Genomic DNA, 71,032 nt, shown 5'->3' with positions numbered 1-71,032 from the left:
AATGTGGTGGCAAAGCTTATGTGTTCAGATTAATGCAGGAAATGGCACGTCAGACAACAAATCAATAACAAGCCTGGGTTCCAAATGTATTCCTGTTTGCACAATTGAGAGAGAAAAAAACGTTCCTTAATCCTGCATGGCATTGAGGTGAGCTCTTGTCTCCAGCCTCCCAGAGAATGTAATTCTGCTGTCTATTGGTATGGTTTAAAAACTATAGTGCCAAGACATATTAATTGAAAAAGGGAACTTTCATACATGCAGTTTCACATACAATATGAAACATTCAGTTCTGAATTTTACTGATGTGAATGACAAATATGATTTGTATTATATTATTCAGTACATTATCTCTATCTAAAGTATTTACTGCATCTCCAGTAAGTTATAACATATTTAAAAATTGGCTAATGTAATTCTTTGTCATGCACAAATTACAAACTACAAGTTTGTATAACTTCATATTTTGGTTAAACATTGTGTAAATAAAAAAAGAAATCAAGCAGTTTCAAATGCACAACATTATCAGGAGTGTAATGCATTGAGACAGGCTCCCTGGCTCTACACACACTGTATGATGCTTGAAATGTTGCGTTTAGACCAGACAAGGATTTACACACAAAATCATGCTACCGTTTGACCTGCAAGAGGAACCTCAAATCAGCTGTTTGAAACCAGGAGGAGACTTCGCTTCATACCTTCTTTACCCATTGAGGCTCCTCCATCGGGGCTGCAATTAACATCAAACCGCCTCAGTGTTAGCAAGGCTGGCACTTGATTGGCGTCACTAGCCACTCTTGCTTTGATAAAATCTCTGTGCTGACCCTGTGTTCAGATGCAGACCCGGGCGACACGTCACGCCGCAGTCCGAGGAGGGGATTGGCCCGAGGACTGTGGCGTGCGCGCGCGGAAAACAATAGAGGCCCTGATTGGTGCGGGAGGCGCTCCGCACGGCTCTTCCTCTCTCTGCGTGCGTCGCAATTACAGAGAGATATCAGAACACGCAGAGAGGGAGGAAATTACAGGGGATCTGATTACGGTCATCAGAGAGAGTGCGAGAGAAAGTCGCTGCAAGAAAGAGGGGGAGGGACGGAGAAACCCAGAGAAAGACGGATAGGGAAGAGAGAAAGAAAAATAAAGAGACAAAAACAAAGAGAAGGAGGGAGCCAGACAAATGGAAAAACCGGGAGCTCTTGTCTGGTTCTTCATCTGAAACCGCCTGCTTCAGAGCGTTGAGCGTCTTAAGACCATTGCCGGCCAAAGCTGTGACTGCAGGCAGAGACCATACCTCGGTATATTAAACATGTTACATTTCCCTGTTGTGCATCTCCCAGAGACTGCAAGGGAACAGGGCCTCACTTCAGGCCAGCTAAATTCATGAATTAGTCTGTATGTTCCCTTACCGGATACCGTCTAAAACAGTGGACAGGATAAAATCTCTGCTGTAGCAGTAAGATGAGCTCCTACAGGCACAGCTATCAGACGGAAAACTCGCGCCCTCCTGAGCCTCTCTGGCCCTTTTCCCCCGCTGCTGTCCAGATTGTGTTGCGTGGCTCATCGCAGGAGGGGCGGCTTTCGTATCTATCAACAGCGTGACGCTTAATGAGAAACCCGCAAGAAAAATTGGCTGGCTGGCGGCCAATGGCTCCCTTACCAGTTAATCGCCAAGCCAAAGCCTTAACGTGCATATGATCAAACTGTTTACCATGGTTACATTTCTGTTCCCGAGAGGCAGAATCGGCATTGACGGGGAAAAAACAAATACATATTGAACGGGATAACAAGATCTATATTCCAACAGACACAGGGATCAATGCATAATGCTCATTAGTGGCAGTGCATTGGACACAGTACAAGTACACAGTCCGCTGGATTCCACCACCGCTCCGACAGATCGGATTCAGCGACTGCAGTCAGAGATGGGGCCATATTAGCTTTTTTCGGCACAGTTAAAATGATAGTTTACACACTGCCCTCCATACTGTCGCTTCCTTTCCCCTGCAGATCCCCGGTGGGGCACTCTCGCAGCCTTGTTTCAAAACTTTATCACTCTGGCTGCTGTTAATCCACAACAATGAAACTCTCAGAATTGATTTTCCTCCTTGCCAAACATGTCGGAGGTACCTTGTTCCATTCAATGCTCTGTACAATATATTGCTGAGCTTTACACAAACAGTGTGTGGAGGGCACTGTCTGCCCACGGTGCTGTGGGGAGATGGGTGATGTGATATGACGGTATTCACAGGGTTTGATTGCACCTCGCCTGAAAGAAAAAAGGCTGTCGTGTTTGCTGCAGAAACCCAATGATTTGGGCTTTGAGTGCGTGATCTCGGTTTCAGGCTCCTAGAATAGGGAGTGCAGTCATAATAACCTTTATTCTCATACTATCTTACTCGCTGAAAATAAACCCAACTGCAGATGTTCCCCTTTCATTTCTAGTAGCCAAATACCCCCACCCTGCTGTCCTGTTCTATCTCATCGGAAAGTGTTTGGTCTTTAAAATAATGAAACTTTAAATAATGAAGTTAAAGAGACATTTAAATAATAGCACCCCTTCTGAAAAAAACTACAGCTGCAAGATGAGTGAGAAGCATTTTGCTTTTATAATGCAAGTTCCCGGGGCGAACGGGGCGAGGGGAAGATGAATCAGGCTCACGTGTTCCGACCTACAGAAGCTGCGCAGGGTGTGCAGGGGTTAAACAAGCAGTGAATGTGCCCCTGACCAGGGAGGGACATCTGCTGAGTAAAAGAACAGAGGGAGAGAAAGGCAGCCTTTCCCATCTGCGGTGCATCACGCACCAGGACACGAGCGTCGGAGACGCACTGACTCAGACCTGCACCGCCAGGCCTCGGGACCGGGAGCGACTCCGCGGCGGGTGCGGGAGCAGGCGTGTGCGCGCTGCGCGGCTCGGCGGTTAAGGAGCTACCGCCCTCCTGTCCAGTCCTTGTCCATCGCAGGTTTACTGCGTCCCTGTAAACGAGGGGTCCGTTTTCCAGGCCCAGGTGGTCATTCAGCCCCTGGAACACGCAAAAGAGAGATGCACGCTAACGCCCTGACAACACCCCGACAACCTGGATGAGTGCCTGCCCTTGACGACAGTTTTAGAACTCCTAGCCCGGCCCGGGGGCTTCTCTCCATTACTCACAGTCGTATGTTTTACTTGAGGCCAAACTTCTCGGATGTATTGAGCAAAAAAAGATGAGCAGTATTGTGTACACCACAGATTACTTCAGACTGAGATCAAGTCATATATTTCTTTCCTTTTGTTTTATGTGTTTCCTTTACCTAGCGATCATACTACCAAGTGTTGTGTGTTGCTTTTAAAACAAGTTATTTTTAACAATTATTTTTTACATACACAACTCATAAATCATGGCTGAGAAGCAGATATTTTTCTCAGGTTTGACTGCCACCATTGGGTCAGTTTTTCTCCGTTTACTGACGCACTGACTCTGCAGCTGCTAACGAAACAAAATGAGCAGACATTACTCACCGTTTAATCTGTGAAACTGAACAGATGTTTCCAACAAAATGCATCATAGTCACTAGATACTGGCTAGTATTCAATCAACATTTCTGCTTCATTCTGGCTTGCAAGTAAATATAAGCCTTAAATATTTGCCCAGTTTTTTCTGCCTCAGTTTTCTCCCTCAAATTGCCAGCTGTGTTTGTGAAGAAACTAAATTCCCTTTGACTATTGTTAGTCAAAGTTAAGGACAAATGTTGATTGAATCCCAGCCATTGTTTCAACTGATCACTTAATTGCGTATTCCTTTTATCATTGGCAAACTATTACACAACAGGAGGCTGTATATGGCCTACTGGAAGATGAAAAAAATTATATTGCATTCATTTGTACAGAACTGTCATAACAAGAGACAACAGAGCACTGTGGTGTGTGTGAAAACATGCAAAAAAAAAACAGTAAAATAAATAAACACCTGAGCCTCAAAGGAATAGATGGAGAGCATGTTAATAAATATGAAGAGAAAGGAAGGGCAGAGGATTCAGAACCTTAGGCACCTCCTAGCAGCTTCATGACTCAGGACCCTAGGGAAGAACTGCTGTAATCCCACCTTCGCTGGGGTGACCCCACCACCGTCCAAACCCTCCACCCAGCATGCAATCTTACGCATTCCCTCCATCAAGGAAGGGCAGCACGGTGGCGCAGTGAGTAGCGCTATTGTCTATTGTCTCACAGCAAGGAGATGCCGAGTTTGAATCATGGTGGAGGATTTTGCATGTTATCCCCACGTCTGTGGGGGTTTCCTCCCGCAGAACAAGGACTTGTAATAGGCTCATTTCTGGAGACTGTAAATTGCCCGTACTGTAGGTATGAGTGTGTGAGTGAATTGTGTGTGAGCCCTGTGATGGATTGGCGACTTGTCAAGCGTGTATTCTTGTCTCTCACCCACTGCATGCTGGGATAGGCTCCAGCCCCCCATGACCATGACCACGTTTCAGAAAATGGATGGCTGTATGGATGTAGCAAGAAATAGCCTAAATGACATGAATCTATTTCTTTGCTCTAAACCAGCGATTTAGTCTTCAATACTCCCAGCAGATTAATTTACCTACACTCAGTGAGCACTTTCTTAGGTATTTATTAGACTTTTTTGGACTTAAGCCTATCCACTGAGACATTTGACGCGCGTTGTGTATTCAGAGATGCTCTTCGGCATACCACTGTTGTAATGCGTGGTTATTTGTGTTACTGCCACCTTCCTGTCAGCTTCGACCAGTTTGGCCCCTCTCCTCTGACCTCTCTCATTAACAACGAGTTTCTGCCTGCAGAACTGCTGCTCACTGCATGTTGTTTGGGCACCATTCTCTGCAAACTCTAGAGACTATTATTGTGCGTGAAAATCCCAGGAGATCAGCAGTTACAGAAATACTCAAACCAGCCTGTCTGACACCAACAATCGTGCCACGGTAGAGATCACGGAGATCACAATTCTTCCCCATTCTGATGTTTGATGTGAAAATTAACTGAAGCTCCTGACCCGTATCTGCATGATTTTATGCATTGCACTGCTGCCGCACGATTGTCTGATTAGATAATTGCATGAATAAGTAGATGTACAGGTGCGCTTAATAAAGTGCTCTGTGAGTCTATTTTCAAAGCTGGTGTAATATCGCTTGTCATTAATTGAAGCATGTAGGTACCAGCAAGTGCAATTAAGAAAGCTTGCGCAAGGAGGCATACAACAACAATATGCATACAGGCCTGTATGGTTTCTGTATACTGCACAACAGGGACAACAGTGATCATGTAATTCTCAGCATTGGAGTATGAAATCCTATTGGGACTTCAATGAACATATTCATTGGTCTGCCTTTTTTAAACTGATTGGACTGATTCATTTTATGGGGAGAAGAAAAGGAAAGGAAGGAAAAAAGACAAGAGACACAGGGCTTCATCTGTGTCCAGGTTTCTTTTCCATTAGGCAATCAAACCTTCAGTCTTAAATTCCAGGGGTGTCCAATTTCTCCACCTCTACGGAGAAGCGGATAACCTCCAGGAAAAGAGACACAGAGGTTGTATGAAATCACGCTTAAAACAGACACTTAATTAGAAGTAGAGAAACCTGCCATGTCAGGGCTAATCAAAGCGGGCAGTTCCGAGTGCGAGCCTCTGCTCCGGAGAAGGGATCAGACTAATTCAGAAGCAGCTCAATAAAACAGTGAGGAGAGGCATAAGACTTAGCCCTAACAATTCTCATGTGACTGACTTCCAAACAGCACATCACCCTATTTACGGAGATCATGTAAAACCCCACAGCTAACCCAATGACGGAATTTAGCGGGGGCCGAAGGGGGTTTTGCGTGCTTGTCCTTCTGGCGTTGCTGGGAGAACATTAGTTGGGTTAATTATTATCCTCCGTACAAGAACAGAGCACAATTATGTTTAAGAATATACTGGGTCCGTTGCCATGGGCCGGATATGGATTGACCTGCCCCATATCCCGCTTATAGCTGGCCAGAAACGGATCAGTACAATTCTTAATATTCTCCGTTCTCAAACGGGGCCGTATTGTACGCTTAGTGGTTACTATAGTTTTACTTGTTTATCTGACTCCATTTAAAATATAATTTAGAAATTTGGGTTTGCAATTTACGCGGACCTCGGGAGTGATTACATTTGACTTGTACCTGCGCCACCATTACTCAATATATGCTCCCGGGATTAGCATTACTGCTGAAATCTCAGTTCGGTGGAGAACTCAGAGGCTGAGGGTCCAATCAACACAATACATGCAAACCTGCCATGATATTTGCGAGCCCAGGTCGGCGTAGCATTGTCTGGGCTCCTTAGAGCTAATTTGGCAGGAACCAACGCTGTAACGCCCATGGGTTCCCTTCGCACCAGATTACAAGAGCCGTGCGTCGCCCAACCCTTTAAGGGACAGAAATTGCTGGCCTCACAACTTAGAACTATCACAGCTGTACCGCCCCGCCGATCGGTCGGTCTTTGGCCACCATTTCCCCCTGAGTATTTCAGTTGTAATGTAGGCTGAAAAGGTACAAGATGAATTAGAGTCATGGAGATCACGCAAGTTACAAGCAAAATAGTTTATTCGCAGACAGGTAGGTTATTAGCTTTAGAATATCACAATCAAGTATAAAATACACAAATTAAGAATAGAAATAGAGTAAATAATCATACCTAGCCTGCTTGGACTACACACAAACAGAGAGTATAGAATATGCCGTATGGAAAGTCGAATACGATCTTCCTGATACTTACATACACGTACAATATGCTGTGTGGGAAGTCGAATACGATCTTCCACTGCTACACATACATACATACATACATGCATACACAAGACATGTTGTGTGGGAAGTCGAATACGATCTTCCCAGATTGGTCTGTCTCCCTTGCTTTTATGCCAAATCATACGTTTGAAACCAGGCGGCAGTGCCATAAATCAACCTGGAGGGGTGGTCAAATCTGGAATTTAGACCCCCACCATTGGGGGATGTTGAGTAGGGAAAATGAGATGATTACCAGGAGAGGACCTGTAGGTTTTCCCTTGGGATACTGAAACTATAGTTTATTAAATTCCTTTTGGTATGAAATGTATCTCATCCGATTCCTTGATTTTATCAGATCACATCCATACCAAACAGATTACCCTTATGTTTTATTATGTTGCAGTTATCATGAAAATTCCCTCCTGATTATTCATTTTACATGCAATTCCTGTTACCATTCCATAAGACTTAATGCAATAATACAAGGATCACATGGGCAATGTTTTCAAGGTGTTACCGGGTCTATTTACTATCTTAATAGCAGTTTTGAATATTTAATCTAGGAGAACAGTCACCGGTGTAATGACAGCAGTGCCCAAATGAGGGCACTGTGGCATTGTCCGGAGTCTTCCCCCTTGGAAGTGACCAGGTATGGGGTCACACCGAGGTCACCAATGTTCGGGAGGATTCTTTTCCCATGACCCAACTGGCCTTGGACCACTCATACATCTTAACTCCCCAACAGGTAGTCTAAACAACATTGAAACCCCAGCTCTCAGGCCCCTCACACATGGCAGCCCTTCCTGACCTTAACCACTATGCTACAGGCCGCCCCATCATATCTGTGAATGCTGTAGTTGGGAGTTTTCATGATAACTGCATTATGCTGTAAATATGTCTTTGTGCCTCTCATGGTAATATACCTTTGGGATAAACCTGATTTGGGTGAATGAAAGGAAAGGAGACATCCCAGACTGTTTGGTTTCTTCTCCTTATCTCCGAAATCCAGGCCTTAGTTCTTGACCCTAAAAGTGAGTCACCCATCTATAATTTACAGCCAGGCCCACCAGGCAGGGGGCTAAAACACATGGCTTCTACAGAGACAACTTTTGCCCAGTTTCCCCTTGGCTCCTGAATGGTTATGCTATCAAAGGTAGACTGTTACAAAAACTAGACCATTACACCAGTCACACTGAACCAATCAGAATAACACCAAACATCACTATATTCTGACCTGGGATTATCATGAAACATCTTTATACCATCTCCAATATTCCTGTTCTGGAATGTGAGAAAGGAAGGTGCCTCTAAGTATCCTTCTCTAGCTCTCCCCCACAGACATGTGTGCCAACGGTGGGGGCTAACAATGTATGCTCCAGGAGGGGGAAGTCAGCAAGCTGACCAGCGCATGAGACCAAATGCTACTTATGACTGGCTTACAATCAGACACAGTCACAACTGGACAGTCAGATGACATCAGAAGTAGGTCCATCGCAATCTTTGAAAGACCCTCCGCATAAACAACCTGATCACAGTCATGGATAGCCTGGTATGGATAGCATGCATCACAGTGGGAACTTTCAGAAACTTATTAGAGGTATTCACTGATATGGAAAGCTCCAGTATCCCAACAAACCCAGTTGCCACGTTCACATTTTCTCTAGTCAAAGAGAAGAAACAGTCTACGTTGCAAGACATTATTTATCTACCTTTGAAAAGCATATCAGACATCTGCAATGTACAGAAGGTACCTGAGAACTGGAAAAGTTGGCATCATGCTGCAGAACTGGCTTAGCCACTATATGTCTTTTTGGGATTTTTTGTTCTTTGTGAGTGGGTTTTTAAAGACAGTTGGGTTGGAATTATTTTACTGACCCAGCAACACTGAGCCCAGTTCTAACATTCAAGTAGCATCATCACAGCTCACACCAAAATCTCAGGTGGAATTGTTTTGTAATGGCGGAAATTGTCATGTGTTTGCAAATAGCCTCCTAAATGTGATTTTCAGAAAGATACGTGGTTCATCTGAGAAGTTATACTTAACAAGGATTCTCATTCTGGTAGGTTTGATTGAAGTCATTTTTACACTTGATAGAGGAAGATATGGGCTGAGGCCACAAAAACCATACCACCAACAGTGGCCCCTGAGCTTTGGGAAAGAGCTTTGGAATAGTCTCGCCAAACCTGACAAACGAAACCTGACACATTCGTAAGAACACACAAGACAAAAGCGTGATACAAAGCATTAAGATTGGCCAAGAGGCTGGAGAAAAACCAGCTACTAACTCAGTTATTTTGCTTTCAATTCCATAAGCTTAACACCAGGCCGATTACTAAATAGAGGGTCATTCCAATCACTTATTTGATCCATCCTTGTCTCCTGGGTCCCTCACCTGGCACTGGAAACGATCAAGGTCCGCCATCTTTAAGGACATACACACCACTTAATTGCTCCTTGAAGGAGTGAGGAGTTAGGAGGCTCCCAAAGGATGAAAGAAATACCAAATTTGTATTCTTATTCTGCTCGGTCGAAAATCACTTTCTGTTTTGGCACACATGCCTTCCTCAGATCAGTTAGCTGGATAACTGCACTGGGTAAAACCGAAAAAGAGCTGTTCCGGGTTTTACTAATCAGCAAACATAGCATATCATAACTTTAAACTGATTTGAGAGTAGAACATTTCACGTCCTTGTCAACGCCACGTTGAATTATTTGTCATTTCAATTACTTCAAAGGGGAGCAGAAAGCTTGATGGAATGAAAATTATACCCAAATCAGTGAAAAGGAGACAATTAAGCTTTTTGGCTGGAGACCAAATTGCATTTAACTAATATCAGAACTTTACGCATATCAGAACTTTACACTTAACATTATGTAACACAATGCATCTATATAAGAAATGCATACAATGATTTTTAAAGTTTCTCTCCTTAAAACTGAGGTTATTTTTTTATTTCGGCCAACTATGTACAGTATATTTTCTGTATGTTAAAAGAAGTCATGATTAAAATTGGCAGCATCAAACCATTTTCAAGCAGTATAAATAGGCTCCTAAAATAGAGTGTGAGCACTCATTGTAAAAGGGAGCTAAAAGGGAGCTAACTCAACTATTGACGAGTCTGTTGAAAAAATAAATTAATTAAATAAACTGCTTGTTTAATGATATACTGATGTATACTGATAGGACAGACAGCATGTCCTCTAAACAATAGTAGTGTGCGTGTCTGTGTGCGTGTGTGTGTGTGTGTGTGTGTGTGTGTGTGGGTATGCATGTTTTTCTGTGTTACAACAGTGTCAGATTTTGTTTCCAATTATTCTGAAATACAAATTGATGAAAATTTTTCTGAAGATCACAAGTTTCTCTCCATAATTCATTTTCACTGTACAGGTCTCAAAGGGGCCACAAACAAGCACAGGAAAGAGCATTTGCATAAATGCTCCACACAAAAGCCCCATGGTGACCGAAATGAATTTCAGCGTGAACAACACAGAAAGCGCTTTGTGAGGGGGAAAAATGATGCTCCAAGGCTAACTTTTAATTCCCCCTGCAGGAGTCTCTATCGATCCCCTTTGCTGTCTCCAGTTTAAAGTTCTTAGCCTCACATTCAAAATGAAGGTAGTCCTATTGTCTATTTTATACATTGACCAGTACACCACCACCACCCTCGCCCCTGCCTTGCCCCTCAGCCCAATCGGATTAGGGTGCCCTCCATCCACAGTCCTGGACGGTACATGGGGGGGAGGTTGTGTCTTTAGACCTGGGCCTTTAAACATAGTGCATGCTGGCCCTAATAAGTGGGAGCAGAGGTATCAAAAGAGGAAAGACTTCCACCTTCAGTAAAGCCAGTGCTACTCCGTCTCCCTCATTACCCAGGCTAGCAGCCTTATCCCATTCGCTCTAATGAGAGAGTTCGGAAATGTCACCTTGAGTCCTGGATTACCCTGAAAGTCTCAGAGAATACGGCAGACGTTATTTTGCTGAGGGTGGAGTGGTCTGGTGGGGTTGGGGGGGGGGGGGGGGGAGTGGGTGTTGCTCCGTGTCTGTGCAGCAGTTAGCAGTGAACAGCCCACCTTCAGATTTGCGAAACCGCAAATCCGAAACCTTCATAGAAACAAACACATTATAAAACACGCCAAGAGAAACGCCAATCACAGACTCCATAGGAAATCAAAAGACGAGAATCAAGACAAGATAATGGAAGCTGTCTTATACCTGCACTAAGGAAGCGATTGAATACACCTGACTAATTGGAAACAGCCATCTGTCCAATTTATTTTGGTATGTATCTACACACATATATATATATATATATATATATATATATATATATATATATATATATATATATATATATATATATATAGACTATGTTACTTATAATCTCTTTGGAGAATATATTAGAATAACTGAATAAATCAAGATTTGCCTGGAGAACAAAAGTTAATATGAATGTTGTTAAAATAATATTAACAAATAAATAATTTACCTTCAACTTATTGAATGTCAGAAATATGCATGAACAGAACAGAGTGAAGGGCTACAGTGATTATGCAAATACAGTGGATCAGGGATCAGATCGCACAACCAGGTATTAGAAAGAGGCAAAGAGAGAGAAATGGAGAAGTATGTAGTCTAATCAAGGTTCAGCCTTCCTGTTCAAATTCATGCAATTCATAGCTTCACACACTAACTGGCATCAGCTGAAAATGTGAGTCCTTTCCACAATTGCCACCTATTTTGTACTAGTCCTATAAAAGTGTCAATATCTCAAAAACGATTTACTGCAGACACATGGTTGAAGACTTAAATTAAAGAAGAGGGTGGTATCATTCAGCAATTTTGAGACAGAACAAATGTATGTCAGAGCATGTACATACAGTGTACACAAATTACACTAAAATAAAAAAGAATTACAAAACACCTTATGTTCTTATACTTTAGCACTGAAGATCTAAATTTCTAAGTCAAGGACCAACACAGATATTTGGTTCCTGATACAAATACAAAACAAACTTGTATTTCTACCAAACCAGAGATATATCTGCCAGACATGGAATAAGTGGGTTACAAAAATACCCCAATGTGTTTATTCATGCAACTTCTGAATTGCATTTTGTTCTATATTGGAACATGATTTTTTGACGTAGATAAATGGTATCAAGGATTGTTAGAAAAAGCATTTTATTGTCTGAGTCTGTGACGAGGTCAGGGTTGTAAACCATAAGCTTGGCATGGGGGAGCCTGTTGTTTTATTACCCTGCATTGCAAATATAAGGCTGATAAGAATCTAAATTTAGAATCTTTTTTAACAATTTGGCATTGCCATTTTGCAATTTTATTATATCAGTTTTTGTGTGATAAAAATATGAATGCGACAATAATTTGAGACGTCCAAAATTAAGAAGGCAGAGTGGATGGGGTTAAAGTTATGAACCAAATCTTACTGTCTGACAGTAAGTCCCGCAGGATCTGCTGGTTTCTTGTCTCTTGTTTGTTGAAGTTATTATTGAGATTAGACATCATCTCATTTACATTGAGAACAAATCAGTTCCTTTTTGCCTCTTCTTTTTGTTCTCCAGCCAAACTGTATGGGCCATAAAGGAACACTGCAGCTTGAAGCATGTGCACTCTTCCAGAGCATCAGCCAGTGACTCCCTTTCATACTGCAGGCCACACAGGAAGACCTAATACAGCAATACTCTAAGGAACCCCAGCAGGCTTAAACACAGCCTACCCCTGGCAAGAGCGAGATTGCATTCTGCCCCTGCACATATGAAAGAGACCAGCCCCAATCCAAAGCTCCAGGGGCCAGTCAGAACTCACAACGAGCACCTCTACCGTCTGGGTGCTGATTTGTTTCTGGTTACCGGAATACTCCAAAGCCTTCTCATCTTCTTGTTCCAAAAATGGTCATTCCTGATAACCCACCAAAGGATTCTAGTTCCGGATAGCTGCTGGAAAGGAAATGTAATTAAGCCACAATCTGAAAAATCTGCATGTTGCCATTTACTGAAACATAAATCCACACATAATTCTTACTGAGTGATTTGATGGTGGAGTGTCAGTGTAGTATAATGGTGAGGGAACATGGCTTGTCACCTCAAAGGTTGCAGGTTTGAGGCACTATTCAGTAAGGAACATTACCTGAATTGCTTCGATGAAAGTAGCTCTGGATTGTAGCATGATAAATCCTTAAATCTACATTCTGTCATTGTCTTGGAACTGCAATCATCAAATTCTCTTGCAAACCCCAGTTTCACCATCTAGTTCCATTTATTAAACAAACTGACTGTACAATACATGCAAGGGGGCAGAGAGTCACGATTCTAAAGAGACTGCTATCCTCTGCAAATGAATTGTTCAAAAAGAAAACATCCCCTTAAATGCATAAATGGCTTAACTGGTCCGGGGGAGGCGTATGCACATTGCAAAAATGTTGACTAATTGCAGTCTGAAAGCAAGTATTTATTCACTTCTAATTTATTGGAGAGGGGTAATGGAATATTTGTATGTCAAAACAAGTAAATATTCGGCAACAGTTGCCCCTTAAATGATTTAGAGCTTTTCAGTTGATTATTCGCCAAATTAAAAGGAACAACATGAAAAGACATTTTTGGTTTTATGTCACTCCAAAAATCTCTAAGGAGACATACTCTGCCATTTTAAAATGGTTATGATTTCACAGAGGTGTGAATCTAACAATGTGCTTCTGCCTAGCACCTAATCAGAGGCATGAAATATCAAAGCCATTTGTCTCTGGAAAAGGATTTGACACATATGGACTCTTCAAGTTTCATCTAAATATGAGACAAATGTACAATTGGAGCTGTTGACTTTCCGCAATGCTACTGAAACACATACACGCATACACCTCATGCATCTGATCAGACATACAGTATATAAATATATAAGCAAAACCTGATATGCAGACGGATCAGTATTTGTCTCCATGGAATAACTGCTAGCTACTGTTGCTAAGAACCCACATTGGACTTAAGTGGCTGGTGTCACTGATGGCTATATTCCATAACCCAGTGAAATGTCCTTTTAGCAGCCTGCAGTGGAACTGTAGTGTGGCAGGAGCACACTCTAGTGGCAAAAGGGAGCATCACACGCAACGACTTTGTAAAAGTTTATCTTTGATCATCAGATCTAAGAGTGGAGAGGAACACCCTCCACAGATCATTAATCTTACCATTCATTTACATTCCACACGGGTAAATAAAGCATTACACCAGCAGTCCAGACATTATAATCTCACGTGCACAAGTAAAATGTAATGTAAATATGAGATGTTAAAGTTTGGTCAAATATCCTCACAGGCAAACTAGCCCGAAAGTGAACCGAGTTAAAGTTTTTTTTTAAAGACACCGGCCAAACAACTCCACCCATAAACTCTGCTGATTAACACCACTCTCCAAGTCTACCCCTCACCCTGAAAGGCGAAAGTCAAACATCTCACCCTCCACCTTAATGCCTCATGTGTTACATATGTTTGCAAATTCCAGGGCCCCACAACATGTGTAGTATATAGCCTACCAGGCGACCTGTGCTGACCTGTTTCACATGGCATGGGTTTGGTACTGCACCAATGAGGAGAAGAATGACAGAAGGACCGTACAGGTGTATGCAGAACCTGATGGATCATATGCTGGCCAGTGTAGGGGTGTGGGGACTGCTGAACGGTTTGCACTGATCCCCAGTGCTGCCGCAAATAGATAACTCAGGGACATCATTCTTGTGTTCATAACACAATATGGATGTGTGGGGCTCACCATCCGGAATGCTGTAGCCAAGATTGTCGTATTTTCATATTCAAATAGGCCAGTAGCACTGGAGTCCTGCTGCCATGGGTCAAGTAACCCCCTCCCTCCACCCGAAAACATTCCCTGTGCATTGATTCCTAAGTAGTATTGACATTGCCATTTGATCCTCCACCACGAGAAACAAGCAGGCTCCACAGATTGCACCATATTCCTAATAGCCAAGGCATTTTTTATTTATTCAGTGGATGTGTGCAGGCACACACACACACACACACACACCCACGCAGACACCCACACACACACACACACACAAGCAGCATTCATCAACGTGTACATTCCTTAAAAATCACATATTGGTTGTTGAATTTTAAATTTGTACATTCCATTTAGTTGGGCCATCATACATTTTCATAATAAAAATACAAAATAAAAATACATGGAAAATGACCACTGAACAACCTTGCTTCAATAATTTGGTTTATTTGAATTACTAAAATGCTTGACACAAGGCAAGTATGAACAATTAAAAGAAAATAAAGGCAAAAATAATCTGATGCTTTAATTTACACTATTTGGACACTTAAAGGAAATCAATATTTGTTGATTTAAATCCAATGCAGGGTCTTCAGAAGAAACAGTCACAACAAATACCACGGTTAGACAATAACACCAATTAGGTCCAGTTTATGTAATCAGATCGTGTTATATCAGTCCCCTTCAGGCACAAGTAGGTGTACTGGTATGCATGCCATTACACACCACCTTAGAGTAGCATTACGATATCAATGCAATATCAAAACAGCTCCCACGTTGGCTTAAAGTTCATTTAAAAGTTCAAAATCAGGCTGAATTACTACAGGATTCATCCTGAGTGGAATGTAGTGTACAGTAACAAAACACCTGCAATAAATTCTCCTGCACTTCTTTTTTCAATGGCTTGTCTTAAAGGTAGAAAAAAGTGTTTGACACTTCTACAAATTTAGCTTTCAAAATATTATTGTTACATAAGTATTGCTGAGATGATCTGCGACAACAGAATGCCTCGCTCTTGGTTCCCAATTTTGTAGTGATGCAACAGTGGATCAGACTGACGTGGCACTCGTCTCCGTTTATACACTCTGCCTACAAAGTTGCTATGACAACCGTGATGCATTATAATACTGTCTCTGCTCATCCAAAATATACACCGTGGCAGGATGGAGACTGAGGTACAAGGTATTTTTTTAAAGTGGGGGTGGGTGTCAGGGTTGGGTCCAAAGGCACATTGGAATTGCTCAACAAAATGTGCTTTTTTCGCTCCAGCAAATACATAAACACATTCTTACTGGTCTCTCTCTCTCTACACATATACACTCAGTGAGTCATTTATTAGGTAGACCTGTACACCAGCTTGTTAAAGTAGTGCTTCATATAATGCAAGACAAAATGAGATTCCATAATTCCATGCCCCCTTGTGGGGAAGTAAAATTGGTATTCTCTTTGTGACAGTACTAACAGACGTAATTATAACATGGACAAAAGCACAAACACTAAGAAAACAGATATGGCAAGTAGCGTCATTGGCCACATTGAGTAGTAATTTTTGCTAGTGAAGACAATGCGGAACAGCGTGAAACACACGTGTCAAAGTGCATTCTGTTGCTTGCTGTATGAGAAGGCACTTGGGGAAGGCCTGGCTGATCCTGGTTCAGTGTCTGCCACAGTCTCTTTTATCCACCTCTCTCTCTCTCTCTCTCTCTCACTCTCTGAGATGTGGTAAGTGACAGAGGGTGACAGAGGGTGTTAAGAGTACTGCTGGGTGAAGCGCTGGTGGAAATCCTTCACCTTGTCCAGCAAGATCTTCAGCTTCTCAGTCGGTGGCAAGATGGTCATTCTGGACAAAGAGAGAGTACAGTATGTGACAGAGCTACTGAGCAGTCCACACAGGACCAGTCAACAGTCACGCAGGCCTATTCAACAGTTATACAGGGCTACTCAACAGTCACACAGGCCTATTCAACAGTCATACAGGGCTACTCAACAGTCACACAGGCCTATTCAACAGGCACACAGGGTCACTCAACAGTCATACAGGCCTATTCAACAGTCATACACGGCTACTCAACAGTCACACAGGCCTTTTCAACAGTCACACAGGCCTATTCAACAGTCATACAAGGCTACTCAACAGTCACACAGGCCTATTCAACAGTCATACAGGCCTATTCAACAGTCACACAGGGCTACTCAACAGTCACAGGCCTATTAAACAGTCACACAGGGCTACTCAACAGTCATACAGGGCTAATCAACAGTCACACAGGCCTATTCAACAGTCACACAGGGTTACTCAACAGTCATACAGGGCTACTGAACAGTCACGCAGGCCTATTCAACAGTCATACAGGGCTACTCAACAGTCACACAGGCCTATTCAACAGGCACACAGGGTTACTCAACAGTCATACAGGCCTATTCAACAGTCATACAGGGCTACTCAACAGTCACACAGGCCTATTCAACAGTCACACAGGCCTATTCAACAGTCATACAGGGCTACTCAACAGTCACACAGGCCTATTCAACAGTCATACAGGCCTATTCAACAGTCACACAGGGCTACTCAACAGTCATACAGGGCTACTCAACAGTCACACAGGCCTATTAAACAGTCACACAGGGCTACTCAACAGTCATACAGGGCTAATCAACAGTCACACAGGCCTATTCAACAGTCACACAGGGTTACTCAACAGTCATACAGGGCTACTCAACAGTCACACAGGCCTATTTAACAGTCATACAGGGCTACTCAGCAGTCACACAGAGCTACTCAACAGTCACACAGGGCTACTCAACAGTCATACAGGACCAGTCAACAGTCACGCAGGCCTATTCAACAGTTATACAGGGCTACTCAACAGTCATACAGGCCTATTCAACAGTCATACAGGGCTACTCAACAGTCACACAGGCCTATTCAACAGTCACACAGGCCTATTCAACAGTCATACAGGGCTACTCAACAGTCACACAGACCTATTCAACAGTCATACAGGCCTATTCAACAGTCACACAGGGCTACTCAACAGTCATACAGGGCTACTCAACAGTCACACATGCCTATTCAACAGTCACACAGGGCTACTCAACAGTCATACAGGGCTACTCAACAGTCACACAGTGCTACTCAACAGTCACACAGTGCTATTCAACAGTCATACAGGCCTATTCAACAGTCAAGCAGGGCTCTACTCAACAGATTGTTGATCTAACTGATTAATAGGTCTGAAATGTGAATTTGGGACATTTATTCTTCATGGCATGCATAGCTATTTAATAACATAATGTGACCAGAGGAGGGGCAATAACCCATCAATAGCCATTCAACATTTAATTAAGTACAATTCACAGCTTACAAATGAAGGCATTCATTATGGTTGTAACAAAACCAGCATACACAGGGGGCCCCATGACCGGGTTTATGCACCACTGATTCAAAACAAAGCAAAACTGTTGGTAACTGGAACCTTGGGAAGAGGAAACTGGAAAAAGGGTTTCATTTGAGTTACTATCAGTAACTATCAGTAATCTGAATAAGCAAGTTCACTTGCCACTTGTATGTTTTTGCACTGTGCAGAACTCAAAATTCTCAAAGGTTATTTTTAAAGAGTGTTTCACAAGGGTGCTCTTTGATCACAAATTCACAAGTTGTACAACAACATTATAATTATTAGCTAGACTAAATATTATCATTATCATTATTAAATAGTTGTACGGTGAATGAGTTAAAAGTACTCTACCAGAGTTAATTTTACACTAAGCATTGTGCTGTGTAGATGAGGATTCAAAGACCAGCATGGAGTACTACTATGAGGTACGGCATACCTGAAGTGGTAGGTTCCATCTTGCTGTCCGAAGCCACTTCCTGGGACCAGGCAGATCCCAGTCTCATCCAGGAGGTTCATACAGTACAACATATCAGGGGCCACACCCTTTTCCTACCATGTCAGAGAGATCGAGAGAATAGAATTTAAAAAAGTGCTTTCAAGGTTTTCAATGAACAGAAATGGTGAGAAATAATAAAAGTCAATTTTTGAAAGGGTCCTTTTCCGTTCATAATAGCCGGGGAAAATGTCAAAATGTCCTGGCAGTTAAATAAACGAAGAAGTAAAAAAGAGAGAGATGGAGAAAAGAGGAGGTCAGGATAGAAAGATAGTTTCACTGAGGGACTGCTGAAATGAAAGCTTTGCTGGGTTATTGTGAGCGGGCAGCGAGCGGGCCCACCTTAGCCTCTTGGACGGCACGCTTTGGGATGGCGATTTTAGGAAAGGAGTACATGGCCCCTTGCACAGGGTTGCAGATGATTCCCGGGACTGTGTTCAGGATCTCCTCTGTGAGCCTGGCCTTCTCCGCCATAGCATTGAGGGTCATGTTGCGTTCCTAGAGGGATTATTAATGCCAAGTATGGGAATCGCTTAAGCACCAGTGACTCCTACCAACGAAGACACACATACTAATATTTAATATCCCAAACCTATGGAATATTTTTAGTATTGTGGGGGTTTTTTTATGTTAGATTTTACTCTGCATATATTACAGAATATATTTGAAAATTATGTAATGTTACTTAATGTTTTACAAAGTATTATATAATATATGTTAGAAACAGTATACATTTCTTGTGCATTTAAAATAATGTTTTTGTATTCTGAAATGATCATACATTCCTTTACATAACCTTTTTTAGTTTTTATCTTGATATTAATCCAAAAGTGCATTATTATGAAACAGAATAGGTTGTGCCGAAAGTCAAAGTGCCTTAGTCTTAAAAACCACACTGCTGAGACAGTCACACTGCAGGGACAGTCACACTGCTGAGACAGTCAGAGAGCTGAGACAGTCAGAGAGCTGAGACAGTCAGAGAGCTGAGACAGTCACACTGCAGAGACAGTCACAGAGCTGAGACAGTCACACTGCAGAGACAGTCACAGAGCTGAGACAGCCACGGTGCAGTGGGGGAAGGTCCCCCTCCACAGGGATGTGATCCAGACCATCAGGAAGGTGGTGTAGGATGGCTCGCCAGGCTGGGGCGGGTTCACCACCAGGTCCATGAGCGCCTGGCCGGGGACAGGGGGGCACAGGCGGACCGACAACAGTTTGGTGAGCTGCGCCACCACAGCTGGGTCCATGTTGATCACCTCCATGTAGCCTCCCCGGAAGCCACACCTGTGGGCCGGAGCAGACAGGGTGGATTCTATTTGTGCTCCTCCTCCATTGTGTGCAAGGCTCACAAGTTCATGTCAGACCCTTTCTCCAACACGAGTGTGTGTGTGTGCGTGTGTGTGTGTGTGTGTGTGTGTGTGTGTGTGTGAGAAAGTGTGAGTGTGTGTGCGTGCGTGTCTGTGTGTGTGTGTGTGCACGTCTGCGTGTGTGTGCATGTGTATGAGTAATGTGAGCATATATATGCGTGCATGTGAGTGTGTGTACACATATTTGTATGTCTGTGTGTATGTGTTTGTGCGTGTGCGTGTGTGTGTGTGTGTGTGAGAGAGAGAGAGGGAGAGAGAGAGAAAGAGAAAGAGAGGACAGATGAAATACTCACTCTCCCATGTAACACTTGGATGTGGAGTGAAATGACACCAGCTCAACAGTGTTGTAGTACTCTGGCCCCATCTCAAACAGGACCTTCTTAAAGGAGTGAAACTGGCAGCCTTCTGCATACACGTTATCCTGGTACACCTACCAGACACAGCGCACGTGAGACAGGAAGAGCCAGAAGGTATCAGCACTAGAAGGTGAAAATTGGAAGTTGAAGGAAGTCGAGGAAATTAATACATTTTCCTATATGAGGAATAAAAAATTGAGCAACATAGCCTCGGATAGAATCTGGCCCATGCCAGTGATAACTGTGGCCAGCAGCCTTGGGGTGATGCACAATTGGCTTTGCATCGGCCAAGTGATAGGTTTGCAGGGCTCATTGCTCAAGAGTCCCCTGTTTGCCGTCCTGGTACCTGTGGCTCGCTCTCTATGCACATTGGGTCTATGTGTATGTGGCTTGTGGCTGCAGTGTGTAATAAAGCAACTGCAACACCGCAAATTTCAGAGCAGAACTGCAAGCTGTCTTCACTCTCCACAGCCAGCAGCAGGGGATAGTTTGCAAATCGCACATTCCGAATTTTGGTGGGATCAGAAAAAGTAAATAAATAAGTGCCGGAATCAGAGAGGGACAGGGCATCTCCACCCATTGCAACATCACAAAGCGTTACCTCATCAGCCATGAGGAAGAGGCCTTCCTCAGCGGCAAATCGGATCACGTCTTCAATGCACTGCCTGCTCTGTACCTGACCTATCACGTGCCAAAAACAGAAATTATCTCTGGGGATGAGGACACATTTCCATAATATAAATTTCGGAATCTTTCAGAGAGGTCTGTTAAAATAGTATTCTGGGTTAAGAAAACCACTTCACATGCCTGAGAATACATTTGCACTTAATGTCTGATATTTCATATACTGCTAGAGGTACTGGTGTTTCTTGATTAGTCAGGGTACCGGTGGGGTTGCCGGGGTTGATGATGCAGATTGCGCGGGGGCAGCAGTGCTGCCGAGCGGCCTCCAGGGAGCGCCGCAGCTCACTGACGTCCAGGCTCCAGCAGCGCTCCTCGTTCAGGAAGTAGTGGATCTGCACCGCCTCCAGCTCTGCCAGAGCGGCCGAGTACAGGGGGTACTGAGGGATGGGGATCATCACCCCCGTGCGCGTCTCGCCCTCGCCGGACACCAAGAGCTTCAGTATCGTCTGCGGGACGGAGAGAAAGAAGGGAGGAGGGGATGGAAGGAGATAGCGGAGGCAGGAGAGTAGAGGAACAAGAGGGGGACGTGAGGTCCGGAGAAATTAAGGGAAATAAAAAAGGGAATATATACAGCACGCCTTGTGGAAGACATACTACGATTGGCGTATCTGCAACACTCGGGAACACACAGACACACAGGCAGACAGGCAGAAAGGCGCGCAGGAGGGAACTGACAGACGGTGGGAATAGACAGACACATGGGTTCGTAAGTGAAATGGAGGCGTACCACAATACCATCGCTGGCCCCGGTGCTCAGATAGATGTTGTCAGGGTTACTGGCTACACCACCATCCCGCAGCTCAATGTAACGAGCAACATCTTGACGCACGCAGTCAATACCCTGACTGGCACTGTAGGCCCCTGAAAGTGAGACGAGGGAGTCAGACTCAAAACGAAACATTTATTTAAACTTACTGGATGTAGTGTGAGACAAATTTATCACATCCAATAGTATGAAAAACTTGTTTATGGATCATTCAGATACGCACCACTGCAGTCATGGACAAGTTGGACAATGATACAATGCAGAGCACGTAAACACACAGTATGGTCTCGCACTGAAACAAGTATTTTACAGACCGATGTCTACTCACCAATGCTACCACCTCCACAGAACTGGAGGATTCGACGTGCCCGGCTTTTAGCATCTTCCGGAAAGCTGGGGTCATCCAAGAGTGCCGGATAGGAGCATAGTGCCAACACCTGAGAGAGAGAAAGTGTGTGTGAGAGAGAGAGAAACAGAGAGAGAGGGAAAAAAACAGAGAGATTAAAGGGGCGGCCTGTAGCGTAGTGGTTAAGGTAAATGACTGGGACATGCAAGGTTGGTGGTTCTAATCCTGGTGTAGCCACAAAAAGATCCACACAGCCGTTGGGCCCTTGAGCAAGGCCCTTAACCCTGCATTGCTCCAGGGGAGGATTGTCTCCTGCTTAGTCTAATAAACTGTACGCTACTCTGGATAAGCCAAATGTCAATAATGGCTAATGTTTTCAGGTCAGTCCAGACATTGAAGTTGAAGAGAGGTTCCAGTAAGACAATGATCCAAAGCATAACTCGAAATCAACCACAAAGTACCTCCAAGAAAGACGGATGAAGGTTTTGGAATGGCCATCACAATCCCCAGACTTGAATATTATTGAAAATCTCTTTTGAGATCTCAACCATGCCGGACATGCAAGGAGGCCGAATAATGTTTCTGAGCTAGATGTGTTCTGGCAGGAAGAATAGGGAAAAATGTCAAACGCGAGAATTGATTCTTAGCTGGCTACAGGAAGTGTTTACAAGCTGCTATAGTTGCCCGAGAAGGAGTTACAAAGCACTAACTGACAGAGCCCAAAGATTTACACAGGGCCCAGTCCCGTTGTTTATTCATTTGAAACTGTAAAAAGGTCTTAATATTAATTGTAAAAGGCTTTTTGACCAGGAGTCAATGCAAGCATTGCTGTATGCTGTACAACGCAAACATTGAGTATCGTTGTGATGTGTGACAGTTGTAGTAGGCACAGGGTGTGGTGGGCATTGGGCTTGAATACCCATATGGGAGACAGAAAAGATGGCACCACACATAGCAGAGCTGCAGCAAACGGACGAACGTGCTACAGACATCCACCAGTGCTTCCTGCATGCCATTCGCCCCCTCAAGAGTCACAGGGAGGTTACAGTGAGGCTATAATGGGTCAACAGCTTTAAACAGAATGCATCACTCTTTTTCACACTAAAGACTGGTGGGGTTAAAAAAAACCAGACAGTAGGCCTGTTATTTGAGCAACTACGCAAGACAGTTTAGTTTGCTTTGTTTACTCATTTGTAAAACAGTGTGGGTGAAGACAAGCATTTTTTAGTTTAAATTAGTTATCTGCCTCCCCCTTCAACCCGCCCTCATCTAGTCATCTTTCCCTCCCTCTTTTTTCTATATTTACTTGATTCTGAAATACATAAAAAACGTCCAGATTATGGCCATTTTTCCTGAAACATGATCATTTAGAGCGCAGTGGCAAGTACTGACACACATTAATGTGAAGCTTCAATTTCTGGGTTATTTTTTTTAAATGATCAAAAAAAAATGTAATGTAATGTAATGAAAAAGTGGAGAAACTTCGTACTGGGAGTACCAGATTAAAGAGGCAAGAAAACCTTACCTGTCGGAAGAAGGTGATTGGCCGCTGGCCCATTGCGTGAGCATCCCCAATGTTAGCCTTGATAACCTCTGTGAAAGGCTTTTTAGCCCCCTAAAATAAGAGAGAATACAGGGGAAGAGAGAGATACAGAAATAAGAGATCATAATGGATGAGAGATCAAAATTTTGATGACTTTACACAGGTTATGGAATGAGAAATGTTTTCACTTTGTGTGATAAAAGGATACATTCCTTATCTAAGTAGACAAAGTGGATCTTCTGTTCCATGCAGCACTTAGACTGCATCTAACAATGGCTCTCTCAAAACAGCACTGCCAGACCTAGGCCTCAGTAGTAAGCATGAAGAACACTCAAATTATATTATTCCAGAAGACAAAATCCCCCATAAATCACTCTGTTCTTCCCAACGCAATCCCAAATTGTATTATGTATTATGCTGGCAGAGAAGCAGATACAGTAGCTGCCTGTCATTGTCTAGGGACAGTGAACTCAGATACAACACCTAAACTGACCTTCTTTCTCTCAGTAAATATATAAAATGTTGTCAAATGTATTCTCATGAAAGTACTGTATTCAGACCCTTTGCCAGTTTCCCTGGGGAAACTACTGCAGTTCTAAGGGACTAATCACAAAAGTATCATTACTACACTATTCTGTTCAAGCCACCATCTTGATTTTTTTTGTTCTTCAACAACACTGAGGCAAATCAGTTATGGTTCCCCTGCTCCCTCACAAGATATATGGCCCATAAAAGAGCCAAAGCTAATGCTAAGGGACCTCAGGTAAGCAAGATTTAGCTAATAACTGCATCGCAATATTTCACAATAATCCTTCTTTATTCTCAGTATAACCACTGAGAATAACTAGACAGAAGCATTGTGTTTACCTCAGTACTAAGGCACACCCCAGTGCTTGAAACAGGCTGTGTGTTTAATCTTTACAAAGTCAAACAGATTAAATGGATACTGCTGGGAAACTGCTCATATTATCAGGAGAGCAAACACTACAGTAGAAAAACAGTTTCTGTCAGCATTCCTTATTCTGTTGTTTTTACTGATGAACAAATGAAGCAGTCCATTTTTGGCAAATCAGGCTCTGATACCAAACCCCCTTGTTTCTTTGTCTCTCTTATACATGCTTTCTCTTTCACTCCCTCTCATTCATTCCACATTTCATTCTTACATTTGAAACAGTGTGGTATGTCTTCAAGGAATTGGATATGTATCCAGAAAGTAGCAAAGCCTTACATGGCAGAGTCAGCAGAAAGAACGACCTCAACACAAAATTAAGCATCTGAAGGATTCCACCAAATACCAAGAAATTCTAGAGGCTAATGTTTTCAGGTCAGTCCAGACATTGAAGTTGAAGAGAGGTTCCAGTAAGACAATGATCCAAAGCATAACTCGAAATCAACCACAAAGTACCTCCAAGAAAGACGGATGAAGGTTTTGGAATGGCCATCACAATCCCCAGACTTGAATATTATTGAAAATCTCTTTTGACATCTCAACCATGCCGGACATGCAAGGAGGCCGAATAATGTTTCTGAGCTAGATGTGTTCTGGCAGGAAGAATAGGGAAAAATGTCAAACGCGAGAATTGATTCTTAGCTGGCTACAGGAAGTGTTTACAAGCTGCTATAGTTGCCCGAGAAGGAGTTACAAAGCACTAACTGACAGAGCCCAAAGATTTACACAGGGCCCAGTCCCGTTGTTTATTCATTTGAAACTGTAAAAAGGTCTTAATATTAATTGTAAAAGGCTTTTTGACCAGGAGTCAATGCAAGCATTGCTGTATGCTGTACAACGCAAACATTGAGTATCGTTGTGATGTGTGACAGTTGTAGTAGGCACAGGGTGTGGTGGGCATTGGGCTTGAATACCCATATGGGAGACAAAAAAGATGGCACCACACATAGCAGAGCTGCAGCAAACGGACGAACGTGCTACAGACATCCACCAGTGCTTCCTGCATGCTATTCGCCCCCTCAAGAGTCACAGGGAGGTTACAGTGAGGCTATAATGGGTCAACAGCTTTAAACAGAATGCATCACTCTTTTTCACACTAAAGACTGGTGGGGTTAAAAAAAAACAGACAGTAGGCCTGTTATATGAGCAACTACGCAAGACAGTTTAGTTTGCTTTGTTTACTCATTTGTAAAACAGTGTGGGTGAAGACAAGCATTTTTTAGTTTAAATTAGTTATCTGCCTCCCCCTTCAACCCGCCCTCATCTAGTTATCTTTCCCTCCCTCTTTTTTCTCTCACTCATTTTCTATATTTACTTGATTCTGAAATACATAAAAAACTTCCAGATTATGGCCATTTTTCCTGAAACATGATCATTTAGAGCGCAGTGGCAAGTACTGACACACATTAATGTGAAGCTTCAATTTCTGGGTTATTTTTAAAAAATTATCAAAAGCAAGAAAATTTACTTCAATACTTCAATATACTTTCCATGAGCATGGCAGTGTCAGGTGCAATGCACCATAGGACATAGTTCCAACCAAATGTAATTTCTCTGGTGGCAAAATGTCACTGTAATGCCATTGGCATTGTAAAGCTGGCAGGTTATCAGAAACTTCTTTCTCTAAACTAACCTTCTTTACAGGTCTGCGTCTGGTGTCAATTGAAAACACACTAAACATGCAACACCATAAATTCCACAAAGTGGTCTATCTCTTTAAAAAGCTAAAGAAGTACTTCCAGATGTATCCTGGAAGGGTAAGGGACTTACCCAATACCACCACCCCCACTGACACCCAGTGTGAGCAATGACAAGGGCATCCTGTTCATGCCTCGCAAAAACCCCTCACCCCACAAGAAACCTTGCAGCTCCTCTGCCATTGGCTGGACAACAGAGGTGTCCTTAAGTGTCAGCCAATCAAATAGAAGACAGAAGCTGACACCCACTTGCAGTGTTCTGTGCAGACCTAAGTCAAAGTTTTCTAGAGACCGTTTTGTTACTAACAAAAGATGTGTATGTGGCCTCTGTCTTGAGTTATGTGCTCTGTAAGTCGAGTCTCACTCAAACCCCACTCCCATATACCTCAAATTACTGGCAGAGAGATCTCCACCCACACTGCACTCTGGGTAATCAGCAGACATTATCCCACTAATGGTTGTGCATTCAATTAAAGTGTTTAGCCCCGGTAGCATGGTACATGCTATTTATACTGATAGCAAGAAGAAAACATTGTTACTGACAATCAGCCTTTTATAAAACAGGTGACGAGAGATGTACTGCCGCTCTAAGAATGTAAGATTTTTGTTTTTCTTCTGGTAGTCAAAGTGTGCTAGCAGAAGTAATACTCCGCTATCATGAAGTGAGAATAAATGAGTGTGCATCTGTGCATTTGTGTGTACTTCTACTAGCCAACTCCCAACCAGCCAGCTGCCCTGACCTCAGTTCTCATCAACACAACCGGGTTCAGTCCACACAGACTGACCTGTTATTATCAGTTTTCAGTGCATGGATAAACACAGAGACCTCAGGTTCCATGGCCTACTGCAGTGAAAACACTGATTTCTACACTAACATTTTCTCCATGGACCACATGTGCTCCTAAGTTTAAAAACAAAGTAGGGAGAACACCAATTCATCCATAATTGGATGTGCTCCAAAATATTTTTTCCAGTTAGGACACATCCGTTTCCAGGAGAAAGAGCTCCTAAAATGGGAGCACCATAGGACCGTGTAACATTTATCATACAGTAAAGGGACCTGTATAAGAAGATATCACAAAGTATCACTAGAACTGCAGGTAATCCTTTCACACTGTGACTAAAGAGAAAAATGAGAATGCCAAAATGCTTTGGCTTTTCCTACAAAACATAAAGTACAATAGAGGGCAATTGACGATCCACATTTTGACATGAAGGCAAATCAGGTGGATGACTGAACTGAAAGTGCCCAGGCTGTCTCTGAAAATGGTCCCATACAGACTCTTTGGCAGACATGATGTACCTTTTTCTGAGAGAAAGCTGGAGAAAGAATGTATTGTGCTTGACTACCTGCACAGAAACCAAACTCTCCAGGGGTTCACAATGGAAGCAGTCAGGTATAAACACTGGGAGGATATCTACACCCCTTTTGCACTGGCACAATTCAGCAGATCCATATTTGACCGGGGAAGCTTCAACCTGACGGGCAATGGATCAGACTGCTTTTGCACTATACTCAGTTGGCCTCTAGAAACCCTACATGTCTATGGCCATGAGGAGCTGATTTTATTTCTGGTGCAGGTGACACCAACACCAACATGCAGATTTGTTTGATTAAGAAAGAAAGAAAGAAAGAAAGAAAGAAAGAAAAAGAATCATGCATTGCTTTGTGTTTAGCAACATTCATGCTATGACTTCGGCACAGTATTGCATCTATGTATAAGTATAACCTAATGTTGTGGAATAAATGGCGAGCTAATTAACTGATTAATTCATATTAATCAGAGTATTGCCATGATTAATAAAAGCCAGCTCCGCCTTTGAATGAGACATTTGTATAAAGCTACCAAGCAAAAATGCTGAGAAAACTACCAGATGCAATTCACCTTGGTTATGGAGATCCACAGAGCACATCATAGATATAAGGATAAGAGAATATAATGATTACCCAGAAGTCTCTTCACTAGGGTTAACTGCTGTGGTTTCAACAGCTGATCATTTCTGTCTGGTTCATACAGGAACACCCCTACCCAACACAGCAGTTTCACAACTCACAACTGCAGGTGTACAGTGATCTTCTCAACTCAATCAGTCTGGCCCTAATTTCAGCTCTCATGCAGCCATACTATTGCAAAAGAAAAAAAAAAAGAAGAATTTATATATATATATATATATATATATAAAGACTTTGATGAATGTCATCCGCTGAATGAACACTCTTCAGAACACGAGTTTGCACCACAGCTTGGCTTTACTTCAGCTGTGTCCTGTACAGTATGTATCTCACTAATCAATGTCCAGACTGAACTAACTCTGCATGCTAATGCATTTACAAGGCTGTTACTGGATAATTCTCTGGGAAACCCTGGTCCACAGTTTTGTAACCCTGGCTATTCCACACAGAGTTCACGCATAATTTAATTCAAGGTGCAGCTATAGCACCAGAGAATAGAATAGACCTCTCTCAGCATCAAGTTTGAGTGACCGGGTTATAGAGGTGTCGTCCAGATTTTGGGCTGTGTTGAGTCACATGTGGACTTTATTGGTTGTGCAGAGGCAGCGAAGTGGCACAGTAGAACCACCTGGTGGGTGCCATTCACTGCCCCCTCCCCCCTCCTCCAGTCTCTTAATGTGTCTCAATCTCATGCACACACTGGACATGACTCTTCCAGGAAACCATGCTCACCGAGGGCACGCATTAACAAGGGCATGTGATTCCACAAACAACTCCACTCTGAGGTTTCCATGACAACTTTGAACAAGCCAGACATATGGGGGCCCCGGTGTATGTGTCTTTGTGTGTGTGTGTGTGTGTGTGTGGGGCCTGGGGGTGGGGGGGTGGAAGGGGTCTGGTAATGATTTATGCCACTAACCCCTTCCACCCCGGTATGGTCAAAGAAGGCTATGACCCTAGAGGAGAGCAAGCCCCCTGAACATTTTTTCCCTGCCAGGGTTTTACAAAAATGTCTTGTCACCAGTATATTATTACTCAACTTGCCCCTCTTCCCATGCCTATTTATAAAAGAGGGATAGTCTAGCACAGGCAGGAATAATTCACGTGGGATTCATTCATTCATTCATTCATTCAAATTACAGTTTTACAGGCAAATACTTGAATGTTATGGAGATTTACTGGGAGCTCTACAGGATGTAATTAATGGGGAGAAGCAAATAAATGGCTGTTCCAGTAAGCTTCTTTAACATGAAGAAAAAAGTACACCTCAGAGCTGGCAGAAACAACTACTTCACTTATTTGCCCTTTTTGCAGTTATTTAAGACAACCGTGTAATCTCCACAAGAATAAAGAAGGCGGCACAAAAATGTAATATATACTGGTCCCAATGCAATATAACTGCAATGCAAAGACAATATTTTTTATTTGGCAATATCGGTTAATTGCAATCATGCCAATAAAGCTCTTTCAATTGAACTGAACTGACGTTTCAACCATGCAGACTGCAGATTTTTTCCCTTTCGCTCGGTAGCGATGGATGTGATTATTGCATGCCCTGATTGGGGGAAGTAAGCGTTCTTGAACTTGCATTTGCATTTGAGAAAGCAGGCAGCATGATGTACATGCGTGATGGGCTGAATGGCCTGTTCCAGTTATCAGGCAATCAGATGTTCTTTTGTTCCACCTCAAACTACACACAGCACAAGAACTGTCAACAAATATGACGGAGGGAGTCAAGAATGCTCAAAGATGACGACAACCTGACCATTGACCGGACCAGATGGGAACTTGTTCTCTTGACACAGTTCATAGACTTCGCCGTTGGGTCAGAAAATCGAGCCTTCTGATGGCCGGGAGTGAAATTTCAGCTCGGACATAAACTGCCTCTCTCTCTCTACAGCCAAGCAGACTTTCACCTCAGCGGCAGCAGAGTGGTGCCGCACGTAGACAGGAAGGTGATAACGTCAGGAACAAGGGCGACCTTCAGACCCTACCAAGCGCTCCACAACTCTGTGCAACAAACACACGCAGAATCACAATTCTGCAACATACGCAGCTGTGTTTGAACAGACACAACAGGAAATTTTCTTTGCCTGCAATATTCTCCCTAAATGTTGCTCAAGCACTTTATGCCACCCACAAGCACCCTAGAACAGAACACACTTTGGATCCTGTTTTTCCAGATGTACCATTTTCACTATTGTAACTGCAGAGGTTGTGACATGCGGAAAGCTAAATATCCCCGTTTCAACAGTATCAAATCTTTAATTGATTTAGTCATTCATACATTGGTTCAGTCCTTCACTGCTTAATAATCCCACATCCTCTTTTCCATATGAAAACAATCCCCTGGCTGGACTGTGTGAGGACACAGATAACACACTCATAGACTTTGAAACCTGGATTGGTAAACATATGTACTGATAATGGCTGTTAACTAAGAGGAGTAACTGAGTGAAACATGGGGGTTTGGGACACATGAACACATAATATGGTTAATTTGATTCAAATCACCAGAAAATCATCAAGCTTCCACTACTAATTAGGCTCACAAGATGGCCTGCAAACGAAACAGTGTACTAACTATATTCATACAGTGAAGCCTGCAAGTACAACTCCTCTACTCACAGGAAAGGCACTGAGGCACTTATCACCAATGAATCAAAGACTGTAATCAGTCTGCCAGGCAAAAATAATCCAGATTATTTTATTTCCATATATTTGTCAATGGATGAAAGCATTGCAAGATGCTTTTTCACAAGTTTATACAAGAGTTAGAATAGTCAGTGAGGGAGCTATTCAACAACTCTACAACTGGTGTGTGTTTTAAAAGCCTATTAAAATCTTTTGAGGAAAAATAATATTGGACCTTCATTTTCAATAAATATAATGTATGATCCTTACGCAGCAGCCTCACTTCTTTGTGCCCTAAAGACGCTGTTTTGCCGCTGCTGCAAAGTAGGATGATCTTACCTACACCACGAGTCTTTCGTTGTAGCTGTTTGCCAACTCGCTATGAACTGACATTATTTGTTTGAAGGTCACTGGATTCTACCCAAGATTCACGGGAAACGTCGGAGACCGGGAAAATGTAGGCTACTAAGTGAATAATGTTTAAAGCTTCCCTTATCTTGCCGATTCATGACATTCTTTTCCAGAACTAAGTGTCAGCGTCCAAAAAAAAAAAAGGGGGCAAATGATATCTGCCTATAAATTGAGCATGGCACTCAGTATCAGTACATTTGTATATGCTATTTATTCGACTAAAATAAAGGTTATTTGGATTTTATGTTTAGACACATATCAAAGCGTAGGCAACAGCGTTGTCGTAATTGACACGTCCTGTGCACATGTGCAGATTTCAAAGAACGTTTATTCCGTATATTGCGTGCATACCTCTTTGAGTTCTTTCTCGATCTGCAGCGCACGTTGCACGATCGGACCCCTCACTGCGTATTCAACCTTTTTGACACTAGGGTTTATAGTGTCCATGGTCAGCACCTTCCCTCGTCGGGAAACCACGGCGTTCTCTGTCATCTTCCGTTGAATAAGTCCACACCGTGTCGTGGATAGCCCGCATACAGTTCTGCGGGAGGAGGAGAGGGGGAAAAGTCGTAGTGGGTTGAGCATCACCCGGCCAGCGGACTTGTGAAGCCAAAAAGCAGAAATAAGCGCACAGCCACCCAGGTCTTCCTGTCGAAGTCGGCCAGCAAGCGCGCTTCGGAATGACAGCATTTGTGCGCTCGAAGTTGGAGCGAAGTTAGGAGAAATAGTTGAAGAGAAAAAGCAATAGCCAGCTGTACTTAAATCACCAAAAGCGGAGACCTCCAAAACGGTGTGATAAGCGAACTACTTGCTACCTGGCGTTTTGCAACTCCAGGACACGGCTAAACAGACCTTTGTACTCGCAGACGACAGAAGCTGAGATGAACGCAAGAGTGCCAAGACATTGGAAGCGATAGGGTATAGCGCTTGTGCTAGAGGGAATCACCCACTACTTTGGAACATCTGGACAAGTGCACACATCGCTGCAGTTTCGAATTTCGTCCTCCCCCTATTCGTGATTTCGTCCCCCCACTCGCTCTTCGTCCCCGCTCACCAATAGCCTACTATTCTGGGTCCAATCTCCGGATAGATGACACTGGGATGCAAGCCCTGTTATATGAAACCCGTCAGAATTCACAGTAAACTTGTCCGCCTCTCGCAGCCCAATAAAGCAGCCTATAATATATGGGAGGGGACTGTAGGCTAAACATTGGTGAATACGCGAAAGGAGCTCCTCCTCTCTCTAAGTTAATCTTGGCAGCTTCTGCTTCAACCCCTGGATCGGTTTCAGTCGCCCCTCACAATATACCTTAAGTTAATACTGGGGTTTGGTAAGACGTTTCTGGGCTGGTTGTGGCAGAGGTACACAACGTTCTGTAGTCTGACAAGTGAAAGTCTAAACACTATCGTGCACAGCGACTTGAAGTAAAGGAGTGCGGAGGTCCAATAATGGCAGCGCATTCAGGAACAAATTATCGGTAGGCTACTCAAACTCAAAAGAAAGGACAGAGCAACATTTTTTTTAAATAGCCTACTTCATTTTCCTCGATGTCAAATGCATTAACAGCTTGTTAATGTAAATCTTTAATCAGCCAATCATGTGGCAGTAACTAAAATGCACAAAAACACGTAGACGTGGTACAGCTGTTTTTCAGACCAAATATCAGAATAGAGAAAGAAATTTGATCTAAATGAATTTGACCATGGAATGATGGTGGCAGACAAGGTGGTTTGAATATCTAAGAAATTGCTGATCTCCTGGGATCAGTCTCTAAACATCCAGTGAGCAGCAAGCAGTTCTCTGGGCAAAAACGCATTCTTAATGAGAGGCCAGAGGAGAAGGGCCAGACTGGTCGAAGGTGACAGTATCGCAAATAACCATGCATTACAACAGTGGTATGCAGAAGAGCATCTCTGAACACACAATGTGTCAAAACCTCTGAATGGATAGGCTACAGAAGCAGAAGACCTATAATCTAAAAAATATGTAATAAATACCTAATAAAGTGCTCACTGAGTGTACATTCAAACATAGCCTATTGTTGACGTTTTAACAGCATCAATCTTTTACAGTTTATTTTAGCAATGTTCACTCAGTCCAGCACTTCTTTTCTAGAAATCACCCTATGAAATACATGATTGAGGATATGTTTGTGGTTCTCCCAGTTTGGACCCTGGGCAGCAGTGCATTCCTGTGAGCAGGCTTCAGTAGCCTTCACCCAAGAGCATGCTGGGTTCTGGAATTCTGTGAATTCTGGAGAGCAGGGCGCCCAGTCTTTGAGGTCAGGATACAGCTGTCAAAGTGTTTGTTGAAGACACAGGACACCTGGCAACTCTCTGGGGTGACTGCTCACATCAGAGCTGGGTAACAGCAGTAGTAGTACAGTTCACCACTCACATACAGATACTTCAGGGATGACAAGCCATCTCACTGACAGATGAGAGAAGTTTCATATTCTCAGCTGTGCATGGTTTTGTTTGTGTATTGAGACCATGCCTGTAATAAGAATGATCATCACATGTCCATTTCCCAAAAAGTAGAGCAGTGGTCACTGCACAGAATTAATTTAAATTGTTTCCATAAATGTTGAGCAAAATCAGTGGATAATATTGTTTAACCCTCCTATTGTGTTTGAGTCTAAATTAATATTATTGAAACAACCATACTTTTTGAAATGAAACATGAGACAATGATATAGTTATAAATGTGGAAATTTTACAAATGTGATGTTTTTAACATTGCTACACCATAAACAAACATACTGTTCCAGGTCAAATTTGATCCAGTGGTACAGAATGGTAATTGACAATGCAGCAGAGTGCAAGTACATAGTAAAGATAAAGTTTGACAACCTTTAAAGATTTGCACACATCCACACACACACACACACACACACATACACACACACACTTCATTAAAACTACTGCAGAACTTATTGTTAAATGCACATGTTTCAGACTTTAAGATTAACTGATGTCAGTTCTACGTCACACAGTGACTAGCCTTTATGAACTATTACTTCAGGTCTAAAGTCTTGCTTTTCAGCATGTCAAGTACCAAGAAATGCTTATACATGTTAAATCATTAAACTTGAATCAGTTAGACACAATCCTTGCTTTTCACATGCTGACACTAGCATTCTGAATATCTGTCCAGTAAAAAAATCAGATGGAACAGGACAAAACAGGTTCACAGCTGTCGGATCACATCCAGATCCAGAACTGCAAAAACAGGCACTGTATGCAAGACTATGACTAAGAAACATGTAGAAAAAGAGAGCAGGGAACAAATAAGGTTGAAAAAGGCAAAACACTTACACTTCAAAGACAAATAATTTTAATTTGAGAAAATGTTCAACGAAAAATATTCACTTTTATCAGTTAAAGAGTATTTTATAGCATTTTAAAGATAAGTGGGTGAAAATCCAATACATTCTTTACAGTTTTATGACATCAGACCATGTGCTGCTTTCAATCTCAAAAGTCCTGACCTACATCTACCTTTTGCCAAACCACAAAGGAACTTTTGTAAGTATGAAGTTAAACTCCCTAATCAGGCCACTACATTGGCCCAAGTATGAAATAAATCTTCAGCTTCCTGGTCAAAAGTTTTTAACCGTTATGCAACCCTGAATACATTGTGATGAAATTACCTACACACTGTGCACAAGGTATCACTTAATTTTGCCTTCTCAGACAAATCTTTTTAATCAATAAAATTTAAGATTAAAGCATTTCCATATTTTCCCACAAGAGGGAGGCATGCCGTGACTACCCAATCAAGTACAGCTTGAAGAATCTTATCGTATTTTTTTTTTTTTTTTCAAATCACAGATCAGGCCTCAATGACACATGGAAATAATTTATATTTATTTATCTAAATTCAAACATTGTTCACACATATCAAAAGAGGGTTCAAACATGAAAAGAGGGTATAACAGATTTATTCAGTATTTCAAATACTTTGATTACATTACATTCAATCAAAAACATAATTAATTCAGATTCCAAAAAACCCCACAATAAAATAACATCCACAATTAATCCGGATGTCATTGAAATAAATGCTGTAAGGAAACACAAAGAGATATTCCTTTACTCTATAGCCACGATGAAAAACAGTGTTCTGACAAAAAAAAAAAAAACAGTACTTGCCAATAGCTCATCACTTTCCTCAAAGAGCAGTTGTAACCTGTCAAAATGTGTTATAAGCAGTAACACACACTGAGCACACACTTTTCCCTGCCCAAATGCTGTACCTGGACCTACAGTGTCTGTGACTGTACTGCTTTGTGGGCACACAAGCGCCTACACCTGCAAGTAATTTCTGATTCAAGTATTAGAAGAGTACCATAGAGGGCACCTGTGCCCCCTAAAAGCCGGTGCTGCTGGTGAGGGCGGAGAGGGTGCGGGTGGCCAGGGAGCGCAGGGCGAAGGTGGGCACGGAGACGGGCATCAGCAGGTACAGCTGGTGCTGCGGAGTCTGAAGGCCGAAGAGCTTACACTCCTCTGTCACCAGGTAACACTGCAGAGGCTGGTGGGAGAAGCCCAGGGTGAAGTCCTCCTCCAGGGGGTCACCCTGCCGCCTCTCTCCCGGCACCCCCGCCTCCTCGGGCCCCAAGTACCGCGTCGCCGCGAAAACGTAGAAGAGCCGGAGCAGTTCCCGGCACCGGGCGGGGCGGGGCCGGCCGGGGGGGGTGTCCCCGGGCGTCACTGTGGAGACGGCCCGGCGGGACTCCCGGTTGATGAGCAGCAGGCCCAGGACGTCTCCGTGGAGCTTCACGGAACCCGGCAGGCACCGCCCTGAGAGAGCCAGGCAGCCGCGCAGCGTCTCCACAAGGGGGCACCAGAAGCGCGCCACCAGCTGGCTCTCGGCAGTCTGCAGGGAGGGCGCGGGGCCGCACAGCACGCACAGGTCCGCCCCCGGCAGCAGCTGGAAACGGAGGAGGCGGAGAGGCACGGTGGGGCTGCCCTGTGGCAGGAACACGGGGTGGTCGCAAGAGGAAGACCCGCTGAAGGTGCGCACCAGGGCGGACAGGAGGACCACCTCCTGCGGCGCTAGACGCCACCACTTCTCCGTAGCCACCACAACCTTGCCGTGGACCAGCAGGCAGCCAAACTCGCTCTCGGAGGCCTGGGTGAAGGTGTCCAAGGCCTCCTGCAGTGGACCGGGTTGCGGGACCAGCAGGCAGTCGGCGCAGTGCGTCAGGTCCCCCATTCCGTCACCGGCGCCCTCCAGGAAGAGGTCGATGAGCCGGTAGCAGGAACGCAGGTCCCTTTTCAGGCGCTCCACGTTGCGCGCGTTCACCAGCTCATCTTGCCCCAGGACCAGCACCATACAGTTCCACGTGTTCTCCAGCAGGCGGCGCAGCTGAAAGTCGTCTACGGCACCGCCCTGCTCTCCATTCACTGCGATGAGCATTACGCTCTCCTGGAAGACCTTCCAGACCACGCGGCCGCCGCTGTCCGTTTCGCAACAGGACAGCACCGCCCCCTGGCCCCCGCCGAACATGTGCACACCGTTCAGAGATCCGATGACAGAGAACGGGAGCTGCCTGGAGACGCCGCGGGAGAAGAGAGGCACGCCGCTGCTGGCCGTGAGGCACAGGAGATGCAAAGATCCAGCCTGGAGCATCGCGCACTGAGATACGGCACGAAACGGAGCAAAATTAGAAAAATTATACAACGACCTATCTCCCCACGCCCATATGTGTGCAGCCAGAACATCAGCAGAGATGTCCAGAAAACCTACGTCTACGAAAATGTCCAGAAAATGTCTACGTCGCTGCTCTCCATGTGGCTGATTATCTGGTTTCCCCCAAAACAAAGTGTATGTTTAAGAACCCCGGTGTCTCCAATTTTAGGTCGGCACACTCCAAGAAGATTGAAATTAAAGTTACCATCCCAATGTTCAGAATCAAACCAGGATATCTGCATGGTTGTCATCAAACGCAAGAGTCCTGTAATGGAGAGGAAATCTTTTAGTGAAATTATGAATGAATAAAACGCGTTCCGTTCACTGTAGTTTTATAGAAAACGGACATATCTCATATCCCTGTTCGATATGTTCTCATTATTAGGTAACGAGCTAACTTGCCGAGTGGCGATGTCCATACAGCTGAGTTAACAAACGCTAGCCAGTATGATAGCTGCAGCTAACTTAGTATGATAAAACTTTCGAGGCTTAAAAATCGTAAGTTAGCTAACAAGCTAACGTTACCATTTTAAACTGCGTGCTATGTATATATAGGAACGTATATTTAGCATCAATATCAGCTGAAATCTACATTCATTGAAAATAATTACGGCATACCAGTTTTTTACTTTTCATCGCCTCTTCCGCGTCACTCCACTGCATGATCCGTTTCCACAGTAACGAGATTGTCTTACATCATTTCCTTTTCCGTTGCAACATATTTCCCACCACTTCCTCTCTGCAGATACTTGATACCGTAGTTTACAAGTTATTACTTTATTTAAACTAATTATTTTAAGCGTTCCACGGTTAAATAAATATAATTTTAACATGAAAGTATCTTGAAAGAGTAGTGTTTTTCTGGTTTGTGCAGCAAAGTTAACGGTCAGCAAACTAAAATATCGACAACCGAGGCGCCGTATGCATTTGTATTGTGGGTATTGTAGTTTACAACTACACGTGCGCATGTGAAAGTTCATTCCTTACGTACCTCGTTGGTCGCAAAGATGGCCGGCTTGGAACTGTTGTCAGACCAGGGATACCGACTGGACGGGAGGAAACCCTCCGAATTGCGAAAAGTGCAAGCCCGCATGGGTGTTTTTGCACAGGCCGATGGATCAGCCTATATCGAGCAGGGGAACACCAAGGCCTTGGCGGTGGTGTACGGCCCTCACGAGGTAAGATGACGGATAAGGGAATGGACGATCGAAATTTGAATTAACATGACTGTCTAGATGGCAACATATTATGTAGTTTGAACTCCTGTTGATAACTCTTAAATTAGCTAAACTGTTTACCTAGCTAGGTTACTGTATTGAATATTCCAATCAGCGACGTTCTCATGTTAGGTAAGCTAGCTAACTATATTAGCCGACTAGATAACGTTAGCCACTAGCATGTCAATAAAGCTTTTTCAACTAGTCAGAAAAGTGACATGCAGTTTGGGCTCAGCTACCTGCCCATATACCTCGCATGGGATGTTGGGATAGCTTGGTGCCAGGAAAAAAATGGCTGTTAAGTTATGAAATCCACATATGAAAATAGCCCAAAAGTTCATGGCGTGATGGTATTTAATTAATTAGCTAGCTATGTTAAGAACTGAAAACACTCATTGGTACAGCAGTTTCAGTAAACTAAAAACTGAATTGTGAAATCTACAAGGTTACACCTAAATCTCTATGCTGTTTCTCAGGTGCGTGGTTCTCGCAGTAAGACCCTACACGACCGTGCTGTCATCAACTGCCAGTACAGTATGGCTACCTTCAGCACAGCAGAGAGGAAGAGGAGACCCCACGGTGATCGCAAGTCAAGCGAGATGAGCCTTCACCTCAAGCAGACCTTTGAGGCAGCTGTACTGACCCAACTGTACCCTCGCTCCCAGATCGATATCTATGTCAAGGTTAATAATAATATTATTATTGCCATATTGCTGATACTTGCTTTACTGGATGCTACTCTGTTGTACTTTAGACACAGTAGAAGTCTATGCAATCTTTTTGGCCACTTAACCCTCCAGCACCATAATTTAATTTGTTTTAAACAGTACTTAGTTTTCACTAAACTGCAATAGAAAGAACTGTCTCTGTGGCCTCCACCTGCTCAAAACGGTCATGCATAACATATTATAATTAACAGATAGCTGTGAAATTTTGCCCTTTGGAGGACGTGAATCTGAGGACCACTGCTAATTGTGCAACCTGTAAACCTATATACAGTATGATGAATCAGTTTTGTAATTGCTGGTAGAAAACTAGAAACTGTTCTCCCTCTCTCAGATCCTGCAGTCAGATGGTGGGAACTACAGTGCCTGTGTGAATGCTGCTACCCTGGCGGTGATTGATGCAGGCATCCCCATGCGGGACTACGTGTGTGCGTGTAGCGCTGGCTTTGTGGAGGACACACCCCTGGCGGACCTGTGCCATGCGGAGGAGAGTGGCGGGGGCACCTCGCTGGCCCTCGCTCTGCTGCCCCGAAGCGGCCAGATCGCCCTTCTGCAGATGGATGCCCGTCTGCACCAGGACCACCTGGACCCCCTCATCGAGGCGGCCATGACGGCCTGCAAGGGTCTGAGCGATGTGCTGGACAGTGTGGTCAGGCAGCATCTGCAGGAGGTCTCTGTTCTGACCAGGGACTGAGGGGAAATCTGGGGAGAGGGAACGGGAATAATGACCGGGGGGGCATGTGTTAAGGAAGGATAGAAAAACCAAGTGAGAGAATGAGTGACTGCTATGGAAGAGAAGTTTAGATATAAAGTAGATCCTCTAGCTGAAGCTAGAGCATGAGGATCACTAGGAACAAAGAATATAAGGCATCCATTTCATTTTCTGCATTAGAAGGATCAGTGATGCACACAGTTGTTAATGAATGGGTGAATCACTGTGTTTGTATTTCATAACTTGTTCTGGTGAGGGATTCAGACAGTTGTGAAAGTAACTTGTAAAATGGCAGAAGGGTCCAGACCCCGACTGGGAATTGAGTGTCGATCATATAATACTGCAAATCCTGAAAATAATTTTTCTGGTAACTTGGTCAATTGAGCCAGCAGTACATTTGTACATAGCTGCACTTGAAATGGGTATTTAAAGTAAGACTATGTCATTTGGACATAAAATCAAGTTTTTCTTTTGATACGAGAGTCCACCTGTTTCCTCATAAGGTATCCAGGGAGAATGTGTGGTTTGGCAATTTGTTTTGTAATTGTATATTTTTTATGTGTTCAATCCATTTTTGTCCATTTGATAAAATACACAAAATAAATTGTGAGTATATTTGTTCTTCACCTGTGTCAGTTAATTAACCAGAATTGTGTGTGCAATTGATATTACTCTACTCTACTCTACGATCTACTGTGAATCTTGCAGAGCATCTCTTGAATATAGGCGCACAATATAAATGTCTGTACCTCAAAGTAAGATATTGGGAGTTCTGCTTTTCAGTTTTCTTATTTCAATTTAAAAAGTGTTTAGCCCTGCCATACACCTTGGGATATACTATGGTATCATGAGAGAAAAAAAAGTTTAAGTGTAATAAGAAACTGGCCGAATTCCTCTAGTCCACCCGCGTACCCAAAGATTTTCTGTAGCGTAACTTCCAGGATGTTTACGGTATTCTACCGGAAGTGGGTCCGAATCGTAATTGTTCCGACTGGAAACCAGAAACAAGAACTGACTGCACTTGCTGCATTGTTGGGTGTTTTCTGCTTCGGCGTGCTGTTCGGTTTGGAAGGTAAGACATTTAGGACAATTTATTTGCGTTGTGTGTTCGGTTCACAAACAAGTAACCATAAATTATGTAGGTTGTTAGAAGAAGTTAGATGTCACGAGTACCTGATGTAGCACTGCGCTGTTAGCTAGCTGGCGAGCAAGCTTTTAAATCGAATAGGGTAAAGCAGGGCGTTCATATCACCTAATCATTTAAATTCACCTGCTTTCTTGGAGTCCTTTAAATTCTATTTTTGTTGCCGGCCATTTATACCGCACAATGTATACCATGGGTATCTCCGAAGACTTGGCGACAACCCGTTCACAGGGACATTAACATTAGCCAAAGTTACTCCTGCTAAATGTCACCCTTTTTACCATCCCCATGAATATATTCGTCTTCTCACATAAGTAAGTGGCTTGAGAACATCATACTACTTTCATTGTTTCTCATTAGTAATATAGCCATTACCGTAGTGGATCACTGATTTGTTAACACTATTGATAGTTTCCCCTGTTCGAAATCATTTCCTTACGACTCAAATTGACAAGTCGGAAAGCAGGATTGACGTGATAAATTAAGCACGTGATGAAACCTTATAAGGGCATGGCAGGATTTAAATTCACGCAGTTTCCACACAGCAGAAGGTGCTTCAGCTGGATTGGTGTGGTGTGTGTCGTCTCCAGGTCCCTGCTTTGTATCTGCTCAGAAAGACCAGAGGGATGGGTCTGCTGTCAGATCCCAATCGCAGGAGGGCCCTGACCAACCTCCTTACCCGTCTCAACACCCCCCTTTGGTGAGTCTGGCTGGGTCACCTGGAGGATGTGCCATTATGCATGATGGAACTCTTCCTCTTCAAGTGTTCCTTTGAGAAAACATTTTGTCCATAGCTAAGAATGTCATCTGGACATTACTAGGGTCATTTAATTGAAATGATGTCTTTTCTCCATCGTGCTCTCTCTCTCTCCTTCTCCTTCCCCCGCTCTCTGTCGCTCACGCTCTCTCGCTCTCCCCACCTGTTCCATTCAGTGTGGTGTGCTACCTCGCGGGCGTGGCATGGTTCATGGGCCTTGCGTTTGAGCCTTTCACCCTGCGTACCTACATGTCTGAGAATGCCATGGGGTCCACCATGGTGGAGGAGAAGTTTGGGTCAGGCGAGAGGGCCCTTGCCACCGCCAGAGAGTTCGCTGCTCACAAGAAGAAGGCAGAGTGAGTATTCTTTTTTTCCCGCTTCCTGATGAAACAGAAGGGCAGGACCTCCAGGACCTCCTCAGGTCTCTCCACATTGTTTCTCACACCCCAAAGTCAAATATATTTTCAAACTGAATATGGTCAATGATGAATTAATCTAAGATCTTAGCAATCCTTCATTCTTAACATGAATGTAATGTTCATCAGAATATAACCAAGGAAAAGGATATTGTGAAAGCTTCTTCCTGACTATTTTTATGTCTCTCACTCTCACAGTGGGATGCCAGTAGACTGGTTGGTGAAAGCCATGCAATCAAGGGGTCTGGAGGTTTTCACACAGAGCTTCTCTCGCACCCTGCCTTTCCCTGATGAGAACAAGGAGAGATACGTGAGTGTACACCTGAAGACTAAAGAAACGTGTACACGCCTATACAATACTTAATGTCCTTATTATAAATTTGTCTTCATATGTATCTTTTTTTTCTTTTTTTCCCCCCCTAAAGCCCTCTCCCTCTTGTTTTCTTGTCTCATACTGGAACTAATCCCTGTTCCTTATTGCCCTGCCCACCAGATGGTGCACGGGACAAATGTGTACGGAATCCTCCGGGCCCCTCGTGGCCCACGCACCGAAGCCCTGGTTTTGAGCGCCCCCTGCAGTCCAGGCAACAGCAACAACCAGGCTGTGGGGCTCCTGCTGGGTCTGGCACAGTACTTCAGGGGTGAGAGGGACTGGCTGAAACAGACATTGCAGACACACACACACACACACACACGCACACAGTTACAGACACGCACATGCTGTATGTTTAGTGTATACAGATTTGTGTGTTGCTTTTGTATCTGCAGGCCAGATTTACTGGGCCAAGGACATCATCTTCCTGGTGAATGAGCATGATCTGATAGGGATGCAGGCTTGGCTTGAGGGCTACCATCACACCAACACTACCGGTGCGTTCCACAGCTGTCCTGTTATGTCTGTGTCAGGGCTTTGCCCATTCTTACTCTGCCATATAATTTCTGTCGTGTTCCTTTGTAAGGAAGCTGTATCACTGCATAACAATTATAACTGAAAGTTTTGTGTGTGTGTACCGTGCATATGTATTGTGTGTATCATGTGTCATGTGTTTCTGCATGGTGCGTGTGTGTACTCAGGGATGAGCTGGACACCGCTGCATGGCAGGGCAGGTTCCATACAGGCAGCTATGTCATTGGAGCTCAGCAGTGATGTGGTCACCAGTCTGGACCTGGTGCTGGAGGGGCTAAACGGGCAGCTGCCCAACCTGGACCTGGCCAACCTCTTCTACGCCTTCTGCCAGAAAATCGGCGTGCTGTGTACTATCCAGGGGAAGGTAAGAGCTGAGCACCTTACCTGCAATCACCAAGGGCTACTGCCTGTAATGTAATGTACTCCACAAGAGGATGTTATACAGTGTGCTAGTGATGTTGGTGGTGTACTGTAGGGGGTCTACTGTAACCAGAATTTCCCCCAGCTGCAGAGGAATGACTGGGACACCTCCTCAGGGTATAACCACGCAGTGCAGACCATGCTGCTGATGGTGCTAAAGCAGGCCAGCGGGCGGCCCTGGGGAGACCACGGCCTCTTCCTGCGGTACCACATCGAGGCCGTCTCCGTCCGCGGCATCAACAGCTTCCGCCAGTACAAGACCGACGCCACTACCATCGGGAAGTGAGTGTCCTTTTAGACAAGGCAGCCCTATTTCACAGGGGGTGTGCCCTTGTGTGAAGCACTGACACTAATGGCCTGCGATCTGCACAACACTAGCAACACACTGAAACCCATGTATACTTGCTAGTGAGGAACTGTAATGCATGTATACTTGCCACTGATCGAAATTTAGAGGGGCTCCTCTAAAGCCAGGATTTTTAGAAAGATGCAGTCAAATTTAAGTAATGTAGACTGGGAACAAGTTCTTGACTGCAGGACTGTGAGTGAAAAGTGGAGTAGGTTCAGGACCAGGCAAACTAAGCAGTAGGTACACTTAGTGGTAGGAAAAGGCAAGCATTTCCGGGCTGAATGGCCTGTTCTCACCATTATGTTATGTTATTTGAACACTCACTATGTGGATGTTTGAATTCATTTAATGTAGTTTTAATGCTGTGTGTGTGTGTTTCTTAGGCTGCTGGAAGGAATGTTCCGAAAGCTGAATAACCTGCTGGAGCGGCTGCATCAGTCCTACTTCTTCTACCTGCTGCCGTCGCTGTCTCGCTTTGTCTCCATCGGTTACTATATGCCGGCCTTCGGTCTGCTGACCTTAATTCTGCTGCTCCGAGTATCCCTAAAACCGAAAGAAGGCTGTGGTGGAGTGGGGTGGGGTTGAGTGTGCCCATATCGCAGCTTTTATTCAATTTAATCACCTTTTTCATTTTCCTGACAGTTCTTCATTACTAAAGCAGGGATTCTGGGCCAATCCGATTTCAATGTGTGTGTGTTTGGTGCACTGCAGCTGAACCTGGAAAGATAAGGACAGAGGGTGGTGTTGTTCTGGGTGGCTGGGAATGGCTGAAATGGACAGAAGATCTGAGTGAGACAGTGGAGGGATGAGAGGGAGAGAGGACAGGGCATAGGAGGATGCTGGGTAAGAGTGCTGTTGTCAGGATGGTCAGTGTTGTCCTTGACTGCAGTGCATGCACTGGACCTGTGGGTTCAGCTGGGGAGTCTGGCCTCAGGCACGGAAGATGGACTTGCAGAGGGGGAGCAGGTTAGTCACTCAATGAATATTACTGTGACTGCCTTACCCTGCTACTGCATATAACTGACTGCCTTACACGGATACTACATATAACTGTGACTGCCTTAAAGTGCTACTGCATGTAACTGTGCTTGTATTGCCCTGCTACTGCATATTACTGCTTTAGATCATACACTTTGATCAGAGGTGTGTGTGCTTGTACCTACCCAGTGTCAGTCATTGTGTCTTTACAGACTGGCTAGGAGTTGCTTGTCATTTAATTTCTCCCTCCCCCTGTGTGCCAGGCATCCAGTACCGGCGTTCTCTCAGTCCTGACGCCGGTGGTGATCAGTCACCTGACGGGCATGGCTCTGTTCATGCTGCCCGTGCTGTCCCAGGAGACCGCCGTGGAGCACTTCCCTGTGTCCGAAACCGAGGCCGTCGTCCTGACCGCCATCGCCATCTACACAGCCGGCCTGGCCCTGCCACACAACACTCACAGGTATGCACACACAGGCGTACAGGCATGTACGCACTCAGTGACCACTTTGTTAGGTAGACCTGTGCACCAGCTTGTTAAGCCTTCTATTATATTTAGGGTCAATTTGACCCCATGCCTTGTTTCATTTTGATACTTTATGACTAAATGCATAAAAGCATACAGACGTGGTCAAGAGGTTTGGCTTTCAGACTTAATGTCAGAATAGGGAAGAAATGTGATCTAAGTGACTTGGAATGACTGTTGGTTTTCTAGAGTTTGCAGAGAATGGTGCAAAAACATGTTAATGAGAGGTCAGAGGAGAAGGGCCAGACGGGTCAAAGCTGACAGGAAAGTGACAGTAACGCAAATAACCACGCATTACAACAGTGGTACGCAGAAGAGCATCTGAACACACAATGCGTCAAACCTCTAAGTGGATAGGCAACAGCAGCAGAAGACCAGTAAATCTAATAAATGGCTAAAAGTGCTCACTGAGTGTACATGCACAGGTACACACATACAGTTAGCACACACTCAGGTACACATTCACACACTGATATGCACAGAAATACATATACACACATCAGCACAGGGACACACGTGCATGCACACACACACTCAGACACACACTCACAACACACACACTCAGTCACACTCACACACTGTCACATGTGCGCGCACACTCTCTCCCTCTCCTCAGGGTGCTGACGGGAGAGGGCACTGAGCAGGGCTGGAGGGTGCTGAAGTTGGTGGCAGTGCTGTACATGGCTGTCCTGCTGGGATGCACCGCCCTCATCAACTTCTCCCTGGGATTCATCCTGGCCCTCACACTGGTGCCCATCGCTGCCTTCGTCACCCCACACATGCCCAGGTAAAACACACTCTCTTTCTCTCACACAAACGTACCTGTTTTCCCTCATCCCTCGCCTGTGCAGGTAAAACACACTCTCTTTCTCTCACACAAACGTACCTGTTTTCCCTCATCCCTTCCCTGTGCAGGTAAAACACACTCTGTCTCTCACACAAACGTACCTGTTTTCCCTCATCCCTCGCCTGTGCAGGTAAAACACACTCTGTCTCTCACACAAACGTACCTGTTTTCCCTCATCCCTCGCCTGTGCAGGTAAAACACACTCTCTTTCTCTCACACAAACTTACCTGTTTTCCCTCATCCCTCACCTGTGCAGGTAACACACACACACACTTGGGGGGGTAAATGGGGGTTACACATGTCACTCACTAATATTTGGGCATCCTCCCAGCCTGTTGAGGTGCTCTTTATGAGTGTAGCAATATTCTTCTCTTATTACATTTACATTAGCACTTAGCAGAAATTGAAGGTGCTAGCCTGTTGAAGGTGCTTTGTGAGTGCGGTAATATTCTCTTCCTCTTCCTCCCCCGTCAAGGGTGCTGTATGCCTTCCTGATGGTGGCTCTGAGTCCCGGCTTCACGCTGCTCTACTGCGTCTTCCTGTACCAGGAGCTCCAGGAGGCTCCGGTGTCTCTGCTGGATGGCTGGAACATCTTCCTGTCCGTCATCTCCCAGGGCATCCTGGACCACAGCCTGTACGGCTCCCTGGTCTACCCCCTGCTCTCCCTGTTCATCTACCCCTGCTGGCTTCTGCTGTGGAACATCCTCTTCTGGAAGTAGAGGAGCCCAGCTTTTAAATGGGACTGGGTGGGAAGGAGAGAGGGAAGCCTGGCTTGAATGCAGAGTCTTCAGATTTGGTTAAGAAACCTAATTGGAGGAGTGAGTATTCTGGGAAGTCTCTATTGGGTGAATTTTGAGGTACGGGACCTAGACTAAAGGTGATGTTTGCGGAGGAGAAGGAGACGACCAGGTGAGAGGAGGAAGGCTGAGGTCAGAGGTCGCCTGTGTGGTGGCAGTAGAAGGCCATTGTGCAAACACTACAGCCAAAACAGAATGCAAGGCCTGGCTCATCATCGTATTAAGTCAAGATCATGTGATTGAACTGATCACGTTAAAGACATCACCTAATCCCCGTCCTTTACCAAACACTGGATTGCCAATCACCAGGGAGAATGGCCACTGTTGCATCGACTGTATTTTAATGTTTTTATACATTTTTGTTTTAATATTTCCTGTATCCCCACATGCTAATTTATAAATAAAGATTGTGCATTTTCTTTTCCTGAAATGGTCGTGTTGCAGTTTTATCACAATCTGACAGGTCATGTTCACATACTGGTCCCTCCCACCATTATGTAGCATGATTTTTAGATTCATGTTGCTGGGAAAATTTAGTTATTTACATTTATTCAGTTAATCTGTGCACAGCCTGAATTAGTCTTGATTCTAGATGATTTTCAGCTGCCTGCAGTCTGATTGGTGCCCGCAGATTTCTAATAGACTTGGGGCCTGACTTACTGAAGCCTGACTTACCTATAGCATATCTAATAACTTTTAGTACATGCAAAATAACCCAACCAATGATTGGTGCAAAACATATACCATAACCAATCACTGGTCATGTTGTTGGTTTTGCAAACGCTAAAGGTCTTTGAAAATCAGGTTCTTTGTTGGCTGGAGACCCCATTTGAAAGCGAGTAAGTGAATAAAGCATTGCTGCTTGCCTGCCCATTGGACACGGCAAAATGGCATACCGCAGGTAAGACTTAATCAACCTTAGTTATCAAACAATTATCCAACTTTGCTCATAATGTTTCTTGTGGCTGAGACTCCTCTGAAGGAAGAGGCAAGAAGTCACATGAAGCAGGATAATGTATTTATATACATTTTAATAAATCTTTTACAATAATACATGTTATTTGCATTCCTCCAAAGGAAATCCACATATAATGCATCGTCATTTCTTTACACGCATGTACATACATTTGCTTGTTTTGAAACCCACGGGTCTTTGCCGAGAGCTCCAGAACTACCCTGCTATGCTTGGTGCTCACAGAACATAGCTGGCGATTCACCAGGCATGTCCATGACACAAATTTACATAATACAACACTGAATAAAATGAAACCACTTTAAAACACTATGAGCTGTCGATCATTTGGACCAATCACCTCTCCTCTCCTGAGATGAGCTGGCACTAGTATGCATGACATCACCAGGAGGATGGGAGGAGCTTTCAACACATTCACAGTAAATTCAGACAGAATGACAAACAGAAGAAACACATTTGGTATTTTACATATCCATGTAAATCTTTTTTTTTTTTTCTTGCAGAGAATACAACCAATCCAACTGCCCACACAGCACCCCCATGCTGAAAAGAATCTGTCTGCTCGGTCGACACAAGGACTATCGTAGCATAGTATAAACTGCAATTTCTGCTTTTGTCAGCAGAAGGTGCTGTCGCTTGTCTGTGCTTCACTTTACTGTGGCCTCAGAGCCAGAATGCAAGTCAACAAACTATAGGTGACGGTAAGTATACAAGTGCAAGGCTTGTGTGTAAAGGTGTGTGTGCGTACGTACGTATCTGTGAACATTATTGAAAGTTTTCTGAAAATACGCATCGCTGAACGTTTGTCGGTAAATGTGTGCTGTCTTCTTTTTTCCCAGTCTGTGTGCGGTCAGCCCATAGTCCTGGTCATGGTCAGCTGTATGGCATGCGGTCTGTGAGTGCGTGTGGTCTGTAGCCCTGGTCATGGTCAGTTGTATGGCATGCGGTCTGTGTGCGTGTGGTCTGTAGCCCTGGTCATGGTCAGCTGCATGGCATGTGGTCTGTGTGCGTGTGTGGTCAGTAGTCCATGTGTGGTCAGTAGTCCTGGTCGTGTGGCGGGTTTGGGTTATGCTGTAGCGATCCGTTCAGTGGTGCCGGCCCGCCCAACTCTTCCCTTCTCCTTTTCTCCTAAAAAACAGAAACAAGAGAGTGAAGCAGAGGTCAGAATGTGGGACTCCTGCCAATCTCTCAACCCCACTACAGGGTCACAGAGAAGGAGTGCTGACCCAGGGTCAGCCTTGCCTGCCCACATCACGACCTTCTCCATTACCATCCAGAAGGCCATACTGATCCCAGGTCAGCATTAAGACGCGTTATGAGGATGGGGGTCCCACCTGATGGAGGCGGTGCGGGTCCGGTGGGTCTTGCCTGTAGCCTTCAGGCCGGTCTGTGCTGCAGATCTCACAGCCGGGGCGAGTGGGCTTGTTGATGAAGGTACACGAGGGACACGACCACCCAAGCTGGAGGGAGGGAGGGAGAGAGAGAGAGACAGAGAGAGAGGGAGAGGGAAGGAGAGAGACAGAGAGAAACAGAGGGAGAGATGGAGGGAGAGAGGGAGAGGGAGAGAGAGAGTGAGGGAGGGAGAGGGAAGGAGAGAGGGAGAGGGAGAGGGAGGGAGAGGGAGGGAGAGGGAGGGAGAGAGACAGAGGGAAAGAGAGAGGGTGGGAGGGAGAGAGGGAGAGAGACGATATGTGATCTTTGGGTAAGAGAAGTGACTTTGACCATGGAATGATTGTTGGCGCTAGACAGGGTAGTGTGAGTATCTCAGAAACTGCTGATCTCCTGTAATCTTCACACAACTGTCTCTAGAGTTTGCAGAGAATGGTGCGAAAGACTAAAAACAACCAGTGTGTAGCAGTTCTATGGGCAGAAACGCGTTGTTAATGAGAGTCAGAGGAGAAGGGCCTGTGTGTGGACCTGTATGTAGGCAGGTACCTGTGGCTTTGGATTATTTGGGGCTGGGGTTTCATTCAGATGCAGCATGTCGATGTTCAGGAGGTCCCGGATTTCACCAACGCCAAGCCTCTCAGAGCCACCCCCACTATTGCCTAAACAACCAATCACAAGAAGTGGTGTTACAGAGGCACAGTATTACATGGGGCAGCCTGCTGCTTATTGGTTAAGGTACATGACTGGGAACCGCAAGGCTGGTGATTTGATCCAAGATAAAATCCGCACAGCTGTTGGCCCCTTGGGCAAGGCCCTTGACCCCACATTGCTCCAGGGGAGATTGTCTCCTGCTTAGTCTAATCAACTCTAAGTCACTTTGGATAAGCCAAATATCATGTAATATTACAGTAAAAAGAGTCTGTCCATACCAAGAACTAGAACTATAACCATAACTAGAACAATAATGATGAGAGCATCCGCACTGACGAACGATAACGTCATGTAAGCCATTGAGAACGTGAAGTCTGGTAAATTTGGATAGATTTTGAGTGGCTGTCAGTGCTACTATCGTTCATGCAGCTGGAAAATATTGCTCCGAAAGAGATCCAAAAGATATCGTTTATCACTGTCGTTTCCGTTATAGTTCTGGTGTGGACTCTGCCGCCCGTTTGAGTTTCATTCATTCATTCATCCATTATATGAACCCGCTTATCCTGAACAGGGTCGCAGGGGGGCTGGAGCCTATCCCAGCATACATTGGGTGAAAGGCAGGAATACACCCTGGACAGGTCGCCAGTCCATTGCAGGGCACACACACCATTCACTCACACACTCATACCTACGGGCAATTTAGACTCTCCAATCAGCCTAACCTGCATGTCTTTGGACTGTGGGAGGAAACCGGAGTACCCGGAGGAAACCCACGCAAACACGGGGAGAACTCCACACAGAGAGGCCCCGGCCGACGGGGATTCGAACCCAGGACCTCCTTGCTGTGAGGCGGCAATGCTACCCACTGCACCATCCGTGCCGCCCCCGTTTGAGTTTATTTTTATTTTATTGTTTTATTTTATTTATTTTTTAAGCGGTGTGTTCATAGTTACTGTTCTAGTTGTGGTTGTTGGTGCGGATGGGCCGTAAGAGTACGACAGTGTTATAGTGCATCAGCGTGGCTCACCCGTGCTGCCGTGTGGCAGTCTGGAGGGCAGGGTGCTGTAGCCCCTCCAGTCCTGGGACATGGGCCCGTTGCTGGGAGGCGCTGGGGTCAGCAGGGCGCTCTCCTGGTCCTGCTGGCACATCTGCCGGGTGAGACGGGCCTGGCGCGCCGAGAGGAGGTAGAGGAAGGCCGTGTCGCGGTCCTGCCGCACCCCGTAGGACGCCAGCGAGCGAGGCTCCGTGCACAGGCACTGGCCGATCACCCAGCGCTGCACCCGCGGGTGGAAGCCGTACTCCAGAAACACCTGAGACAGCGAGAGGATCGAGACTCAACGCCCGAAACTACAACGGCGGCAAAAGGCATTTTTACGCGACAGCCGAACGTTTCATTCACATCAGCCCTGGCCGGAGATGGAGCCCAACCTGCTGCTTGAGCGACGCAACCGTCATGTGGGGGAAGACCTTCACCGCAATGCAACAGGAAGAGGAAGCGTCCTCCACGGCCACAGCCAGACTGAAAGAGAGAGAGGGGTCGCAGTCACGCCACGCGCTCCCATTGGCCACCTCGCTCATTGACTCTGGTGAAGTGTGTGCTTACACCGTGCCGTCGATCACTGATGAAGACTGATGATGATGGTACTGGATACTAGTCACAATATCAGTTCTTAGCCACCTATATCCTTATTGAAAATAATTGCCTGTATGTGTGTTCATCGTCTGCAGCCTAAGTCACTTTTAAGCACTGACAGCGTTTAACAGAAATCCGGCAGTGGGTTTGACTCAGTGACCCAGACACCCAAATCTCACCTTATCTCTGTGTCCATGTAGTTCTTCTCAGAGAGCTGGATCTTGAGTGCCACCTGCTGGCGGGCCAGGGTTGTGGCCAGCTGTGAAGCAGCCTGTATGTCCCCTGCTTCAATGGCCCGCGTCAGCTCTACACACAGCTCCTCTAGAGGGAGGGGGGGGAGAGGGAGAGAGGGAGAGAGGGAGGGAGAGAGAGAGAGAGAGAGAGCGAGAGAGAGAGAGAGAGAGAGCGAGAGAGAGAGAGAGAGAGAGAGAGGAGAGAGAGAGAGAGAGAGAGCATCAAACAGTGAGTTCCTCCAGCAATCAGGTGTACTCAAATCAGGCCCCCCTTCTTGTCAGGACTGATTTAAACCTGGGATATCAGGTCGGTGGATAACATATGAATAACTATTGGGTGAAAAAGAACAGCAGCATTACTACTGGCCATATTTGATTGTCCCTGCTGTAGGTCAATCAGGAGCAGAAATGGGCTGAATGGGCTGGCCTTGTCATTACATGTTCTTGTGGCCTAAGCGTGATAGAGCACAGAGGGGAGAGGCAGGAATGGGTTGACAGGACATGGACAGCACAGACAGGGCAAGGGGGTGAGAGATGGCTGCAGCTGACCTGTGTTGTTTAAGGGAAGAGAACCATGCTGTTCTGCAGGCTCCCTGTGCGGCTGTTTCTCATCAGCAGGCAGGGGGAAGCTGTCTGCCACTGAGAGAGAGAGAGAGAGAGAGAGAGAGAGAGAGAGAGAGAGAGAGAGAGAGAGAGAGAGAGAGAGAGAGAGAGAGAGAGAGAGAGAGAGAGAGAGAGAGAGAGAGAGAGAGAGAGAGAGAGAGAGAGAGAGAGAGAGAGAGAGAGAGAGAGAGAGAGAGAGAGAGAGAGAGAATTCACAGCCACAAAAAGCAATGTTGAGGTAACAGGACCAAGTAAAATAAGCATCAACCACCTTGTCCAAAAACCCCTTGCTCCCGCAACCAACATACCTCTGTGGGCCTCCCTCAGGGATGACATCACCACAGTGGCCCACTCCTGCGCCTCCTTCTCACTGCGGAAGTTGAAGCTGATGCGGTCGTGAGGGGGAGTGTCCAGACACAGCTCGTGACAATGTGAGGACTTGACCTCGTAACGCACAGAGCGCAGATCAAACTCTACGATGGGCTGAGAGATGGAAAAAAGGGAACAAAAGGAAAGGGGGAGTGATAGAAGACAGATAAGGAAAGTGAAAGAATGGAGGATAGTGAGGAGGAATAGTGGTTCACAAAGATGCTTCCCATTGCTGAGAATGCTGGAGAGACTCTTTAGCATGCCCTCTCAAACAATTCTAGTTACTTTTTGAATTAAATAAAGGCATACATTATATCTACTGATTGTTTACTTACTTTACTCAGTTTTGGGATAATACATCTGACTCAGTCACAATTAACAAGACTTTTGTCAGAAGTATATTGTGCCTAAAGAACATTTTTGGCAATATAACATTTTAAACTGTGTCAGGTACAATATACGTACTAGTAGCACTCTCAATAACTTCTTAAATTATTGTGATAGCACTTTTGCAAGGGAGATTTATAGACTACACATGTCAACATCACATTATGCATCTGATGAAATGCCTCGATATCCAGTTTGCTGACGACATGCAATAGCTAGACCTCAGAACATCAAACAAAGAAACGAAGACCTAAGGTTATAGTTGTAACATTACCAATGGTTATTCTGAATAACGAGTAGATGGAACAGATACAATCGTCTCCACAAACACACACAGAAACAGCTTGCCACTGCACAGATGATGACGGCATGTACTCGTTATAACTGATCTACCTAACAATTGATCGACCAACCAAGTCTCAAGGTTTCTTGTGGTGTATAGTCTACTGAATTCAGGACGATTTCATAGAGATGTTATTTCGTAAAGCCTATTGGTGTTAGACTATCACGACACAACCCACCGAAAGAAATTGTTAGCCTGGTTGCTAAAAACAACACGTGATTTACCGTTGCTGTGCGCGGTTAACCATGTTTACCTTCACTTAATTAAATGTCGACTGCGACGACGTTCTGCACATGAAGACACACTTCCGAACACGCCAACGAGCTCCAAATTACACTTGACCGAAATAAAACACGTTGGCAACACAACAACCACTCCACGACAGTCTCTTACCACACTCCTACGGGTACCGTTAGCGTCCCTCAGGGCAAGGCGGAATTCCCCGGCCCGGGCCGGGTCCATGCTAAGCTGAAGGCGGAGGCACTCATCTCCGGCTCCAGGAAGACATAAAGGACGGATCCCTGAATGGCACACTGACACCCGCACCGACATTAAAACGGTGTGGCAGCTGGCCTGCGAAGGCATGGCCCGCGGAACAGGCGGAGATGGTGCCGGTGGAGGCGTGTGAGCCCACCCGCCCGAGCTCAGCGCCATGCCGCTGACCCTCCAGGCGGGGGAGGGGACGTCTTACCACGGCGTTTTAAGGCTGATTTTCTCCACTGCGGTGGCCCAGCACGTCTGGAGATCTCCTTTGTTTATGTGAGCGAAGAAATGTGCAGGTTCCTCCACTTTATTTCCCCAGTCAGATATCACACGGAGCGGAAGCCAGTACGCCTTTCCTCAGCCTCCCGTGCAACTCCGTCTCCGAAGATACGGTCCTAACTTGCTGCAGCGTCCAACTCGGTCCACATGCAGTCCTACGCGTTTCCCTGCCTCGTACATTACAACACAAGACCCCTTTTCGTCCGAGTAGACGAAATCATTCGAACAATGTCGGCTACCCAACGAGCGAGTTTGCCAAAGGACGCGTCCTCTTATTTTGCGCATCTAGAATTTTCAGACACAGCTGGCCTGTCACTTTGGAGAGACTTATACATAAACTGTGGTAGCGTTCGGAAATATATTTAATTAATCGTTCTGTTTGAGAGAATTAAGTAATTAATGTTGTTTCGTCTCTCCCATCAACATTCCACCAGTATTTTAGTGTTTTACGGGATTTTGTTTCCGATTTCATACTTCCTTCAGGCACACTGTATTGAAATGAATACTTAATTTACTTACTATTACTTAATTATATACTTATTATTACTGAATTTAGAATTGTATCATCCATAGTTTAACAGTACAACCCTGTGTGCTAACCGTAGAGCCATCAAACTTAATATGGCCGAATTTAGCAAATATATATTCTATAAGATAGAGCACCATCAAACTGACCGTCTAAATCTGAATGGATTCAGACTGCATTGTATGGCTATTAAGACTTATATTAAGACTGAGAGAAATCAAATGCATCGCAAAATCGACTTCTAGTGAGCACCATAATTCTTTGGACAGTGACACATGTTTTGTTATTTTGGTTCTGTAGCCTACTCTAGCGGTCTGGGTTTGAGAGGATACAATGAGGCTGAAGTGCAGACTGTCAGCTTTAATTTGAGGGTATTTTCACCCATATCGGATTAACAGTTTAGAAATGACAGCACCTTTTGCACATGGTCTCCCCATTTTAAGGTGCTAATTATTTGTTGAATTGGCTTCACGTATGTGTTTCATTAGGCAGGTGTATTCATTTTGGTGATTGTTGGTATTCATGCCTTTGGAGATTGTTGTTGGGATGTGACAACATGAGGAAGACAGCAGTGTAGATGCAAATTAAGCTGGCCGTCATAAAGCTCAGAAATGAAATAAGTCAACCAACAACACTGCTAAAAACCCTGGGCATGCCCCAGTCAACAGTTTGGTTCATTATTAACAAGAAAAAAAGCAACTGGTGAACTAAATTATACCAAAAGACCTGGTAGACTGAGAAAGACCACTGTAGTGGATGAGCGGAGAATACTCTATGTGGTGAAGAAAACCCTCCTGACAACGGCCCAACAAATAAATGAAAAAACTGCCTGGATACAGGTGTAGATGTGTCAAAGTCCAGCATACGCAGAAGACTACTCCAGAAGGACTACAGAGGGTACACTGCATGATGCAAACCACTGCTATGCCTGAAGAACAGAAAGGTGAGATTACAGTTTGCTATAAAGGACCTAAAAGAGCCGAGGTTTCTGGAACAAAGTCTTCTGGACAGATGGGACAAAGATTAACATGTACCCTCTGTAGTGGAAAGAGGAAAGAGTGGAGGAAAAAAGGAAATGTCCATGATAAAACATACCACCTCTTCTGTGAAATGTTGTGGAGGGGGTGTTATGGCTTGGGCCTGTATGGTTGCCAGTGGAACAAGCTCACTCGTCTTCATCGATGATGTGACTGCAGACAGAATTAATTCTGAAGTCTATAGAAAAATACAAAAAAACTTATTGGACAGCATTTCATCATGCAACAAGACAATGACCAAAAACCTACTGCTAGAGCTGAAGGCAAAAAGTCCCAGAAACAAGCAGGAACTGAACAGCGAGTACAGAAACAAACCAAGAAAAAAAACATGTCTTTGCCCCCAGAATTATGGAGCTCACTGTATCAGTGCTTCAATAATATGTACATATGGTCAGGTCCAGAATTACTGGCACCCTTGATAAATATGCACAAAAAATACTGTAATTTAGAATAATACTGTTATTGATATAAACTTTTATTTTCCAACATATGTAAAGCAGTGTGCTTCATTAATGATTCAATGGCTTTTACAATAATTGGTACCTCTGATTTGCAAGTTTTCTACCATTCCATATGTATATATATCTTATTGCCCTTTCAGTGATAATTTGTTTATTTAACTCTTTATGTATTTTTGTTGCAGGGGAGAGAGGGACATATTGTCACACTTTTCACTCATTCTAACATTTGTATCAGTGTCAGTGTGTCAGCGACTGCTCTCTGCAGAAGACTCCACAAACATATCTACAGAGGCTATGCTGTAGTATGCATGCAAACCACTAGTTAACTGCAAAAACAGGATGGCCAGGTTACAGTTTGCTAAGACATACTGTACCTAAAAGTCTGCAAAATGGCTCTGGAAAAGGTTCTTGTGGACAGATCAAGACCAAGTTTGACTTGAATGATGAGAAGAGCAAAGTGTAGAGGCAAACTTCCCAAGAACGAAAGCATCGCCCCAGAACACAAACAGGCCAAGCATCCTGTTAGCATTATTAAATTCATTCATTCATTCCCGCTTATCCTGAACAGGGTCGCTGGAGCCTATTCCAGCATACATTGGGCAAAAGGCAGGAATACACCCTGGACAGGTCGCCAGTCCATCGCAGGGCACACACACCATTTACTCACACACTCATACCTATGGGCAATTTAGACTCTCCAGTCAGCCTAACCTGCATGTCTTTGGACTGTGGGAGGAAACCGGAGTACCCGGAGGAAACCCACGTGCACGCAGGGAGAACATGCAAACTCCACACAGAGAGGCCCCAGCCGACAGGGATTTGAACCCAGGACCTCCTTGCTGTGAGGCGGCAGTGCTACCCACTGCACCATCTGTGCCACCGCATTATTAAATGTTTGCACAAAATATGTTCCATGGTACCCAGAAAGTGTGAAAAAAACATGTCCATGTCTGTTTGGCTTCTTTCATTTCTAATGTTGCTAGTATACTGTTATATGATCCTTTTTGGATTAAAGGTTTAAATATTTCTGACATCAGTTTTAAATCTTGTGGTACAAGATTAAACAACAGGGGAATCAGACCCAGGAGACCTCTTCTGTTCATGGGCTTGCAAGTGAATATCTCTAAATATGACATTAATTATGACAAATTCAAATTCTGCATACCTCTGTTTTTCTGAAGTGCCTATATCCACAGTTGTGAAAACACAAATGAGCAACTCAAGAGCTCATATTTCATGTTGCAATCCCAGTATTTTAACAAGATGTTCATTTTTTATTGTACTCTTTCCATGTTTAGAGGGATTATTTACCCTCTTAACCACATTGTGCTAGAAATACCTTTGCATGCCACACAGAATAAAAATATCATGTTCATATTGTGCTTTTTGTGATATATTTTAAACAATGAGATAAATAGAATGTTTAACTGATCAAATTAAAGATTGAGATTAATCAATGGGCTCCTAATTAATACAAATGGGAAGACATGGCCATAAAAATGAAAAATTTGGTTGATAATGAAGAATTCAAAGACAATGACAGATTCACCTGAGTCTTTAATTAGATCAGTTAGTCTACTTTTTATGCAATTGTTTGCACAAAAAGCACAATGTGAACATGGGACTTTTATTCTTCATGGAATGCATAACTACTTCTGGCATAAGGGAGTAAATAATCCATCTAAACATGAAAAGCACCTAATTAAGAAAAATTAAAAGCTTTTGCAATTATGGTTTCATAATGAGCATACACAGGGAGGCCCCAGGACCAATTTCAGACAGAAAAACCTTGATATTTTGTGTGTTACGTCGTTCATAAATTATACCTTGAACCCTACCTTAACGTTTCAGCATGTTTCCCGAAACGTTCTTAGCTAAGTATACCGTTGTACTTTCGTAAGGTTGGTCGGGACCACTCTAAAGGTGTTGTTACACGATACAATTTCCCTGCAACTTTGGTTGCGGCAACTCGTTGCTCGTAATTTAAATTCCGTATTATAAATCCTTTTTTTGATTGGTCTTATGTGATATTCTAATATTTTGAGATACTGGATTTTCATGAGCTGTAAGCTGTAATCATCAGTGGGTAATCATCAGTGGGTAGCACTACCTCACAGCAAGGAGGTCCTGGGTTTGAATCCCAGTCGGCCGGGGCCTCTCTGTGTGGAGTTCTCCCCGTGATTGCGTGGGTTTCCTCCGTGTACTCCGGTTTCCTCCCACAGTCATGACATGCAGGTTAGGCTGATTGGAGAGTCTAAATTGCCCGTAGGTATGAGTGTGTGAGTGTATGGTGTATGTGCCTTGCGATGGACTGCCGACCTGTCGGGTGTATTCCTGCCTTTCACCCAATGTATGCTGGGATGGGCGCCAGGCCCCCTGCGACCCTGTTCAGGATAAGCAGGTTAAGATAATGGATGGATGGATGGATGAATGCTAATATACTATAATCTCAATGTGTACCACAGTGCATTATATGTGGGGGAACATTTAGAAACAGCATACCACAGAAATTAGTCATATACCTGTTCTTCTCTTTGTTTAGCGTATGCATTTTTTGGGTAAACTGTTGTATGAACTGGACTCCATGGTGATTCTGGGATGGTCTCACAGCACTAAACCATTTGCCTTACATTATGGCTGACATTGAGATCTTTTAATCCTCTTGTTTAGTTGAGTCCTGAAGATCCATCATGGTATCCTTCCCAATGCCAAAACTCATTTTTGTGGCTGCTCTTTCTGCGCTAATTTCAGGTGAGTGTTTTTCTCTGCAGATGGCTCGCTATACACAGGTTATGATGCATTATTTATAGACATCTCTTAATGTCAGTTCACTGGGTCACTGGGAGAAAAACACCTTAGGCTAAAAAATAAAAGAAGGAGGGAATGGGAATTTAAAATTTCCTTTCTTTGATGTCTAGTTACATTAATCCCTGGACATGACATACGTATGACTGGTTCTCACGGTAAAGCATTTGGTATTTGAAATGTAATTCAGAAAGCCTTCAAGCCTTTAATATTAAAGCTTATATTCTGACTTGTGTGAAAGTAGAAAATGAAATATAGATTTTTCTTTCCATCTTATTTATCTTGTGACCCAGCTACACAACCCAGCAGTGAGTGGCTGGCACTTGACCCACAGTTTGGTAACACTGCATTTGATCACCATGGGAGCACTCAGCTGTCCCCCACATTTCTTCAACTATTTATTCTACAATATCTAATTTTTCACCTGTTATTCTGCCATGTCAGAACCTGGCCAGCACCACAAGCTATACGCATATCCCATTTTTCCTCAATGCTGCTGTTCACCATATTGACCACCAGGGGGCCCTCAGCAGGTGCAGCTATGTTACTCAATTGTCTCTCATACTGCAGCAGGAAAACGTGCTACAAATATTTTATGATTTCAGGGTCACACAACACCTTATTACACTGACAGTGAACCACATGATTTGCCTTGTACTGTAATATAATTTGCTAAAGTTTAATTGGCTAAAGCGAATCTTTCTCCCACTTTCACACACAAATGTTCTCAATAGTTACGGCCACGGTCGTCTGCACAGAAAGCTGGAGATGTGGAGTCTGTGGGGCTGTCACATGACAGGTGTGGGCATGAAACTTCCTGTTCATGCAGGAAATGCATTAGCCAGTGACCACAGAATAGGCACATCGGGACAATCATGGACCTGCAATTTGATCTCAGAGGCAATGATGACGTGTGCTGCTGAATGAAATTGGCTCTAAGAATATGAAAATGTTTTCCCGATGTTTACTTCGGTCTCCAGTTTCATGGTGTCAGGAACATGAGAGCAAAAGGGGAGAAACATATTTCCTTGTCTACTTGGCTTCTTTCTTTGTTCCTGATATAAATATTGTACATGAACGAGCAACAAGGGAATCAGACCCAGGAGACCTCTAGAAGACCTGAGGGTGTCAAACGTAACTATTCTGCCTCAACCCCCATAGGTGGAGGGTGAACCATAGATATGCATACAAGACCGAAGCAATGAAAATAGGTTTTTGCCCATTTACTTCAATGTAAAAACCCAAGCTCATTTAACAACCAAAGAAAATATTCTTGATAATTTATAAAGTATGGAATTTAAAGTTTTTTAAAACATGTTTTCAATTTCTCATTATGGGTTTCTGAGTGTAGATGAGCAACAATGTCATTTAAAATGAAATCTACAACACAATAAAGTGTGGGGTGAAGCCACCATACACTGGCTTGGTCTTCAAGTGCCATGTATTGAATTGAAAGGCAATTATGGCCATCCCATAATTCCAAATTCCTACAGTATAAATGCACAGAATCGATTGCATCTATACCTGGGATGGCCCTCTTCCGGAACATAGTTGTCGTTCCTGAAAACAATTTGAATAAAAACGTTTTATGGCTTTTTAAATAATGCCATGTATTGAAATAAATGGAAAATATGGCAGAGGTTGGCAGGGATATGATTGGGGTGTACAAATGAACAAAGTTGTTTTGAAATGGCCTTTTCTAGTGTTTTACTTAGACAAGTCATTCACATCTAAGTTTGGCTTCTTAAGAAGGGGTTTGATGACTGCAAGTTTAGGAGTCAGTGTCCAGATGCGAAAGAAGCATTGACAATATGTAATTGTGGTGTTCCAATCACTGGTAGTAGCTCCTTCAAAAGCTTTGTTGGGATAGGGTCTAGAAGAGGATAGAGGATTTTGAAGATTTAACTATGGTATTTAACTCAATGAGATCTATTGGAGCAAGAGTCAAGGTAGGCCACTGGTCCTTCTCAAGATTCTGCATCCATGTGTTGAGTGGATGGAAGGGCAGTTTGTCAACAAAACAGAAGTCAATAATCTTTGGTCAGTAAACAGGCTTGGATCGTAACGGGTGGACAACAGCTTGACAAACTGCTTAAAAGTGCACTGACAAACAGGAGGCAACAATTTCACAAAGACATGACATGGAACTGAGCTTATATGCAGGTGTAGACAGGTGTAGACAATTAACTTGAGAGCAGCATGCGAATGGAAATCAGGTGTGGAGGATTGACAAGTTAACGGCATTATTAGTAATCGTTAGTAATAAACTAACTAAACTAGTAAAAATCTTGCGCTAGCATTAGTAAATTAGTAAATGACATGCACAAGAAATGTAAGGTAAACATGAACACATGGTTAGAATATTAGTATTACCCAATCCTGATCTAGCATTCATAGATTAGTAAGAAGACAAGGGAAATTGAAACAATTAGGGAAGCGTGAGTGGCAGAAAGGGAGAGAGAGAAAAAGCATGAATGCAAGGTTTGCAGAAAGACACAAAAAAGTGTATGCTAATCAATGAACAGAACAGCATAACCTGAAACAAACATAAATTGTGACATAACAAGTTAGCAAAACTGTGACATGAATGAACTATATAACGTGACATGACAAGACTAACAATTAAATCGTAACTACTAAAGAAGAAACATAACGTGACATGAAAATGAAACGTAACAAGAAATAAAACATAAAAACGTGGCGAGACTAGACATAATACGTGACATGACAATACCGTATCTAAGACAATAACTAAACATAAAACATTGACGTGACAAACATGAAATGTGACATGTACATTAGCTTTTACGTGTTTTGAGGAGAGCGAAATTCAGGGTGGTAACAGTTCACAATTTATTCTGACAGTTTACTGGGGCAACAATGTCTGGTTGTAGCCAGTGTGATGATGGAAAAGAAAAGTATGTTATTCTGCATGAGGTTTTTGTTTGATGGGAGCAGGGGCAGGGACACATATCTTACTAGCAGTGATGCTAGTAAGTGAGTTAAATGAAAATAAGGAGACAACTCAAGGTCAGTTATTATTTTCTCTACATTAATGTTTTTGCAACGGCTTATGGCATTATCAATAATTGTTATTATATTTACATAATTACATTTAAAGTCAATTAATGTGTTTTATGTGTTGTGCTGAGCCCTGGGTCTTAGCAATGTCTAGTCACACCACTGTCTATGGTCAAATTACTTGTTTTCTTCAATACAATACAATTTTTAGTTCCCCAGTGGCAATTCTGCAAATTACCATTATGGTAATTCACAACATGATGCTCTTAAGAATGACCAAATGACTGGAGCCATATTCATAGACCTTAGAAAAGCATTTGGTGTTGTGAATCACACACTCTGTCAGGTTCTGTGTTTTTTCTGTATATGTTTTGATTAAGTTCTTACCGTTTTCATTCTTTGTTAACCATTAGTTCTCTCACTTCATTCATTCATTTCACCTTTGCCTTATTTAATGTCTCTGCCTCCCACACCATATATGTACTTCCTTCCTGTCTTCTCCCTGCTGTTTCTCATCTGTTCCCCAGCCCTTAGACCTGCTTATCGTTTAGCTAATTTGTTAGTGTATTTAAACCTGTCCTTTTCAGTTTCTTGTTGCTTGATCGGCTGTTATTCTGTTCCCTACCCCGGTTCTAGCATCCGCTGCACAGTGCCATGTGCCCTGTATTATTTTGTCTGCTTTGCTCTGTTTTTGGATTTTTCTGGTTTGATCTCTGTCTGGTTTTTGGCCTGTTTCCTGACTTCACTCTGCTTGACCTTCATGTACCTGTCTGTTTGGATTCTGACCATTGCCGGTTTTTTGACTATGTTTTTGATCTGTTCTTTTCCATTAAAGCCTGTCATATGCACGTTATCCCTGAGTCTGCGATGGGTTCCTCTGTCCTGAACCCTGGCACACTGTGACTAAACTACAACATTTTAACATATTATCTTCTGATCTTACCTCCAAAACCAATCCCTCTGTGTATGAATAGTCACAACTCATGCAAGCTCATTCCCACAAGGCCCAAAACCTGTTTTTTCTCCCAGAAGCTTGGACAAACTCCCATTGCCTTCTGTATGCTGATGACATGGTTGTAACCTGTACAGCTTCGATAGAACCCCCATACAAAACTCAAGAGTGATATGAAAACGCTCCACCCCAGACCCAAACATAATCATCTGAATTTAAACGTCAAGAGAACTGAATATCCTTTGTTAGGGAAATTGCCCTTTATACATATCACAGGTGAGCATTGTCTGATGAAACATCCACAGTAAAACAACTACAGTGGTGTGATTTCTTATTTTTTTGCATGTTTGTCACACTTAAATGTTTCAGATCATCAAACAAATTAAAATATTAGTCAAAGACAACACAAGTAAACACAAAATGCAGTTTTTAAATGAAGGTTTTTATTATTAAGGGAGAAAAAAAATCCAAACCTACATGGCCCTGTGTGAAAAAGTGATTGCCCCCCCTGTTAAAACATAACTTAACTGTGGTTTACCAAACCTGAGTTCAATTTCTCTAGCCACACCCAGGCCTGATTACTGCCACACCTGTTCTCAATCAAGAAATCACTTAAATAGGACCTGCCTGACAAAGTGAAGTAGACCAAATGATCCTCAAATGCTAGACATCATGCGGAGATCTAAAGAAATTCAGGAACAAATGAGAAAGAAAGTAATTGAGATCTATCAGTCTGGAAAAGGTTATAAAGCCATTTCTAAAGCTTTGGGACTCCAGCGAACCACAGTGAGAGCCATTATCCACAAATGGCGAAAACATGGAACAGTGGTGAACCTTCCCAGGAGTGGCCGGCCGACCAAAATTACCCCAAGAGCGTAGCGACGACTCATCCAAGAGGTCACAAAAGACCCCACAACAACATCCAAAGAACTGCAGGCCTCACTTGCCTCAGTTAAGGTCGGTGTTCATGACTCCACCATAAGAAAGAGACTGGGCAAAAATGGCCTGCATAGCAGAGTTCCAAGACGAAAACCACTGCTGAGCAAAAAGAACATTAAGGCTAGTCTCAATTTTGCCAGAAAATATCTTGATGATCCCCAAGACTTTTGGGAAAATACTCTGTGGTCTGATGAGACAAAAGTTGAACTTTTTGGAAGGTGTGTGTCCCATTACATCTGGCGAAAAAGTAACACCGCATTTCAGAAAAAGAACATCATACCAACAGTAAAATATGGTGGTGGTAGTGTGATGGTCTGGGGCTATTTTGCTGCTTCAGGACCTGGAAGACTTGCTGTGATAAATGGAACCATGAATTCTGCTGTCGACCAAAAAATTCCTGAAGGAGAATGTCCGGCCATCTGTTCGTGACCTCAAGCTGAAACGAACTTGGGTTCTGCAGCAGGACAATGATCCAAAACACACCAGTAAGTCCACCTCTGAATGGCTGAAGAAAAACAAAATGAAGACTTTGGAGTGGCCTAGTCAAAGTCCTGACCTGAATCCTATTGAGATGCTGAGGCATGACCTTAAAGACGGTTCATGCTCGAAAACCCTCCAATGTGGCTGAATTACAACAATTCTGCAAAGATGAGTGGGCCAAAATTCCTCCACAGCGCTCTAAGAGACTCATTGCAAGTTCATCGCAAACGCTTGATTGCAGTTGTTGCTGCTACGGGTGGCCCAACCAGTTATTAGGTTTAGGGGGCAATCACTTTTTCACACAGGGTCATGTAGGTTTCGATTTTTTTTCTCCCTTAATAATAAAAACCTTTAGCATTTTGTGTTTACTTGTGTTATCTTTGACTAATATTTAAATTTGTTTGATGATCTGAAACATTTAAGTGTGACAAACATACAAAGAAATAAGAAATCAGGAAGGGGGCAAACACTTTTTCACACCACTGTATATACTTGAGTTTAATTTTCGTATTAATTTGCAAAGAAATAGCCGAAAGTCAGAGAGCTTACCGGCTCTCTGATTTGAATCAGACATAGTAAGACTCTTATACACATTTTTCCACAAGGGCGGAGACAAAAACAAGGAAGTCATGATGCTGATAACCTAGGATTATTATTATTTGGTCTCCAGATAAACTCCTTGTTGACCTTGCTGTAAGACCGGAATGTGCTAGCTACCCCCTTCTAGGAGAAGCAGAGACATTAATTTCATAATCTGTCTGCTGGGGTGTGAGAGACAGAGGAAGATATTCTTAGAGAATATTTCCTAAGCACTTAATTCAGCATACATGGTCTAATTTGTAATAAAGATTATAATAAAAGGTTATTTTTAATCACGTGATTGTCTTTATGTGAACACACATTGTCAATGAAGAATCAATTAAGAAAATTACCCTTACACCTTCCATTTGTAGTGTAAATGGCTCTGGAATCTAGGCGGAAGGAAGCATCAAAAACCCAGTGATAGCATAGGAATAATATATTAATTTGAGATCAGCAGTCATGTGTTTGGACTTCTTGATTTAGCTAAAAGGTACAATGCTGCATCTGGGGGTCATTGTTGTTGTTCTTGCCCTTTGTCCTCCGACTGATGCTTTCTGCTCGGATGTGCCACATCACATTCTCCATATAAGCAGTTTTCTACACTTGATCCAGTCCCCATCGCTACCAAATCCCTTGCAGTTACTCATTGGTACAATAACAGTACAGTGCCTTAACCGTGATACTCATCTGGCATTAAACCTGCATATCAAGAAACTAACAAAACAACATAGAAAATCCAGCCTTATCTTACTCATTCAGCCTCAGATAGCTACCTAGACTCAATTATTCTTTCTTCCATCAGTAAGGGGGAAATTAATATGATAGGCTGTGAAAATGTCAAGCTGACAATGGCCTTCACAGAGAACCTGGACCTGATGTAAACCTATACTAACCTCACAAGAACCTTTCTGTTTACATTGAGTGCTGAGATCCGGATTCCCAATTTTTTTTCTGTTTGACCATGAAAATTTGACATATAGATATATAGAATAAAAGTTTTGTCTTAAATTCCAAAACACACTCATGTTTCTATTATACCTATCAAATTCCTTTATAAAGGCAGAGTGGAGCACTGTGAGTAGAACGTGTTCACCACTCTGCAGATCAGTACTACAGCTCATACACAACAAGACCCACCTGTCTATTTCCTTCCAGCTGGTATCTACAGGTAAGAGAAATGGGCCTTCTAGCCTCAGACATTTTCTAATTTTCTCTCTTTTTTGGAGGACTTCAGTTGTACCATTGAACAAGATATTTAATGTGAGTTGAGTGCTATAATATGCTAAAATAAAATGTAATTTCTGTGGGTACCACAGTACATTAAATGTATGGGAACATTTAGTAACATCATATTGCTCCATAGAAATTAGTCACATACATGTCCTTCTCTTTGTTTAGCGTATGCATTTTTTGGGTAAACTGTTGTATGAACTGGACTCCATGGTGATTCTGGGATGGTCTCATGCCACTAAACCATTTGCCTTACATTATGGCTGACATTGAGATCTTTTAATCCTCTTGTTTAGTTGAGTCCTGAAGATCCATCATGGTATCCTTCCCAATGCCAAAACTCATTTTTGTGGCTGTTCTTTCTGCACTAATTTCAGGTGAGTGTTTTTCTCTGCAGATGGCTCGCTATACACAGGTTATGATGCATTATTTATAGACATCTCTTAATGTCAGTTCTCTGGGTCACTGGGAGAAAAACACCTTAGGCTAAAAAATAAAAGAAGGAGGGAATGGGAATTTAACTTTTCCTTTCTTTGATAGTTATGTTAATCCCTGGACATGACATGCGTATGACTGGTTTTCTCACGGGTAAAGCATTTGGTTTTTGAAATGTAATTCAGAAAGCCTTCTAGGCATTGTAACACCATGGATACAGCAATACATCCATCCATCCATCCATTATCTGAACCCGCTTATCCTGATCAGGGTCGCAGGGGGGCTGGAGCCTATCCCAGCATACATTGGGCGAAAGGCAGGAATACACCTTGGACAGGTCGCCAGTCTATCACAGGGCACACACACCATTCACTCACACACTCATACCTACGGGCAATTTAGACTCTCCAATCAGCCTAACGTGCATGTCTTTGGACTGTGGGAGGAAACCGGAGTACCCGGAGGAAACCCACGCAGACACGGGGAGAACATGCAAACTCCGCACAGAGAGGCCCTGGCCAACGGGGATTCGAACCCAGGACCTCCTTGCTGTGAGGCGGCAGTGCTACCCACTGCACCATCCGTGCCGCCTATACAGCAATACAACTAAAAGTAAAAGCGGGAAATCACAAATAATCCCCACAAATAATGAAAATATTCAAATATTCATATGTTAAAACTGCACATACAGGACAGGACCATGCAATTTAATATTAGAGCTGATATTAGGGTGGCACGGATGGTGCAGGGGGTAGCACTGCCGCCTCACAGCAAGGAGGTCCTGGGTTTGAATCGGGGCCTCTCTGGGTGGAGTTTGCATGTTCTCCCTGCGTGCACGTGGGTTTCCTCCGGGTACTCTGGTTTCCTCCCACAGTCCAAAGACATGCAGGTTAGACTGATTGGAGAGTCTAAATTGCCCATAGGTATGAGTGTGTGAGTGAATGGTGTGTGTGCCCTGCGATGGACTGGTGACCTGTCCAGGGTGTATTCCTGCCTTTCGACATGTATGCTGGGATAGGCTCCAGCCCCCTGCAACCCTGTTCAGGATAAGCGGGTTGAGATAATGGATGGATGGATGGATATTCTGACTTGTGTGAAAGTAGAAAATTAAATATAAATATATTTATCTTGTGACCCAGTTACACAACCCAGCAGTGAGTGGGTGGCTCTTGAACCACAGTTTGGTAACACTGTATTTGATCCCCATTGTCACTGTTTATTTTTCATCCCTCAGTGTCGGAACAGTGTCAACACCAGGCCCACTGTCCTGCAGGCTGGGAAGGCTTCAATGGCCGCTGCTTCAAGTACATGGGACTTGTGAAAACCTGGACCGATTCTGAGGTAACACAAACAGCACTCGAATATCCTTCAAAAAAAAGAAAAACACTCAGCAGGAATAAGAATAATCAATCAACCTTTATTTTAGTCAAGGTTTATTTATTTCACAGAAAACACATTGCAGAAAACACAGGGAGGGAATGAGCCCTCATTTACAATTTTGCCATGATTACAGAATACATTAAAGCAACAACAATTAGAAACAACAATTTACAACAATTGGTGTTAGATTCTATTTAGCTTTTTGGCAAACTAGGCAGTAGTGTTATGTACAGCACTGAGGACCCAGACGCAGACCAGGGGATAATCCAAAAACATTGTCATTTATTCCGAGTTCAAGAGCCAAGAGATCCAACACAATGCCAAAAACAGAAAGCAAAAGAATAGTTGAGTAAACAGGCAAAAAGGTCAAAAATCCAATAAATCAAAGGGTGAAAGTACAAAAGGGCGAAGGCAAAAATTGAAGTCACAGAAACAAAGCAGATAATCAAAACCAAGAAAGCAGACGGGCAAACAAAACAAGAGGGCAAGGCAAGCCAAAGTCAAAGGGGTGTCTTCAGGAATCTCAAAATATAGGCGTACAAGGAATTTGGCTCTATAAATGATCAACGTTCTGACAATGGGTGAAATGGAGACTGAGGTTTAAATACATGAGGGGAGGTGACAATCTAGGCGGGGCTGGGGAGAAGGTGGGCTAAACAAATAGACAACAGGTGGGGAAACATAATAGGGTAATAACATCATAACAGGAGGGAGACGAAAACGCGGACTGGATGCACGTAACCAAACATGTAAAACATACGGCTCCGAATTAGGGAGTAGACATTTGCATAGATTGAAGACATAATGATAGTCAGAGACAGGTGCGAACACTTCACTGAAACTAAGCGAGTAATCAGGGATAGCATAGGGAGGCGGAGTTATAGAACAGTGCAGAAACACTAAGAGATTGCGTTAGTGAATTGGTTATGTGAATAACTACCCAATAAAAGTGACTGTTAGTTAGTTAGTTAGACAGACAGTAATCGGATTACTGTGTATTAATCAGTGTATGAATTGGATTAGTACTGTACAATATCTAGATTAGTAGTAGTTAGTAAGAATAGTGCTTTACAACATTTAACTACCAAGAGAAGCTGGAAGTAAGAACTGTGAGATTGGAAGAAACGTTGAAATCCCGAAAACTACCGTAAACACCCGAATAGTGGGACACGCAGACAGCGGAGTGACTCGGCTGGTAAACATTCAGACGCAGACATAACAGGGGATAACAAATGGAAACTGTAATGGAAAACAATAACCAAGGATGTATGAAAATGAATAAATAACAAGAATAAACATTAATACAAACAGGACAGATACAGAAACATTACAAGTAGGTACACTTTGAATGGCCTGTTCTCGCCATTACCTTCTGTTATGTTATGTTATGTTATGTTATGATGTTATGTTATGTTCATGAAAAAGAAAAATTATGAAAAACAAAACAAAAACAATGATTCATACACTCAGTGAGCACTTCATTAGGCATTTAGGTATTTATTTATTTATTTATTATTACTTATTTTTTAGACTTATTAAGCCTTCTGCTGCTGTAGCCTATCCACTTAGAGGTTTGATACACTGTGTTCAGAGATGCTCTTCTGCATACCTCTGTTGTAATCCGTGGTTATTTGCATTACTACCACCTTCTTGTCAGCTTCAACCAGTCTGGCCCTTCTCCTCTGACTTCTCTCATTAACAACGTGTTTCTGTCCGCAGAACTGCTGCTACTCTAGAGACTATTGTGCATGAAAATACCAGGAGATCAGCAGTTTGTGAGATACTCAAACCACCCTGTGTGGCCCCAACGATCAATCCACGGTCAAAGTCATTTGGTCTGAAAAACAGCTGAACCTCCACATCTGCATGTTTTTATGCATTTAGTTGCTAACACATGCTTGGCTGATAATATATGTGCATTAACAAGCTGATGTACCTAATAATGCTCACTGAGTTTGCTCATCCATTAAATAATAAAAGGTCAATTATAGCAATTGCTAAAAACAATTACCCTCAGTTGTCACTACGGTTGAACTAAGGGAGTGACATTCACTCCAAATGTAAGATCAGTTGTCTGGCTGTTTGAGTATTGCTGGTTTGATCCCTTGGCCTGGGTGTGTTAAAGTGTCCCTGAGCAAGACGGGTTGTCGTTGGTGTGTGTGCATGGGCAAATGAGTTGTAAAGCATCAATTGCAAAGCTTGTTGGATAAGTGCGCTGTATAAATGCCATCCATTTGACCATTTAAGGTTAACATTGGAGACTTAAAATGAGCAAAAGTGAAAACAGAGTCACGTCATATGATATGTCAGCAAATTTCTCCAGAACTTTGTATGATTTGCACAGGAGCTGGTAAATAAAATAATATAATGTTCAGCCTTTACTCTCCTCACTGATGACATGCATTTGTTCCATAATTGTCTCAAAGTAAGCCAATGACTAGGGTCTCTTGAGAGTCTACCAGGGCCCAAGATTTATTTCTAGAATTAAATACATTTGATTGCTCCTAGGTGAACCAAGGACTGGATTTATCCATAATTCTCTGAGATGCCTTACGACACCCCTTTGATTTGTTTTCTGAGTTTGTCTTGCCCTCTTGTTTTGGTTGCCCATCTGTTTCTTGGGTTTTTGATAATCTGCTTCGGTTTTTTTTTACTCTGATTTTTGCCTCAACCCTTTTGTACCTTCGTTTTTCTGACTTTTTTTTCTGACTTATCATATAATATCATATTGCACAGATTCCCATCTCTGTGTCCTGTGTGTATAAATTGCAACAGACTGATGAATCTCATCTCCCATGTCGTTTTGCAGAGTGACTGTGTAGAGCAAGAAAGTCATCTGGCCTCAGTGCACAGCATTGAGGAACACAAGTTTCTCAGGAACTTCTATAAAGCCTCTGATCCAAGTGAGAGTCCCTTCTGGATAGGGCTGACAGACGAACAGCAGGTATTAGCCATTGGTACACCACTCGAACATTTCTGGAAGATAATCAATGGAATGAATTAGGATTTGATGGAGTCCACTCTGACCCCTTAAAAACTTCTGATACCACTGTGTTATAAATACAGAGTGGCATCAGCTGTTTATAGACAATTTACAAGGATAAGAATATAGAATTCAACAAATGTTGATTTATGGAAGAGTATTTATAACACCTTTTTTAAATTGAAATTATTTAATTATTGTACAATTAAGTATGT

The 71,032-nt window shown here is 43.6% G+C and overlaps 5 protein-coding genes across 11 annotated transcripts; 2 read left to right on the top strand and 3 right to left on the bottom strand.

Moving 5' to 3' along the window:
• Positions 1-14,989: 14,989 nt before the first annotated feature.
• gpt (glutamic--pyruvic transaminase) lies at positions 14,990-32,320 on the bottom strand. 4 transcript variants are annotated; one of them, XM_061254583.1, is made up of 12 exons: positions 32,211-32,320; positions 31,508-31,697; positions 23,494-23,583; positions 21,951-22,059; positions 21,584-21,717; positions 21,059-21,302; positions 20,774-20,853; positions 20,110-20,246; positions 19,559-19,733; positions 18,792-18,947; positions 18,393-18,505; positions 14,990-16,398 (listed from the first exon to the last, which is right to left on the bottom strand). In XM_061254583.1, exons 2-12 carry the CDS (start codon positions 31,646-31,648, stop codon positions 16,308-16,310), a joined length of 1,470 nt encoding a protein of 489 aa, XP_061110567.1. In that variant the 5' UTR covers positions 31,649-31,697; positions 32,211-32,320; the 3' UTR covers positions 14,990-16,307. The 4 variants fall into 4 exon arrangements, with proteins under 4 accessions (XP_061110567.1, XP_061110568.1, XP_061110566.1 ...); XM_061254584.1 differs by lacking the exon at positions 32,211-32,320 and adding an exon at positions 32,107-32,136; XM_061254582.1 differs by lacking the exon at positions 32,211-32,320 and adding an exon at positions 32,009-32,102.
• Positions 32,321-35,009: 2,689 nt separating this feature from the next.
• fuz (fuzzy planar cell polarity protein) lies at positions 35,010-37,556 on the bottom strand. Of its 3 annotated transcripts, none has more exons than XM_061254587.1 (3): positions 37,470-37,556; positions 36,909-37,116; positions 35,010-36,797 (listed from the first exon to the last, which is right to left on the bottom strand). In XM_061254587.1, exon 3 carries the CDS (start codon positions 36,789-36,791, stop codon positions 35,529-35,531), a length of 1,263 nt encoding a protein of 420 aa, XP_061110571.1. In that variant the 5' UTR covers positions 36,792-36,797; positions 36,909-37,116; positions 37,470-37,556; the 3' UTR covers positions 35,010-35,528. The 3 variants fall into 3 exon arrangements, with proteins under 3 accessions (XP_061110571.1, XP_061110569.1, XP_061110570.1); XM_061254585.1 differs by having other exon boundaries at positions 37,057-37,116; XM_061254586.1 differs by having other exon boundaries at positions 35,010-37,116.
• Positions 37,557-37,598: 42 nt separating this feature from the next.
• On the top strand, positions 37,599-40,120 carry exosc4 (exosome component 4). The gene is made up of 3 exons (XM_061254588.1): positions 37,599-38,029; positions 38,545-38,751; positions 39,128-40,120. The coding sequence occupies exons 1-3, from the start codon at positions 37,859-37,861 to the stop codon at positions 39,485-39,487; spliced, it is 738 nt and encodes a 245-aa protein (XP_061110572.1). The 5' UTR covers positions 37,599-37,858; the 3' UTR covers positions 39,488-40,120.
• A 356-nt stretch (positions 40,121-40,476) lies between these two features.
• gpaa1 (glycosylphosphatidylinositol anchor attachment 1) lies at positions 40,477-47,073 on the top strand. 2 transcript variants are annotated; one of them, XM_061255244.1, is made up of 13 exons: positions 40,477-40,577; positions 41,240-41,349; positions 41,583-41,762; positions 42,021-42,132; positions 42,316-42,463; positions 42,591-42,692; positions 42,897-43,093; positions 43,235-43,431; positions 43,882-44,036; positions 44,394-44,464; positions 44,740-44,936; positions 45,616-45,786; positions 46,322-47,073. In XM_061255244.1, the coding sequence occupies exons 2-13, from the start codon at positions 41,276-41,278 to the stop codon at positions 46,563-46,565; spliced, it is 1,848 nt and encodes a 615-aa protein (XP_061111228.1). In that variant the 5' UTR covers positions 40,477-40,577; positions 41,240-41,275; the 3' UTR covers positions 46,566-47,073. The 2 variants fall into 2 exon arrangements, with proteins under 2 accessions (XP_061111228.1, XP_061111229.1); XM_061255245.1 differs by lacking the exon at positions 40,477-40,577 and having other exon boundaries at positions 41,196-41,349.
• A 584-nt stretch (positions 47,074-47,657) lies between these two features.
• LOC133137161 (ranBP-type and C3HC4-type zinc finger-containing protein 1-like) lies at positions 47,658-54,275 on the bottom strand. Its single transcript, XM_061255241.1, has 9 exons — positions 53,618-54,275; positions 52,434-52,608; positions 52,072-52,161; positions 51,469-51,610; positions 51,085-51,175; positions 50,684-50,966; positions 49,552-49,664; positions 48,951-49,076; positions 47,658-48,744 (listed from the first exon to the last, which is right to left on the bottom strand). The coding sequence occupies exons 1-9, from the start codon at positions 53,876-53,878 to the stop codon at positions 48,652-48,654; spliced, it is 1,374 nt and encodes a 457-aa protein (XP_061111225.1). The 5' UTR covers positions 53,879-54,275; the 3' UTR covers positions 47,658-48,651.
• Between the last annotated feature and the right edge of the window lie 16,757 nt (positions 54,276-71,032).

The sequence above is a fragment of the Conger conger genome, chromosome 9 (assembly GCF_963514075.1).
Source record: "Conger conger chromosome 9, fConCon1.1, whole genome shotgun sequence".
NCBI classification, from domain to species: domain Eukaryota; kingdom Metazoa; phylum Chordata; class Actinopteri; order Anguilliformes; family Congridae; genus Conger; species Conger conger.
The sequence above is the reverse complement of the archived record's forward strand: the minus strand, read 5'-3'. Positions and strand labels throughout refer to the sequence as shown.

Coding starts and splice junctions, on each gene's coding strand:
- exosc4 (XM_061254588.1), top strand. CDS start 37,859: ATGGCCGGCTTGGAACTGTTGTCAGACCAGGGATACCGACTGGACGGG. Junction 38,030..38,544: donor TGGTGTACGGCCCTCACGAG/GTAAGATGACGG, acceptor GCTGTTTCTCAG/GTGCGTGGTTCTCGCAGTAA. Junction 38,752..39,127: donor AGATCGATATCTATGTCAAG/GTTAATAATAAT, acceptor TCCCTCTCTCAG/ATCCTGCAGTCAGATGGTGG.
- LOC133137161 (XM_061255241.1), bottom strand. CDS start 53,878: ATGGCGCTGAGCTCGGGCGGGTGGGCTCACACGCCTCCACCGGCACCA. Junction 51,611..52,071: donor TCTTCCCTTAAACAACACAG/GTCAGCTGCAGC, acceptor CCCTCCCTCTAG/AGGAGCTGTGTGTAGAGCTG. Junction 49,077..49,551: donor CAAATAATCCAAAGCCACAG/GTACCTGCCTAC, acceptor CCCTCCCTCCAG/CTTGGGTGGTCGTGTCCCTC.
- gpt (XM_061254581.1), bottom strand. CDS start 31,846: ATGCTGTCATTCCGAAGCGCGCTTGCTGGCCGACTTCGACAGGAAGAC. Junction 23,584..31,507: donor TCGAGAAAGAACTCAAAGAG/GTATGCACGCAA, acceptor CTCTTATTTTAG/GGGGCTAAAAAGCCTTTCAC. Junction 21,303..21,583: donor GGGCCAGCGATGGTATTGTG/GTACGCCTCCAT, acceptor TCCGTCCCGCAG/ACGATACTGAAGCTCTTGGT.
- gpaa1 (XM_061255244.1), top strand. CDS start 41,276: ATGGGTCTGCTGTCAGATCCCAATCGCAGGAGGGCCCTGACCAACCTC. Junction 41,350..41,582: donor CGTCTCAACACCCCCCTTTG/GTGAGTCTGGCT, acceptor TGTTCCATTCAG/TGTGGTGTGCTACCTCGCGG. Junction 42,693..42,896: donor CCATCACACCAACACTACCG/GTGCGTTCCACA, acceptor GTGTGTACTCAG/GGATGAGCTGGACACCGCTG.